This window comes from Bubalus kerabau, chromosome 1 (assembly GCF_029407905.1).
Source record: "Bubalus kerabau isolate K-KA32 ecotype Philippines breed swamp buffalo chromosome 1, PCC_UOA_SB_1v2, whole genome shotgun sequence".
Classification (NCBI taxonomy): Eukaryota; Metazoa; Chordata; class Mammalia; order Artiodactyla; family Bovidae; genus Bubalus; species Bubalus kerabau.
Window position 1 is genome coordinate 82,796,347 of NC_073624.1, and position 72,089 is coordinate 82,868,435.

Here is a 72,089-nt window from a genome sequence, read left to right on the forward strand (position 1 = left end):
TCTGTAATTATGTGTTTAATCTCCTCCCATTAGGACACAGGCACAAGTCACCCCTAACAAGAAGTCAACACAAACCACTCAAACAATCTTTCCCTCCAAGGGCAAAAACCAAAAGGAAGAAGGAGTAAAACCCTAAACCCTGGGAAAAGGAGACCTCAAGTGGAAAAAGTTAGGAAAAAAAAAAATGAAAAGACAGAGAAATATAGCACAAATGAAAGAACAAGGTAGAAACTCATACCCAAATAAATGAAGAGGAAATAAATGATCTACCTGAAAGAAAATTCAGAATAATGATAGTAAAGATGCTACGAAGACTTGAAAATAGAGTTGAGAAAGTGAAAGAAACATTTAACACAGTTAATAAAATCACCAAAGGCATAGAAGAAATAAAGAATAAGCAAAAAAAAATGAAAAACACAATTACTGAATTTAAAAATACTCTAGAAGGAACTAATAGCAGAATAACTGAGACAGAGGAATGGATAAGTGAGCTGGAAGACAGAATGGTGGAAATAACTGCCGAAGGGCAGAATAAAGGGAAAGGAATGGAAAGAATTGAGGACGGCCTCAGAGACCTTTGGGTCAATATTAAACACACCAACATCTGAATTATAGGGATCTCAGAGGAGGAGGGGAAAAAAAAGAAAGGCACTTAGAAAAATTTTTGAAGAAATTATAGTTGAAAACTTTCCCAACATAGGAAAGGAAATAGTCAATCAAGTCCAGGAAGCAGAGACCCTTACAGGATAAATCCAAGGAGAAACACATAGAGACACTTATTAATCAAGCTAACAGAGATTAAACACAAAGATTACTAAAAGCAGCAAGGAAAAAGCAACAAGTAACATATAAGGGAAAATCCATGTGATTAACAGTGGATCTTTTAGCAGAAACTCTGCAGGCCAGAAGGTGGCAGGATATATTTAAAGTACTAAAAAGGAAAAAATCTACAAGCAAGATTACTATACCCAGCAAAGAGCTCATTCAAAATTGATGGAGAAATCAAAAACTTTACAGACAAGTAAAAGTTAAGAGAATTTAGCACCACCAAACCAGCCTTACAACAATAGTAAAGGGATTTACATAGTCAGTAAATACAAGAGAAAAGAGAGATCTATAAAAGAAAACCCAAAACAATCACAAAAATCCCAATAGAACCATGTATACCAATAAGTAACTTAAATGTAAACAGATTAAATGCACCAACCAAAAGATACAGACTGACTGAACAGATACAAGAACAAGACCCACATGTATGCCTATAAGAGACCCTCTTCAGATCTAGAGACACATACAGACTGAAAGTGAAAGGAAGGAAAAAGATATTCCTTGCAAATGGAAACCAAAAGAAAGCCAAAGTGGCACTCTTTATTTCAGGAAAAAAAAAAAATTTTTTTAATGAAAAAATATAAAAGCCAAAGAGAGACACTATATAATGATCAAGGGATCAATCCACGAAGAAAACATAGCAATTGTAAGTATCTATGCACCCAACATAGGAGCACCACAATACATAAAGCAAACACTAACAGGAATTAGAGGGAAAATCATCATTAACACAATAATCGTAGGGGACATTAACATCCCACTTACACCTATGGACAAATCATCAATACAGAGAATCAATAAAGAAATGCAAATCTTAAATGAAACATTAGATGTTATGGACCTAATTTATATCTTCAGGACTTTCCATCCAAATACAGAAGAATACATATTCTTTTCAAGTGCACATGGAACATTCTCCAGGATAGACCACGTCTTGGGCCACAAATCAAGCCTCAGTAAATTTAAGAAAATTGAAATCATATCAAGTATCTTCTCTGACCATAATGCTGTGAGACTAGATATCAACTACAGGGGAAAACACACACACACACACAAAACACAAACTCATGGAGATTAAACATTACATTACTGAATAATGTAGCAGTTAGTGAAGAAAGAAGGAAAATCAAAAGATTCCTAGAAACAAATGACAATGAAAACATGACGACCCAAAATCTATGGGATTCAGCAAAAGCAATTCTAAGAGGTAAGTTTATAGCAATACAATCCTACTTCTAGAAACAAGAAAAGCATCAAATAGACAACCTAATCCTACATCTAAAGCAGTTGGGAAAAGAACAACAACAACAACAAAAAACCCCCAAAGTCAGCAGAAGGAAAGAAATCATAAAGATAAGTCCAGAAATAAGTGAAAAAGAAGGAAATCATAGCAAAGAGTAATAAAACTATAAACCAGTTCTTTGAGAAGATGAAATTGACAAACCACTAGCCACATTCATCAGGGGAAAAAAAGAGAAAAATCAAAATAACAAAAATTAGAAATGAAAACCGAGACGTTACAACAGACAACGCAGAAATACAAAGTATCATACGAGAATATTATGAGCAACTATATGCTAATTAAAATGATCAGCCTAGAGGAAATGGACAGATTCTTAGTTCAACCTCCCAAGATTGGACCAGGAAGAAATAGAAATTATGAATAAGCCAATTACAAACACTAGAATTGAAACTGTGATCAAAAATCTCCCAAAAAACAAAAGCCCAAGGCCATATGGCTTCACAGGGGAATTTTATCAAACATTTAGAGAAGATCTAATGCCTATTTTTCTGAAACTCTTCCAAAAAGCTTCAGAGGAAGGGACACTTCCAAATTCATTCTATGAGGCCACAATCACCTTGATACCAAAGCCAGGCAAAGACAACACACACAAAATAGAAAATTACAGGCTAGTATCACTGATGAACATAGATGCAAAAATCCTCAACAAAATTCTATCAAACAGAATTCAACAACACGTTAAAAAGCTCATACACCAAGATCAAGTTGGGTTTATTCCAGGGATACAAGGATTCTTCAATATATGTGAATCAATCAAAGTGATACACCATATTAACAAATTAAAAGATAAAAAGCATGTGATCATCTTAATAGATGCCTTTGAAAAAGTTCAACACCAATTTATGAAAAAGTGCTTCACAAAGTGGGCACAGAAGGTACCTACCTCAACATAGAAAAAGCCATATACAATAAACCCACTGCAAATATTATTCTCAATGGTGAAAAACTAAAAGCATTCCCTCTAAGATCAGGAATAACAAGGGTGTCTACTCTCACCACTATTATTCAGCATAGTTTTGGAAGTCCTAGCTATGGCAATTAGAGAAGAAAAAGAAATAAAAGAATCCAGATCAGAAAAGAAGTAAAACTCTCACTGCAGATGACATGATACTATACATAGAAAACCCAAAAGAAACCATCAGAAACTTACTAGAGCTAATTAGTGAATTCAGCAAAGTCACAGGATACAAGCTCAATATACAGAAATCACTCTCATTCCTATATACTAACAATGAAAAATCAGAAAAGGAAATTAAGGAATCAATCCCACTTACCATCTCAACAAGAAGAATAAAATACATAGGAATAAACCTAGCTAAGGAGACAAATGACCTGTATATGGAAAATTATAAGACACTGATGAAAGAAATCAAAGATGACATAAACAGATGGAGAAATATTCCATGTTCCTGGGTAGGAAGAATCAATATTGTAAAAATTACTATACTACCAAATGCAATCTACAGATTCAATGCAACCCCTATTAATTTACCAATGGTATTCTTCACACAACTAGAACAAAAAACTTCACAATCCATATGGAAACACAAAATACCCAAAAACAGTCTTGAGAAAAAAAACGGAGCTGGAGGAATCAACCTTCCTGACTTCACGCTGTACTACAAAGCTACAGTCATCAAGACAGCATGGTACTGGCACAAAAACAGAAATATAAACCAATGGAACAAGATAGAGTACCCAGAGATAAAGCCATGCACCTTTGGGTATCTTATTTTTGACAGAGGAGGCATGAATATACACTGGAACAAAGGTAGCCTCTTCAATAAGTGGCACTTTGGAAACTGGACTGCTGCTGCTGATGCTAAGTTGCTTCAGTAGTGTCCGACTCTGTGCGACCCCACAGACTGCAGCCCACCAGTCTGTGCCATCCCTGGGATTCTCCAGGCAAGAACACTGGAGTGGGTTGCCATTTCCTTCTGGACTGCCACTGCTAAGTCGCTTCAGTCATGTCTCACTCTGTGCGACCCCATAGACGGCAGCCCACCAGGCTCTGCCGTCCCTGGGATTCTCCAGGCAAGAACACTGCGACAGTTATGAGCAAAAGAATGAAATTAGAACACTTCTTAACACCATACACAAAGATAAACTCAAAATGGGTTAAAGACCCAAAAGTAAGACCAGAAATTATAAAACTCTTAGAGGAAAGCATAGGCAGAACCCTCGATGACATAAATCAAAGCAAGATCTTCTATGACCCATCTCCTAGAATAATGGAAATAAAAATACAAATAAACAAGTGCAACCCAATTAAACTTACAGGGTTTTGCACAGCAAAGGAAGCTACAAACAAGGTAAAAAGACAACCCTTAGAATGGGAGAAAATAATAGTAAATGAAACAACTGACAAAGAATTAATTTCCAAAATATAAAAACAGCTCATACAACTCAATATCAGAAAAAGAAACAGCCCAATCAAAAAAGACCTAAAAAACCTATTTCTCCAAAGAACACATACAGATGGCTAATAAACACATGAAAAGATGCTCAACATCACTCATTATTAGAGAAATGAAAATCAAAACCACAATGAGGTATAGTCTCATGCCAATCAGAATGGCTGCCATCAAAAGTGTCTGCAAATAGTAAATGCCAGAGAGGGTATGAAGAAAAGGGAACCCTCCTGCATTGCTCGTGGGAATGTAAATCGATACCCACTGTGGAATATGGTATGGAGTTTCCTTAAAAAAACTAAGAATGAAACCACCATATGACCCAGCAATCCCACTACTAGGCATATACCCTGAGGAAACCAAAATTGAAAAAGACACATGTACCACAATGTTCATTGCAGCACTATTTACAACAGCTAGAACATGGAAGCAACCTAGATGTCCATCGATAGATGAATGGATAAAGAAGCTGTGGTACATATATATGATGGAACACTACTCAGCCATAAAGAGGAATGAATTTGAGTCAGTTTTAATAAGATGGACAAACCTAGAGCCTATTATACAGAATGAACTAAGTCAGAAAGAGAAATATAAATATCATATACTGTTGCATATATATGGAATCTAGAAAGACGGTACTCATGAATTTATTTTCAGGGCAACAATGGAGAAACAGACATAGAAAACAGACCTATGGACATGGTGGGAGAGGAAGAGGGAGAGGGTGAGATGTATGTAGAGAGTAACATGGAAACTTATAATACTATATGTAAAAGAGATTGCCAGTAGGAATTTGCTGTATGACTCAGGGAACTCAAACAGGGGCTCAGTGAAAATCTAGAAGGGTGGCATAGGGAAGGAGATGGGAGAGATGTTCAGGAGGGAAGGGATATCTGTGTACTTATGGCTGATTCTTGTTGATGTTTGATGGAAAACCACAAAATTCTGTAAAGCAATTATCCTTCAATTAAAAAAATAAAGTGACAAAAAAGAAAGTAAATGGTTAATTATCAGGTAACTAGAGGAAGGCTGAGGGGATAAGTGGTAGACTGAATAGAAAGTTAGAAATACTGTGAATAAATTGAAGAGTGAATGGGTAAAGCCGTAATGATAAAATATTACTGATTCTCCATATACGAATGTCCAAATGAAGACTCCCAGTGATACATTTCTTAGGCAGTATGATACAATATCCAGCTCTTTTGAATAATTCCCTGTTTTACTCCTCTTTAATAATAATGATAACTTATATATGAATGAATTTGTATTTTGTAAAGTGCTTTCCTACTCATAATCCTATTTAATTGTATACTAATTATGTGGGTCACTCAAAGCAGTTATTATTTTCTTTTAACAAATGAGGAAGCAGTGAATAGGTCATTTGCCCAATGGTACTTTCAAGTCCATGTAGGAGCCAGAGTAGATTTGCAGCTCATGACAACCAGCCCTTTATTTTGTAGATAAAGACTATCCTAATGTACATGCCTCAACCAGCTGCAGGGTAAAGAGGTGGTAGGTAGGCTTGCCTATCTCATATCTCCCGGGCAAGTGTATTTTTGATTATCAAAATTGCTTCTGTATCATTGTCTGTATCACAGGCTTTTAAAATTTCAGAAATTTTCACTTATCTTTGTGTTACATTTGAGACTGATAACATCCCTGTATTAAAAGATTGCACCTCATGACTTTGTCCCAAGGCAGCTTTATCTGGAAAAATACTGACAGATATGGTTTTGTGAATATGGTCTACATAGAAAGTGAGGTGGTCCTGTTCTTTGTTGGTTTCTTAGCTGTATGTAGACAATGGGTAAGAATTTCCAAAAATAATTATAGTAATAATAAACCATGTAATATATACTTCTTACTGGCATGGCCAGTTTGGGGGCCCTTCCCTGTGGCTGCTAGAAACTGCCTTGTTAAGGAGAAAGTGCAGAGGAAGGAATCAATATACTCCCCTGGTTTTATACAAACATATTTGTACTGTTACCAAACCTAATCCCATCCAACCACACACAGAAATCTAAGATTAGCATTTCTTCTGTTTATTAGCTACCAGTATTTTATCTTTAACTATCTGAAAAAAGTCCTTGCTGATTATTCAGCAGATATAATTCCATATCTAATATATTATTAAAAGATTTATTTTACTAGTATTACATCCAGAAAATATCCACAAACAATGGAAAACAATGCACTTCACATTTGGTGGGAAATGTAAACTTCATAAGTGAAGTGAAGTCGCTCAGTCGTGTCCGACTCTTTGCAACCCCATGGACTGTAGCCTACCAGGCTCCTCTGTCCATGGGATTTTCCAGGCAATAGTACTGGAGTGGATTGCCATTTCCTTCTCCAGGGGATCTTCCTGACCAAGGGATCAAACCTGGGTCTCCCACATTGTAGACAGACGCTTTACCATCTGAGCCAAACTTCATAGAAGATGGAAAACAAGAAGAAAAAAAAAATAATAATATTTCTTCAAAGGGCTTTTGTGACAGTTAATAAGCTAAAGTTTATAATTAATTATTGAGGAGACTCAGTCTTGAAAAGTACATTGCAAACAAAAAGCTTATGTTATCACATATCCCTATATTACAAAGATTTAAAATTATAGGTTTAAGACCACTCAATGGAAAGATTACTGCTCAGTTTATCGAGTTCTCAAATAATATTCTTTCAGTTAGGTCAATCTCAAGATGCCAAGTTCAATTCAGACAGCATGTGCTGAGATCTGTCAGAAAAGAACAAAATCTCTGCCTCTACTTTGCTTAATATTGCATTTTAGAGACAAAAATCTCTAAATATTTTAAAGCAATAAATTCTTGTTATGATTTCCCATCTAGCTGCTGCATTCAAACAGGGATATTTGTAAAGGTTAATACTATGACTATTGTGAGAAGGAATTATATTTATTAAACACGACTCATTGGCTTCTGTAACTCGATTTCAGTTTGCCAGATAGAAGGATGATAATGCATCACAGAGGTTTGCCACACCATCCTATTCCATCCTATAGACTCACCATAAAGATTCAATCAGGATTTCATTTATCAAAATTTTCCATAGAGAGATACAGAAGTAAAATGATTTTTCAATTAAAAGCAGTTTGACTAAAATAACCCAAGAGAAAACTTTGGACAGTAGTTACAGGGAAGAAAGGAGAGGAGAAAGAGGGAAACAGGGGACAGAGGAAAGAATGGTAACATTTTCTCCTTACTTGATGTACATCTTCTCTTACAAGCCCTATCTCTCACAGATAAGGCAATTTGTTATATGGTGAACAATATGCTTTTGTCTATCTTTATCTCTTCCTTCAGGAAACCATCTTTTTTCCCTCCATATTTTCCTGGTGAGACTGGCAATTATGTGTCACCCATCCCTGAAGACTATTTAACCCATTGTTCTCCATTCCTGGGGCTTCCCTGGTGATTCAGATGCTAAAAAAGTCTGCCTGTGATACAGGAGACCCAGGTTCAATCCCTGGGTTGGGAAGATCCCCTGGAGAAGGGAATAGTAATTCACTCTAGTATTCTTGCCTGGAGAATCCCATGACAGAAGAGCCTGGCGGGCTACAGTCCATAAGGTTGCAAAGAATCAGACACGACTGAACAACTGAGGACACATATGATGAGTCATGAGACCTAAGCTAATCAGTCTTTCTAAAAATGAATAGAAAAAAATCTCAGCTCCGTTTGGGCTTCCCTGGTGGCTCAGATGGTAAAAAAAAAATCTGCCTACAATACAAGAGAGCCAGGTTTGACCCTTGGAAAAGACCAATTGTCTCTTAACATCTACCCTAAACATTTTAGAAAAAATACCAGAAGTGAGGTTGATCTGTAAAATGTGTACAAAATCAGTAATATAAATTGAAAATCATAAGCCATTGTTTAATTTTTTCTTCATTGGTGCAAATTGTTCTGGGTCTCCCAAGAGACCCAGGGAAGATACCCTGGAGAAGGGAAAGGCTACCCCCTCCAGTATTGCCTGGAGAATTCCATGGACATAGGAGCCCACTGAGCAATAGTTCATAGGATTGCAAAAAGTCTGACACGACTGAGCAACTAACTCCCTTTGGACTATGAGATATAAGAATACAAGTTGATGTCTGCTAGCATCCCTCTTTTCATCCACACAGAGACTACCTGAGATTTAGTCCACAGACAAACCTAGAGAATATTTTTCAAGTCTCTTGTTTTAACTCTGCCTAGACTTCCCAGTAACATGAGTCAATATGTTCTTTCTTCTTCTTTTCTTTTTTAATTAGGTTAATTTAACTGAGTTTATTACAACTGCCCAAATTTGACAAATACAGCCTTTACATAAATTTTTCTCAATTAATCCTCTCAAAAATTAATTTTACAGATGAGAGGCTTAGTGAGGTTAAACAAACTATCCAAATTCACAATAGAAAAGGTCACAGCTAAATTCAAAGCTGTGTGGTCTGATCAGATTTTTCTTGAACACAGTGCCAATGCTAATAAAGGCTGGACCTTGTGTATCTGACATTCATGAGAGACATACTTTTTCATTTTTCTTTGTTTTTTTATTTTTCATTTATTATATTATTTACTTTTACTAACATATCTTCCTGTATATTCTAATATATATTTCATAGATATTCAACTTTTTTCAGCAGTTTGTCCACTGTCAGTAGAGAAAACTCACCTTCAGCAATATGAGAGTGTGTTGCATATATACCATGATAATTTAGAACAATTTGCACCAAGGAAGAAAAAATAAAGCAATGGTTTATGATTTTCAATTTATATTACTGATTTTGTACATATTTTATAGATCGACCTCATTTCTGGTATTTTTTCTAAAATGTTTAGGGTAGATGTTAAGACAATTGCTAGGCAGCAAAAGATTGTCATGTTTCCTACACGTTCCTTCCTTCTGTCACTAAATCCAGCCTACTCTTTTTTTACTTCATTCATGCAGCCTCTGTTCCAGTGTGATGGAAACTAAGGCTTTGCATACATAAATCAAAAACTTCCTTTTCCTAAACCTCTCTTATTCTTCTTCATTGATCCTACTGTTCCATTCACTGCTACCACACTTACATGTAATTAATTTTCTACTTGCCTACTTGCTCTGCCACATGTGAAAAACTAATATTAATTAGGGACTTCCACTCTGCTCAGCCATGAATATGCAAAAATTATGGCATCATCCATAGCCTTAGAAGCAATATGTTCAGTTGGGAAGATAGACATGTTAATAAAATTCTATAGAGAAGCCATTAGTCTTATGGTATGGGTATAAGCTTGGATCTTCCCTGGTAAAGCATCTGCCTACAATGTGGGAGACCTGGATTCAATCCCTGGTTCGGGAAGATCTCCTGGAGAAGGAAATGGCAACCCACTCCAGTATTCTTACCTGGAAAGTCCCATGGATGGAGGAACCTGGTTAAGCTCCAATCCATGGGGTCGCAAAGAGTCAGACATGACTGAGCAACTTCACTCATAAGCTTCAAAGGCAGTCCAGATATTGGATCAACTAACACAAACAAGACCCAGTGAGAATGTTAGCTCTCAGTCATCAAGGTCCGACAAGGCTGTAGAGATATAGTTGGAGAAGGAGCAGTTGTGTCAAATGGAGGCATGCCAGACAGATGACACAACAGGAATGGAGACATGAGTCATAAAGAAACTTTGCTTGGGTCACAAAGGCATTTGGAGTATGTCTACCCTATGTATAATGAATCCTTTACTAACAACTCTCTCTGCTAACACTTCTCATCCATAGTAGTTGGTCCTCCAGCATCTATATTTATAGTCCATGTCTATAATTATGCACTCCTGATTATAACTCATTAGACCAGAGTGCTGCCTGATCCAAGCTGAATACATAAGCATCCCTTCCACTAGAATTTAGAATTTGGCTTAGAGAGAGAGCTAGAAAGAGATATTTTAAGTTATTAAATCTAAACCTTATGAGTTTCTCTACTAGATCTGCTATGTGGAGAAGAGAGATAAAGAAAAACATGAAACCATGAAGAGAACATGGACCAGTCTGGAAACAGAGAAAGCCCTGATTCATTTATTCATACAACAAAATGTATTACAGAATTATGATATGGGAAGCATTGTGAAATTCAGAGAGCAAGAGGGTAAAGAATAAAATGCAGGTCCTGCTATCATGAAACCAAAGCCTAATGCAAAAATAATCAAGAAACAAGAAGACATCAGACAGTGATTAAGGCTTCAGTGCAGTAAATCAAGGGAATGTGGAAAAAAAAATGTGTTGGGGATTAATTTGGATTAGGGGTTCAGAGAAGATGTCTATAAGGAAGTTTCATCTAAACTAAGATTTAGTGACAAGAAAAACTCATGAAACTGCGGGAAGGAACTTCTGAAGCTGAGAATACAGGAGGGAGTAAATTTAGCACATAAAGGCACAGAAAGAAGGTCAGAGTGATCGGAGCTTAAAGACTGAAGTCAAGAAGATTAAGAGTGAGATAGAGAAGAAACAGGGACCGGATGAGTTAGGATCTTTGTGCCAGGCTAAGGATTTGTAATTCTGTTTTAAATTCAATCATAAACCATTAAAGCATAGTAAGTAGGCCAATAATATGCTGACTTAAGTTCTAAAAAATATTGCTTTAACTTGCAAAGTGGATTCTAGTAAGGAAAGAGGGAAGCAAGAAATTTCCTTATTTCCATAAGGAAATAAGGTCACAGATAACCTAAAATAGCTCAAGTTAAAGAAAATGAAAACTCTTCTCACCAGGTTAATACTAATGTAGATGTAAGAAAGAAGGAATAGGGAAATTAAAAATTAAAAAAGCTTGCTAATAGATTAGAGATAAAAGATGAAGAAAAAAGATAAAACAAGAATAATTCCTTGGCTTTTGAATTAAATATTTAAGTAATTGAAGATGCAATTTTTCTGAAATGCATATGACTGTGAAAAAAACAGATCTGGAGTTTAGTGGGGTGAATTAAGAGTTCTGTTTTGACTACTCCAAATTTGAGATGCCTATGTGACATCCAGGTGGATAGGTCAAATGAGCAATTAGAAAACTGAGTCTGATCATATACATAGTATTGAAAGTCCTGAGCTGGAAGATATCACCTAAAGTATAGATAGAAGCAAAAGCCAAGCCAGTTATAGATTAAGACAAGGAGAAAAGTCTTCAACGAAAACTGAAAATGGTTACCAGTGTTCTAGAATGAAAACACTAGAGTGTGATATTTCAGAAGCCAAGAGAATAAAGGGTTTCAAGAAGGCGGGAGTATTTCTCTATACGAATAGTCAGGGAAGTTGAGTAAGATGAGAAGTTGAGTAAGATGAGAACATGCATAAAATTAAGTTTTGAAATGTTGAAGACTAATTTATTAACAGTATCAGTGTCAGGACAATGATGAAGACAGAGTCCCTACGGGAGCAAGTTGAAGAGACAATAGGAAATGCTTTACTGGAGGAATTGAATTGACACAACTCTTTCAAAATTCTGTTGTTAAGGAGACCAGAAATAGGTAGGAAGAACTTAAGCAAGTAAATTCCTACAATAGGACTGTATTGATGAGAATGAACCCATTGAACAGTAAAGACAGTGAAACAGATGATGCATAAGGGAGGGGAGATAGTTGCAGGAGTGAGGATCTTAAGACACTGGTAGAGGATGAGACAAGGGAGTGAGTGAAGAGACCTTTGTTGAGTAGAGGTACCTCAACAATTGTGGTGGGGAAATAAGCACAGGATGCTGCTATCAATGCTAGGAAAATGATGAAAATGATAGATTTGGGGCTATGAAGGTGTAGGTGTTCCTGCCTTATCCTGTTTTCTTCTTGAGGGCATTAGCTAAGAGTAAGAAAGAAGGTGGAGTGTTGGAGCTTGAGGAAAAGAAGATAGTGTGAAATAATTATTTTAGATAATAGGAAAACAAACATCCCAGGATAGAATGTATGATTCCTGATCAAAGTTGAGTCCTCCCTTGAGATCTATGGTCATGAATATAAGGTGAGGTCAGTTGTGTTTTTTTCCAGTAATATTTATTTGTTCAAGTATTCATAAAGGAATAGCTGGGATTTACCAGAGGTGGAGCTTTTCCACACATGAATTGAATGAAGGAGAGAGATGCATGATAGTTATGGGTTTTTTCAATTAAGTAATTTTCATTATTGGCCATGAAATCTAAACTGTGTAACCATAGCAATGAGAATTAGAGGGATATGGTTGACATAAGAAAAAGAAGTAAAGAATTAAAAGTCTCAAGAAGGACAAAGAGTCACTGGAGTAGGAGAACTGGAATAAGTAAGTTAAATAGGTAGAAGTCTAGGGATTGAAATATAAATTCTGGCAGAGTTTGAGCTTTTGAAAGTTATAAATGTCAAGTTAAAACTGGGTCTTGATAAATGAGATAAAGTTAAAGAAAAAAAAATGCAAGTGAGGCCAAACAATTAAGAAGCCAAGGGATTAGACAGATTATCTAAGTAAATACTGAATCAGCAAGAACTACCCCAGAGTAAATGTGGTGAAGAAGAAAGGGAGAAAAGACTCCAGTCAACCTGAATGAAAGGGGAGTGATTGGAGATTGGCTGGTGATACTCTGAGGAGGGTGCAGTTGATAAAGTTTCTTGGCATAAACTTCAAAGAATCTGTGCATTTGAAAGGGAAGGATGGAGGCAACTTGGAAGCAGCATGGAGGAGGCAAATAAGATGCACACCTTCCTCCTCTCTGAGCCCCAAGTGGAAGGAAAACACTAGCAAATAAAGTCTCCACTCTTGAGTTCTGCCTGGAGTGCAGCATCAGTAACAAATGGCCAGTTTCATTTAGGACAAAAAAAAAGAAAGAATGTTCAGAAAAGAAGTTACTGAAAAAGAGGGGTTGGCTACTAATCAACCACATGTTCCAAAGGGAACAATGGAAGGGCACTGGAGGGTGGAGGCTGGTGACAGACTGGGTCACATTAGGCTCTGCAGCATTAGCTTGTAATCCACAAAGGGAGAGTATTTAATTAAAGATGCAGCCCATACACAGACATGCACTTATGTAACTAAAAGCAGTTTCACAAAACAACAGTTTCCTATTTAATATGTGTGATGTGCTCTGACCAGTTGCAATCATTTGTAAACAAAAATAATGTCATTTTGGAACCACAAATACTCACAAGTGGCTGATTGTTTATAGAAACCCAGGGCTGGAAAACACTGCACTTGGTTCTGCTTTTCCTTCAGGTTCTCTGAGAGGTTTCCCTGTGGTTTACTAAAGTGGCTCAATTATTCATCTTATTTCCTTGTTTATTTGCTTTGTGATGTTTCTAGTTTCCCTGTTTATCTTTCTAATTATTATTGTCCACAGTCTCTAAAAAGTGAACTCTGTGGAGCAGGGGCCTCTCTGTCTTGTCTGTCTTTTCACCACCAGCACAGCACCTAGGTAACACACTCCTGATGCTGTTGTTCAGTCACTCAGTGGTATCTGACTCTTTGCAACCCCATGGACTGCAGCACGCCAGCTTTCCCTATCTTTCAACAACTCCTGGAGCATGCTCAAACCCATGTCCATTGAGTTGATAATGCCATCCAACTATCTCATTCTCTATTGTCCCCTACTCCTTCTGCCTTCAGTCTTTCCCAGCATGAGGGTCTTTTCCAATGAGTCAGCTCTTGCATTATGTGGGCAAAGTATTGGAGTTTCAGCTTCAGCATCAGCCCTTCCGATGAATATTCAGGACTGATTTCCTTTAGGATTGACTGGCTTGATCTTCTTACAGTCAAAGGGACTCTCAAGAGTCTTCTCCAGCATCACAGTTTAAAGGCATCAATTCTTTAGTGCTCGGCCTTTTGTGTTGTCTAGCTCTCATGTCCATACATGACTACTGGAAAAACAATAGCTTTGACAATACAGGTCTTTGTAGGCAAAGTGATGGCTCTGTTTTTCAATACACTGCTGGTTTGTCATTCCTTTTCTTCTAAGGAGCAAGTATCTTTTAATTTCATGGCTACAGTCACAATCTTCAGTGATTTTGGAGCCCAAGAAAATAGTCTGTCACTGTTTCCATTGTTTCCCCATCTATTTGCCACGAAGTAATGGGACAGGATGTCATGATCTTTGTTTTTTGAACATTGAGTTTTAAGCCAGCTATTTCACTCTCTTTCACCTTCATCAAGAGGCTCTTTAATTCCTCTTCACTTTCTGCCATAATGGCGGTGTCATCTCATATCTGAGGTTACTGGTATCTCTGCCTGCAATCTTGATTACAGCTTGTGCTTCATCTAGTCTGGCATTTCACATGATGTACTCTGCATATAAATTAAATAAGCAGGGTGACAATATACAGCCTTGTTGTAGTCCTTTCCCAATTTGGAACCAGTCAATAGTTCCATGCCCATTTCTAACTGTTGCTTTTTGACCTGTATGTAGGTTTCTCAGTAGGCAAGTAAAGTGGTTTGGTATTCCCATCTCCTTAAGAATTTTCCACAGTTTGTTGTGATCCACACAGTCAAAGGCTTTGGAATAGTCAATAAAGCAGATGTTTTTCTGGATTCTCTAGCTTTTTCTATGATCCAACAGATGTTCGCAATTTGATCTCTGTTTCCTCTGCCTTTTAAACCCAGTTTGCACATCTGGAAGTTCTTGGTTCAAATACTGTTGAAGCCTAACTTGAAGAATTTTGAGCATTACCTCGCTAGCATGTGAAATGAGTGCCATTGTGCCATATTTTGAACATACTTTGGCATTGCCTTTTTTGGGGATTGAAATGAAAACTGACCTTTTTCAGTCCTAGGACCACTGCTGAGTTTTCCAAATTCACTGGCATTGACTGCAGCACTTTCACAGCATCATCTATTAGGATTTGAAATAGCTCAGTTGGAATTCCATCATCTCCACTAGTTTGTCTGTAGTGATGCTTCCTAGGGCCCACTTGAATTTGCACTCCTTGATATCTGACTCTAGGTGAGTGATCACACCATCGTGGTTATCTGGGTATTAAGATCTTCGTTGTGTAGTTCTTTGTATTCTTGCTACCTCTTCCTAATATTTTCTGCTTGTTTGGTCCATACTGTTTCTGTCCTTTATTTTGCCCATCTTTGCATAAAATGTTCCTTTGGTATCTCTAATTTTCTTAAAGAGAAAGTTGTCTTTCCCATACTATTGTTTTCCTCTTTTTTTTTTTTCTTTTTTTTTTTGCATTTTTCACTTAGAAAGGCTTTCTTGTCTCTCTCTCCTTGCTATTCTCTGGAACTCTGCATTCAGATGGATATATCTTTCTTTCTCTCTTGCCTTTCGCTTCTCTTCTTTTCACAGCTATTTGTAAGTCCTTCTCAGACAACCATTTTGCCTTTTTGCATTTCTTTTTCTTTGACATGGTTTTAATCATCACCTCCTGTACAATGGTATGAACTTCCATTCATGGTTTTACAGGCACTCTGTCAGGTGGAATCCATTGAATATTTGTCAGTTCCACTGTATAATCATAAGGGATCTGATTTAGGTCATACCTGAATGGTCTAGTGGTTTTCCCTACTTTCTTCAATTTAAGTCTGAATTTTGCCACAAGGAGTTCATGATTGGAGCCACAGTCAGGTCCTGATCTTGTTTTTGCTGACTGTATAGAGCTTATCCATCTTTGGCTAAAAAGAATATAATCAATCTGAGTTCAGTACTAACCATCTGGTGATGTCCATGTGTATAGTTGTCTCTTGTGTTGTTGGAAGACAGTGTTTACTATGACCAGCACATTCTCTTGGCAAAGCTCTGTTAACCTTTGCCCTGCTTCATTTTGTACTTCAAGGCCAAACACACTCTACATATATATTGAATGGATCAATTTTTGAAAATACTAATTTTATACATTCTGGCCTAGAAAATACCTAAGTTGTCCCCAGTTTAAATTCTAGACCTTTAATATGTTCACTAAAAAAATATTCTCTAGAGAAGTATAAAAAGTTTTCCTTGATATCCTTTTGTTTAGGCTATACATCAAAAAAAAAAAAAAAAAAAAAAAAGAAAGAAACTCTACTATGCATTGACAATCTGTCCCTTCACAGTTGCTTTTGTTCCCCCCTTTCCACTGTATTTTGTGACCATCTATAGACTGCATGTCCTCTGGCTTCCAACTAGGTCTGGCCTGTAAAGGTCCCAACAAGAGACCCAGAAGTAGGGGAGTGGGAAGGTAGGTGTTTATTCACCAGGCTCTCTGACTCTCCCATTGTGGACTCAGATCATACATGTTCTTTTCTGGGAAGCTTCCTCAGGTTTCTGCCACTTCTTCTTCTTTTGCCTGTTGAGGCCCAGAGGTGATACCTGCCCTCTCCCCAGCCTCAGCCACAAAACCTTGTTTCATTCTCTTACCTCTGCCCAAGCCTTTCTAAATATTATCTTCCTTAAACTCTCTCCAGTCACCTCATTTGAGTGCACTGTTTGTCTACTACCTGGATCCTGATTGAAACAGAAATATATTTTATTTAAAATATGAACCATTCTAGGCACCTCTGAGTTTAAAAGTCATGCCAAAGGCATTTCTGAACAAGTCTGTAGATGTGTAAGAAGATACACTCTGCACACCCCATCTCTAAACTCAAAGAATTAAGAGGGCGTTTTGTAGCTACAGGCAATTATTCTATTATTACCATAGTAGTGTCATTCCTTAAGTCAAAAAACCACTTACCAGCCATCTACTATGTGCCAGTCTATTGACACAAAGTCAAATAGGTCACAGTGCCTGTTTAAGGAACTTAAAATGTTCTTGTGGAAACCCTAACTTGTGCCTGGAATTCAAAGCAAAATGAGGGTTGAGAGCAAGCTTTAAGTACAATATTACAAGATATAGAAATATTCAATGTGAACACTCAGGAAAGAGCAACTAAATATATCAATACTGAAACATCTCAATTTGATAATTAGATATTTAGTGTTTTTGCATATCAGAAGCAAAAATGCTAGGTCTTTTTGAAGCACAAAATTAGATGTTGTTTGATACAAAATTTTTAAAAATCAGGAAGAATGTATGCATAGGTATATTTCTTTCTTTGAGGAACTAAAGAATAAAACAGATATAAAGAGAAATGAGTTAGCTAATTTGAGACTAATTTTTTTGGATTAGTGGCAGTAGCAGCAAGGGACTACCTTCTGGGTAACATTCAAAATAGGAAGCATTTGCACTTTTAAGATCTGTTACACAGAGATTTTTATTAGGGTCCCTTGAATTTATTTTGTGGTATACACGTCATTTTGGCCTGAACCACTTATAGCTATAATAAACATTTTCATTCTGCCTCAAAGGAATACTAGCATGACTCATGAATTGGGTTTTCAGATAAAAAGATATTAGTGGAAGTTTCCAAAGTAAACCTTATATTCTGGCCTTAGCAGCTAGCTTACTTTTCATCATGAGTAAGGAAGTAGATGTATAATTTAGTGTTTTCTAAAATATGCTAAATGTTTTCTCCATATTTCTTATCTGTAAAGTGAGGAGAAGCCAAGATTTATCCTTTGATACTTGTTCATAAATTGTTAAATTTACATAAATTAATTGGCAAAATCGAAAAGATACTCATAAAAATTAGGTAATATTCAGTATAAGGAAAACAGAAACCTCCTTTAAAACTCATGTTCAGATGACAGTGATGTTTGATTTATTAAATCTCTGTTGAAGCTTCACAAAACCTTTTCTTTTCCTTTCTTTGCTGGAAGTTAGAAAAACATATCAATTAAAGTAAAATAAGGAGCTTGAAGTTGATTATATCTCTGTGTGGCTAGTATGCTTGTTATAAGATGTGGGTAAAATTGTTTACCTGTAAAGGTATGCTTTTCATAACAAAATTCAGACTTAAACTAAAGAAAACTGGGAAAAACAATAGGCCAGCTGGGTATGACTTAAATCAAATCTTGTAACAATTTGCAATAGAGATAATGAATAGATTTAAGGAACTAGATCTAGCTAACAGTGTGTCTGAAGAACTATGGACAGAGGTCCATAATATAGTACAGGAGGCAGTGAACAAAACCATCTCAAAGAAAAAGAAAAGCAAGAAGGGAAAATGGTGAGCTGAGGAGGTTGTACAAATAGCAGAAGAATGAACAGAAGCGAAAAGCAAGGGGGAGAGGGAAAGGTACATCCAATTAAATGCAGAGTTCCAAAAAATAGCTAGAAGAGACAAGAAGATCTTCAATGAACAATGCTTAATAATAGGAGAAACAACAAAAGGGGAAAGACTAGCAATCTCTTCAGGATAATTGGAAGCATCAAGGGAGCACTTTGCCCAAAGATGGGCACAATAAAGTATAAAAATGGTAGAGACCTAATAGATGCTGAAGAGATCAAGAAGAAATGGAAAGAATACATAGAAGATCTGTACAAAAAAATACCTTATTGAAATGGATTACTGTGATGGTGTGGTTAGTTATCCAGAGCCAGACATTCTGGAGTGTGAAGGCAAGTGATCCTTAAGAAGCACTGATTGGTTCAGGATTGAGAAAAGAGTATGGACAGGGCTATCTGTTGTCATCCTGTTTGTTTAACCTGTACGCTGAGCACATCATGAGAAATGCTGGGCTGGATGAGTTAAAACCTGGAATCAAGATAGGTGGGAGAAACATCAACAAACTCAGATATGCGGATGATACCACTCTAATAGCAGAAAGTGAAGAGGAACTAAAGAGTCTCTTGATGAGGGCGAATGAAGAGAGTAAAGAGCTGGCTTAAGACCAAATATATATATATATATATATATATAAAGAACTAAGATCATGGCATCTGGCCCCATTACTACATGGCAAATAGCAGGGGAAAAGGTGGAAGTAGTGACAGATTTCCTCTTCTTGGGCTCCAAAATCACTGTGGGCAGTGACTGCAGCCATGAAATCAAAAGACAATTGCTTCTTGGCAGGAAAGCAATGACAAATCTAGACAGTGCATTGAAAAGCAGAGACATTACCCGACCGACAAAGGTCCATACAGTCAAGGTTATGGTCTTCACAGTGGTTACGTAGGGTTGTGAGAACTGGACCATAAAGAAGGCAGAATGCCAAAGAATGCCTGTGAACTGTGGTGCTGGAGAAGACTCCTGGAAGTCCCTTGGACAGCAAGGAGATCATACGAGTCAATTTTAAGGGAGATAAACCCTGAATATTCACTGGAAGGATCGATGCTGAAGCTAAAGCATCTGATGTAAATAGACCACTCATTGGAAAAGTCCCTGATGCCGGGAAAGACTGAAAGCAGAAGGAGAAGAAGGCATCAGAGGATGAGATAACTGGACAGCATCACCAATGCAAAGAACAGGAAGTTGGGCAAACTGGAGATGGTGAGGGACAGGGAGGCCCTGGTGTGCTGCAGTCCATGGGATTGCAAAGAATTGGACATGACTGGGCAGCTAAACAGCAGCAACAACAAAGGTATGCTGAAGTCCTAACACAAGATACCTGTGAATGTGACCTTATTTGTCTACATGGGGCCTTTGCAGCTATACTCAAGTTAAGAAAGGTCATCCTGAATCAGGTTAAGTTCTAAGTCCAATGACTAGCTACTTTATATGAAAAGATCAGTTTGAGCACAGGCACATACAATACATTTCTATCACCTTAACCTACCCAGTTTGTGGTACTTGTTTATGGCTGCCTTAGGAAACTAACATCAAGGTTTTCAGAGATGACTAGATCTTTTTCATTCATAGCTAAAGCCAAATACACACTGTTAAAACAAGAAAGCAAAATATAAATGATTATGAGAAAACCACAAACAAAACATGAAACCTAAGTAGGTACACTAAAGGCTTCTGGAAGTTCCAAGGTAAAACATTTATTTCACGTTCAGCAGTGATTTAAGTCTGGCTCTAGAATGATAAGAAACACACAACTCCTCTTAAAATTTTATTACTTCAAAAGATATTAAAAAGAAAAGAATTAATATGTCTAGGCCTTATTATTTACCAGATCCACTAAAAGACATTCTTTTTCTAGTATGAAAACTAATCATTACAGTGACTCTGAGATAGAAATGATAGCATCTTTCTTTTCCAAATAAGGAAATCATAAAGAATTTGCCTAAGTTATAGGAGTGATAATGGCCAAGGTAAAAGTACTTCCCACTATCCTGAGTGCTGCTATTCCTAATCCAGAAAGCTCAAGTGTTCTGTGCAATGAATAGAATGTATGTGCATTTACTTATATCTATTGATATATATTTCTCTTCTCCAGATATATATTAAAGATACACACACACATATATCCTTGAAATAAACATATCATCAGATATGACATTAAGAAGTAGCTAGTGTATTGACATCTTTTATTTCTGATATGTAAGATATACAGAACTAATTAAATTTTCCCTGATGTTTGCCAAACTTGAAAAAAGGCATTGATATGAAATCACAGAATGTATATGTCAATTGAAGACAAAAAAGCACAATGTGAGAGTGGTGAGTTAAGTTTTATTTGGGCCCAAATGAGAACTATAGCCCCGGAAACAGTCTCTCAAAGTGCTGCTCTGAGAGCTGCTCTGAAGAGGTGGAGGCGGAACTCAGTATAGATGTGATATTAGTGAAGAGGGATACGTGCAATCAAGAACAGATTTTGGCAGAAGGTTGCTGCTAGTCACGAGGAGCATATTCTCTGTTAATGATTTTAGTGCTTTTTAGATATGAGGAGAAATAAAAAATTGAGTTCATAAAGTTTCAAAAAAATATCTATCTGAAAGCCTGTTTTGCCAGTTTTTCCAGTAACACAGACCCTCATTCCTGATCTCCTCCCTTAACTCCTATCAGGGTGTATTGAAGGTTAGCAACTACTATGGCTATTGACTAATCCTTGCAGAGGCAGATGGCAAGTGACGAATTTTAGTTGGCATGTAGAAAATGCTTTGGGCTTGAAAAATTCACAAATATTGTATGATATACCACAACCACTCTGCCCAAACCAGCACCTTATCTATCATTTCTCTTCTTTATATCCCTATTGCCCACACTTTCTGCCTTATGTATTTTTTTGGTATAGCACAATTCTTTTTAGCAGCATTATAATTGCAAATTCGTGATAAATGGACAACATAAAAACATGGAAACAAACTGGTATTAATAGTGTAGTAATCCCTATTGTGCTATATTTGCATCAGAAAATGCAAAATACACATTTTATAAAGGACAAATTTTATATTTTTATTTTCATTGCCTTGTATAATATTATAAGATTATCATATGTCTTAATTTGCATTATAATTTTTACTACTTAAAAGTATAAATGTGGCAACTTTGCATAGTTCATTAATTTTTAATTTTTCCTTTTATAAAAAATTATTTAATAATGGGAATACCTTTGCCAATCATATATGAAATATGAATTTTACCCCTTATGATTATTTTATAAACATTTTGTATTTGCCTAATAAAAGACATGTGATACTGTACTATACACAATTTTATTTTAATGCTATTTCATATCAGCATTTTCCAGTTTTGTTTACATTTTTAATATTGGCAAAAGTTAGCACATTGACTAAACTGTTGCATATGGAACAGGGTTTTGTCTTATTTTACCTTCTATCTCTCCCCACCCTGTTCTCACTTTCTCTGTCAGTGACAAATTTACACATTTTTTAACATGGCAATAAAGTATAACTTTAATGCAGAAAAAAAAAAAAAGTGAGTTGTCTATGATTACACACTAGTAAGCTGTGCGGCTAGAGTTTGAACCTACATCTAAGGTCAGATTTAGGTTTTGTAGGGCCTAAAGCTTATACAGTATGTGGGGGTAGTTGTTATTTAAGCAAAAGAAAACAATATTTATGAATACAAAATGCCTACGTGGGGCAAGCAAGCGGCCTTGGCGCTTAAACTCATTTTGTTTATCTCTGACTTTCAGCATTTTCTTCCAGGTAATTAGACATATAATACAAATTAATTATAGGCAAAATTTAAATACAATTAATTACTTTTTTAGGTCACTAAAACTTTAACCATCTAGCGTTAGCCATTGCTAATTACAAATATTTATATATTCTGTAGAGATCTTTCCACACATATGCATTTATGTTTGCTTTTTTTTTTAGTTAATGTACTGTGTTGTTGTTTTTTAGTCACTAAGTTGTGTCAGACTGTTTTGCAACCCCATGGACTGTAGCCAGCCAGGCTCTTCTGTCCATGGATTTCCCAGGCAAGAATACTGGAGTGTGTAGCCATTTCCTTCTCTAAGGGATCTTTCTGATCCAGAGATCAAACCCCTGTCTCCTGCATTAGCAAGAGGACTCTACCACTGAGCCACCTGGAAAGCCCTTATGGCTTATTATGGCAGATCAAAAATATTTGGAAAAAATTTTCAGAAATTTCAAAAAAAATGCTTGAATTTGCAGCATCAAGCAACTATTTACAAAGCATTTACATTATATTTACAACTGTTTACATAATATTTGCATTGTATCAGTCATTATAAATGATCTAGAGATAATTTGAAGAATAGGGGAGGATATATTAATATTATATGCAAATACTATTCCATTTTATGTAAAGAATTTGAGCATCTGTGGATTTTGGTATGCAAGAGAGGTTCTGGAACCAATTCCTAGAGATAGCAAGGGGAGGGAGACGGCATTTCTTCCGAAGTTCCAAACACACTTGTACCCTCTAGACCTGCAACACAGCTGCTTCCCTGAGATCTCCCAGAGCTCCTCTCATAGGCTGATTTCGTTTTCTTTATTTCATTATCTAGCTTCAGTTCTCTCATGTCTGCTCTCATAGTTTTAGAAAGGTTTTTGCTTGTTTCCACATATCCCCTTTCTCCCTTAAAGTTCCTTTTTTAGGTATCATGCTCTTTTTTCAGGTTTACAGTGTTATCTTATTTTTCTGAGAGTATGATATATATATATATAGATAGATAGATAGATAGTGGTTTTCTTTTACTGCCTGCATTGTTTCTGTTTCCTTTAATATTTCACTTTCTCTAATATTCTCAGAACGCTTGCTTTGCTCTTTGTGTTTCACGTGAAAATCTCTCCACAAATGTGTGGAAATTATTGTCTTGCCATTAAAATATTTAAGTGTGGGGCACTAAAAAGGTAATTGAAAATTCTGTGTGCATGGAGGTAAAGCTTATCAGCTGAGGGGTTCCTCAGAGAGCGATTGAGTATTTCATTGTTGGGAAAATGTACAGATAAGCAGGGGCAGTGATGTGTATGCCTGTCTGCACTCTTCTTGAAGCCTCGCCATTATTTGTTGACTTTTACACAATTTTCCTATTTTAGCACAAGACTTGGGCTCCACAATTAAGTACTGCAAGTGAATTTCACATGCTCCCTGAGATATTGATTTCCCAAGCCTTTTAAATAGCCAGTTGGAGTGTGGGTGGGGCCATGTTAAGACAATCATATTTCCCATTAGAGTCAACAAACTTGATTTACAATCATTGCCCCAATATAATTAAATAGCACCCCCTTCTACTAAATGTCTCCTGGTTTGGATGATAAATTACTATTTGGTGTTTTCCCAACACTTTCCATTTTTAATCAGGCATTTCATGAAGTCATTATAGTTAAAAAAAACTGATACAAAATAGTAATTTAGAGTGACAACCTCATTCTTATTAAAATTAATATTTTTCTATGAAATCTTTATATAAATTTAATGTTTTCCCTAACAGTTTATTTTTTTTATTTAATTTAATTTTATTTTTTAACTACACAATATTGTATTGGTTTTGCCATATATCAAAATGAATCCACCACAGGTATACATGTGTTCCCCATCCTGAACCCTCCTCCCACCTCCCTCCCCATACCATCCCGCTGGGTCGTCCCAGTGCACCAGCCCCAAGCATCCAGTATCGTGCATCGAACCTGGACTGACGACTCGTTTCATATATGATATTATACATGTTTCAACGCCATTCTCCAAGATCATCCCACCCTCTCCCTCTCCCACAGAGTCCAAAAGACTGTTCTATACATCAGTGTCTCTTTTGCTGTCTCATATACAGGGTTATTGTTATCATCTTTTTAAATTCCATATATATGCGTTAGTATACTGTATTGGTGTTTTTCTTTCTGGCTTACTTCACTCTGTATAATAGGCTCCAGTTTCATCCATCTCATTAGAACTGACTCAAATGCATTCTTTTTAATGGCTGAGTAATACTCCATTGTGTGTATGTACTACAGCTTTCTTATCCATTCATCTGCTGATGGACATCTAGGTTGCTTCCATGTCCCGGCTATTATAAACAGTGCTGCAATGAACATTGGGGTACACGTGTCTCTTTCAATTCTGGTTTCCTCAGTGTGTATGCCCAGCAGTGGGATTGCTGGATCATAAGGCAGTTCTATTTCCAGTTTTTTAAGGAAACTCCACACTGTTCTCCATAGTGGCTATACTAGATTGCATTCCCACCAACAGTGTAAGAGGGTTCCCTTTTCTCCACACCCTCTCCAGCATTTATTGCTTGTAGACTTTTGGATCTCAGCCATTCTGACTGGCGTGAAATGGTACCTCATAGTGGTTTTGATTTGCATTTCTCTGATAATGAGTGATGTTGGGCATCTTTTCATGTGTTTGTTAGCCATCTGTATGTCTTCTTTGGAGAAATGTCTATTTAGCTCTTTGGCCCATTTTTTGATTGGGTCATTTACTTTTCTGGAGTTGAGCTGGAGGAGTTGCTTGTATATTTTTGAGATTAGTTGTTTGTCAATTGCTTCATTTGCTATTATTTTCTCTTTTATATTCTGAAGGCTGTCTTTCCACCTTGCTAATAGTTTCCTTTGATGTGCAGAAGCTTTTAAGGTTAATTAGGTCCCATTTGTTTATTTTTGCTTTTATTTCCAATATTCTGGGAGGTGGTTCATAGAGGATCCTGCTGTGATGTATGTCAGAGAATGTTTTGCCTATATTCTCCTCTAGGAGTTTTATAGTTTCCAGTCTTACGTTTAGATCTTTAATCCATTTTGAGTTTATTTTTGTGTATGGTGTTAGAAAGTGTTCTAGTTTCATTCTTTTGCAAGTGGTTGACCAGTTTTCCCAGCACCACTTGTTAAAGAGATTGTCTTTAATCCATTGTATATTCCTGCCCCCTTTGTCAAAGATAAGGTGTCCATATGTACGTGGATTTATCTCTGGGCTTTCTATTTTGTTCCCTTGATCTATATTTCTGTCTTTGTGCCAGTACCATACTGTCTTGATGACTGTGGCTTTGTAGTAGAGCCTGAAGTCAGGCAGGTTGATTCCTCCAGTTCCATTTTTCTTTCTCAAGATTTCTTTGGCTATTCGAGGTTTTTTGTATTTCCATACAAACTGTGAAATTATTTGTTCTAGCTCTGTGAAGAATACCATTGGTAGCTTGATAGAGATTGCATTGAATCTATAAATTGCTTTGGGTAGTATACTCATTTTCACTATATTGATTCTTCCAATCCATGAACATGGTATATTTTTCCATCTATTAGTGTCCTCTTTGATTTCTTTCACCAGTGTTTTATAGTTTTCTATATATAGGTTTTTAGTTTCTTTAGGTAGATATATTCCTAAGTATTTTATTCTTTTCTTTGCAATGGTGAATGGAATTGTTTCCTTCATTTCTCTATTTTTTCATTATTAGTGTATAGGAATGCAAGGGATTTCTGTGTGTTGATTTTATATCCTGCAACTTTACTATATTCATTGATTAGTTCTAGTAATAATACAAGTAAACATTCTTGAATGTTTCACCAGACTCATGTAGATATTTGCTAACTACCCTAAGGGCCATATGCAATGCTATATTTGTACATTCTCTAGACTCCTTGATACTTCATGAGGGTCTGGCCTTCTAGTGACTGGTGGAAGTTAAGCTTGTTAGCTTCTTCCACTAATAAGGCAGTGGCAGCTACCGTCCAGAGGGAGCCAGGTAAACCTCAGTTCACAGAAACTAGTTGTTTGGAAAAATAGTCTATAGAATGGGGAACTTCCTCTAGCTTCTGTATAAGGATTCCCAGAGCTGCTCCCTGCTTTTCAGCCATATACAAGATGAATGGCCTTTTCAAGCTGTGGAGACCCAGAGCAGGGGCTCTGGTTAGGGTTTGCTTGATATTTTTGAAAGCTTTTTCTGTTCTCCATTCCAAAATAATGGTTCTGTATCTGGGCCTTTAGTGGCTTCATATAGTAGTTTATTTATCAGCCCAAATGCTGGAGTCCAAATTCTAGAAAATCCTGCCATGCCCTAAAAGATACAAAGATGTTTCTTTGTTTTTGGAGTGCTTAGACCTAATATAGTTTGTTTTCTATATGGAGATAACTGTCTACTTTCAGGGTGTATTATATATCCCAGATCATTAACTTGTTGCTTTGTGATTTGGGCATTTGAGATTTGTGTGTTTGTCTGAAAGACTCTGTAACCCTGGACCCCAGAGAAATTAACTGCAATGGTATTTTGAATGAGACCTCCATGGAGGAGTTACATATAAATATATCATCTACATACTGTAAAATTGCCTCTTCTTTTAGATTTATTTCCCTCCGTTCTTTTCCTAGGGCCTGGATAAACAAGCATGAAATGTGAAAGTGTTAGTCATTCAGTCATGCCCAACCCCTTGGACTGTAGCCCACCAAACTCCTCTGCCCATGGAATTCTCCAGGCAAGAATACTGGAGTGGGTTGCCATTTCCTTCTCTGGGAGATCTTCCCAACCCAGGGATTGAACCTGGGGCTCCAACATTGCTAGCCAATTCTTTACCATCTGGGCTACCAGGGAAGCCCAAACAACATAACTCACCAGGCTCCTCTGTCCATGGAATTCTCCAGGCAAGAATACTGGAGTTGGTAGTCACTCCCTTCTCCAGGGCATCTTCCCAACCCAGGGATTGAACCCTTCATTGCAGGCAGATTCTTTACTGTCTGAGCCATCAAGGAAGCCCAAGGTGCTTCCCAGCTGGCACTAGTGGTAAAGAACCTACCTGCCAGTTCAGGAGATATAATGAGACATGGGTTTGATCCCTGGATTGGGAAAATCCTCTGGAGGAGAGCATGGCAATCCACTCCAGTATTCTTACCTGGCGAATCCCGTGGGCAGAGGACAGTCCATAGGGTCACAAACAGTCGGACACAACTGAAGCAGAAGAAACAAGTATGAGCTGTCCCTAAGGCAATATCGTCCAGATATGTTGTTGCATTTGGCCTGAGTTGGGGTTAATCCACTTGAAGGCAAACAGATATTGCAATGAGGGATGAACTGGGATACAAAAAGAGGCATCCTTGAGATGGAGTATAGTTAACCATTCATTGTCCTCAGGAATTTGGGCTAATATATAAGGACTGGCCACAAGGGGATGTATAGAGACCATTGCATCAGTTACTACTCTAAGGTCAAATACCATCCTATTTCCCCATTTAGCTTAATGACAGGCAAAATCGGGATATTGCACAGAAACTGGCAGGGTACCAAGAAGCCATGTTCTAAGAATTTATCTATGAGAGATTGTTTTCAACTTTATGGGATATTGTCTCTTGTTAGGACAGATGCCTTCTGGCCTAAGGCTAATTCTTACAGATTGGGCTTTAAGGCCCCTCATGGGATTTCTTTATCACATATTGAAGGGTTCACTGCTTGTAGAATATGGCTGGGAATAGGACCTTGCTCTGATGGCTAGTCTGTCTTGGTCAGAGTCAAGATAAAGAGTTGTTTGGGGCCTCCTAAGAAATTAAAAGACTCTTAGTCCTTGGAAGGAAAGTTATGACCAACCTAGATAGCATATTCAAAAGCAGAGACATTACTTTGCCAACAAAGGTTCATCTAGTCAAGGCTATGGTTTTTCCAGTAGCCATGTATAGATGTGAGAGTTGGACTGTGAAGAAAGCTGAGCACTGAAGAATTGATGCTTTTGAACTGTGGTGTTGGAGAAGACTCTTAGTCCCGTGGAGTGCCAGGAGATCCAACCAGTCCATTCTGAAGGAGATCAGCCCTGGGATTTCTTTGGAAGGACTGATGCTAAAGCTGAAACTCCAGTACTTTGGCCACCTCATGAGAAGAGTTGACTCATTGGAAAAGACTCTGATGCTGGGAGGGATTGGGGGCAGGAGGAAAAGGGGACAACAGAGGATGAGATGGCTGGATGGCATCACCAACTCGATGGACATGAGTTTGAGTGAACTCCGAGAGTTGGTGATGGACAGGGAGGCCTGGCGTGCTGCAATTCATGGGGTCGCAAAGAGTTGGACATGACTGAGCGACTGAACTGAACTGAACTGATCCTTAGGGTAAACCATTACTTGAGTCTCAAGGCCGTGAGACCAAGGAACGCTTCTCAACTGAACTGAACTGAACCATAGTATGGAGCCAAGGGAGCCCAGAAGGTCTCTTTCTGGAAGGGAAGTAGTACAGTCATGCACAACTATTAATAAAAAGGCAGGTGAAATCAACCACTGTTCAAACCGGCAAGTGAGAGGCCCAGTGTAGTAACAGGTGTGAGGCTTTTCATTGGCGCCAGTCACAGATGAAAGCTTGAGAAATCAAGACAGAGTAAGTGGCTCCATATGAATTAAAAATCAGTCTTGTACCTACCATGTCAAGGACTATGTAGGACTCCTGGATGAAGATATACATCTCACTGGGAGAGTCACCAGAATTCCCGGGAAGTCTCAGTCATCCAGCATGGCCATCTCAAGAGCAGGAGCCCCTCTTCCCCTTTGGGACCAAGGGCAGTCTGTCTTCCAATGATACATTTGTTTGCAGGCAGGGATGGTCCAGGGGGGCTCTTACTGGCATTCTTGGGCCCAATGACTAGTTGACTTGCATTTGAAGCATTCACCCTTGTTGGTCTTACCTATAGATGGATAGTTGAACTTCCTGGGCTCTCTTGGTTGTCCTGAAGTCACAAGGCATGGCTGACAGCAACAGCTATCAGTTTTGTATGATCCCTGGCCTACTTTTCTTATATTGGATTCTCTCTTCCTCCTTAGCTTGATCTCAATTACTAAATATCCCAAATGTCACCTCTATGAGTTGGGGCAAGGGGGGTTATGGCTTTAATTGTAACTTTTGGAGTTTCCACCTAATATCAGGGTCACAGTGGCTGATAAAATATTGCCCTGGCAGGGATTGATCTTCCCAAGTGAAGGGATCAATGTTAGTATATTTTCTAAAAGTTTCCACAATCCACCTAATTAACTGGCTTTTTTATATACTTTCTCACTCCTTCTAATGCACATTGTAACAAAATCATTATTAGAAATCATACAGCTTATTTTGCATTCCAAACATATTCTTTTTGAATGATTCTAGGAAGGTTGCTTCAAATCTCTAAACCTCAGTCTCCTCATCTGTAATTATTAGTTCTCACTCTTTAAGAATGTAATAACAATTAAATAGTACAATGTATGTAATATGCTTAGCACAGTGCTTGATAGCATAATAGGTACTTGATAAGTTCCAGCGTACTAGTGGCTTTGCATTGCTTCACACTATATCTTTAACCAGATTAGTTGCTATTTGACTGATGTTCTTTGGGACATGTTTAACTTAGAAAAATGCCAGACAGGCTAATGTAGCTGACAGTTTATAACAAACAGCTAATTTTATGATTAGGAATATATAAAATTATTGTTTAGTTAAGTAAAACACTGCTTTCTTTCTATCTGTAAACTTTACTCCAAAGAGAGAAAATGTAGAAAGATAAAAGAATATATGAAAGAAAACATGACCAAAAAAGTTAACAACAACTGTGAGTATACCAAATAATCAGTGGTTCTCAAATTTTAGTCACATTTGTTCAACTTAAATACAGTATACTAGTTTTTAAAAGCAATTTATTTTCCTGCATCCAACTCCAATAAGTTATGATTTGGTAGTCCTGTGGGGGAACCCAGGAATACTTAAGTTAATAAGCACACTATATGTGCAGCAGGTGGCTAGTGGACTGCATTTTGAGACACAATAATCTTGCTAGGGCAAGACATGAAAATTCAATAAAAAATACTCTACTGGCCTTCTATTACATGATAATGTAATGCACATGCTCTTAGTTGCAGGTGAGACAACACAGCCATGCAATGCAAACACTGGAAGATAGCAATATGTGAAACAAGCACATGTGCTAAGTCACTTCAGTCATGTCCAGCACTTTGCGACCCTATGGACTGTACACTGCCAGGCTCCTCTGACCATGGGATTCTCCAGGCAGGAATACTGGAGTGGGTTGCCATACCAAGCATATAGCAGCCCCAAATAAATTTAACACAGTTGTGTACTAACAACTCTCAGAAATAAAATCACAACTTTGCAAAATCATTTGGGAAACTTGCACTCAATAAAAATAAACACATAAGTAAAATGGCAAATACTTTCAACTTTCAGTTTGCTCCATTAACTTATCTGAAAACATAAATCAGTTAGCCCTCACAACTCTAAGAGATAGGTACTTTTAATAGTCTAAAGATGAGAAAACTAAGGTACAAAAAGTTATGTAATTAATTTAGCTTGAGGACTCAAAACTTACTAAAGTGGTAAATGCAGGCACTCTTTCCAGAGATATGCTCATGATGATGTTGTAACTAGTTTCCTGGAAGGAAGAAGATAGACTGACTTCAATTCTAATATTTATTCTTGGCCATTACATAGCTTTATGTATTTTACAGGCATTAAGGTTTAGTGTTCCTTTAAATATCTTATATTTTTTTCTGTTTCTTTTCTAACTTTTCAAGTGTGTATATTTGAGTTAGTGATGAACACCAAGAACAAACTGAACAGAGATTAGCAAGGAGGAATGAAAGTTTGCTGCCTATATAGATTTCAGAGCAAGACAAACCTATGATATCCTAAGTTCTTTTTGACATTAACAAGCTGTTCTATTCTCACAAAGTGGATTAGTCTTCCATCATACTAATTAATGGTATGAAAGAACAGCTTTAGAATCTGCATTGTTATCTATGTAATGTTGAAGGGACAGTTTACTGTGTTCACATTTAGCACTCTACTTTTTCATGAGAGAAACAAAATTTTATTTTTGAAGGTATTTTTCTCTATTGTTGTTCAGTCTCTCAGTCATGTCCGACTCTTTACAACCCCATGACTGTAGCATGCCAGGCTTCCCTGTCCTTCACCATCTCATGGAGTTTGCTCAAACTCATGTCCATTTAGTCAGTGATGCCATTCACCCATCTCATTCTCTGTTGCCCCCTTCATCTCCTGCCCTTAGTCTTTCCCAGCATCAGGGTCTTTTCCAATGAGTCAGCTCTTCACATCAGGTTGCCAAAGTATTGGAACTTCAGCCTCAGCATTAGTCCTTCCAGCGAATATTCAGGGTTGATTTCCTTTAGGATTGACTGGCTTGATCTCCTTGTCCAAGGGACTCTTTAGAGTTTTTTTCTCTATTATGATATACCAAAATGGTCACCAAAGCAAAGACATCTGTAATGGTCATCTTTGTTGTTGAAAGAATATGATTGCTATCTGAATGCTTCCAGAATGTTTTAAATAACATGCAAACTCTCTTTTTGTATTTCAGTCATTCTGGTCTTTGTTTCCTTTTGTGAAATAATGCCAATGACTTACTGTTTGCTGGTCCAGTATTATTTCCTATCTTGCTCAAGATGCCTTGATATTGTTAACTACTTACTACTCATGGCACCTAAGATGAATAATTTTCCTGTTTCTTTCAAAATCTATCATTGTATTTTACACTTGACTCTACCTTTCGCTCTTTATTTCTACTTCTGAGTCCTATTGCTCAAGTTTGCTTTGACAATTTCATAATTATCAGTTAGATTAGTTGCCATGTAAGTTACTGGCCACAAGGTGTGTGACTTCCTAAATAATTTTTCACTGCATTAAACTTTTGTATCTTTAACCATTGGTAGGATACATAGCTGCTTTTTTATGTGTTTCCTTAACTAAATTTTTATATGCTCATTTAGGAACTCAGCTTGTAGAGACAAAATGGACCCCTGAAATGCCTTCCATTTCCATATCTTCTTGAAATTTACCATCCATGCAATGTTATTTTCTGATAATTCCAGCTCACATAGTTCTGCTTATCTTTAAACATCCTATACCACTTCATTTTCAGCCATTGAGCTTTTGCTTTGTGTTTTAAATCTGTTCATTCTCTTTACTCAATCTTATTGTAAATTCATGGGGAATAGAGATTTTATATCCTCTACCATTATATCTCCTAGAGTTTCCTTTTTGGGCACTGGGTAGGTACTCATTAAATACTCATTGAAAGTTTTTTAATCATATTGTTGAGTTTCTTCCCCATACTTTGAATTGAGCTCAAACATCACTTAATACATAGCCTTTCTTAGTAAAAAAAAAAAAAGAAAAAAAATTACAAACTAAGACTTTTTATCTGGTTACTGGCCTTTAATTATACTAACTGCAACTTTTAAGTTGCATTACTGATCCAAAGAAAATACTGACTGTTGGTAATTTTCTGACCTGTGATTGATGAAATGTTATTGAGTAACATTAGTCATATTCTTTGTTAGAATATAACTTGGTATTTGGCAGCTATACCATCAATTAGCATTACTGCTGATAACCTCTATTTATATACCAAGTAATTTGTTTTTCCATATAAGCTGAAAGAAGGGGAGAAGGAAATGATAGTTGCTCATTACCACAGTCATCTGCAGTCTGAAAAATAAAGAAATATTTTTTAAACTTTTGTAAAAATCTATGTTGTTAAGTACATGTACTCATGCATGCATGGTCATCTTGGGATGATTTCTGTCTACCATTAAGTATCAATTTATTCTTATTGCCCATTTTTAATCTAGGTCTTTGATACTTCATTTCTTACCTAGATTTTTGGATGAGTCAAATAATCCAAGTCTCCATACCAACGTTCCAAGAGCATTCACAATGCCAAACCAAAGAGTTGCTAACTTAGCTTATTTTCCCCCTTTTCTGAAATGCATTCTAATTAAGCAAACTCATATCTCAATGCTTTTAATCCACTTCTTAAAAAGGAGTTAAGCACTTATTTAATGTCTACTACGTGCCAAGCAATGTGGTGGGCATTCTGCATAAGTTTATAAATGAGAAAATAATAAGCTCTAAATAACTTAGACCAAAATAAAGCAAGCATAGTTCTTTAGATACCAATCTCTTTAGATACCAAAGTATTGGAGCTTCAGCTTCAGTGTCAGTCCTTCCAGTGAATATTCAGGGTTGATTTCCTTTAGGATGGACTGGTTTGATCTTTCACTCTAAGGGACTCTCAAGAGTCTTTTCTAACACCACAATTCAAAATCATCAATTCTTTAGCTCTAAGTTTTCTTTATGGTCCAACACTCACATCCATACATGACTACTGGAAAAACCATAGCTTTGACTATATGGACCTTTGTCGACAAAGTAATGTCTCTGCTTTTTAATATGCTATCTAGGTTTGTCATAGATTTTCTTCCAAGGAGCAAGCATCTTTTAATTTCATGGCTGCAGTCACCATCTGCAGTGATTTTGGAGCCTTTTTTTCCTTTGAGACTTTTTAAGTTATCTCAATATTGACAGCAGAGAAGGCAATGGCACCCCACTCCAATACTCTTGCCTGGAAAATCCCATGGATGGAGGAGCCTGGTAAGCTGCAGTTCATGGGGTCGCTAAGAGTCAGACACGGCTGAGCGGCTTCACTTTCACTTTTCACTTTCATGCATTGGAGAAGGAAATGGCAACCCACTCCAGTGTTCTTGCCTGGAGAATCCCAGGGACGGCAGAGCCTGGTGGGCTGTGGTCTATGGTGTCTCACAGAGTCGGACATAACTGAAGCGACTTAGCAGCAGCAGCAGCAGCAATATTGACAGAGAAAACTTTAAAGGTCTCAAAGGGAAAAATTAATTTTTAGTACTTTAAGTACTTTATAGTTAACATGCAACCAGTAAGGAGAATAATCTAGTTTGAAATTAGACTATTAAATCATCTGTATTAGTAGTATGAATTTTGTTCACCGTTTCCCCTAAAAATAAGAATTTTAGAGGTTTTTTCCATTAATTCAACCTCTGTTTTCATATTTACCCAGACTATCATTTGGTGTAGGCAAATATAAATACAATACAGATTTCAAAAAAAAAAAAAGTAAAAAATTCATTCTAAGCTTCAAATACACACACACACACATTTATTCATATGTAGGCAGGAAGATAAAAAACATTTTTGGTGGAAATTTGAGCAACACTTTTTGTAAGTAGCAAACACCAATGGCTTTTATCTAAGGATTCATTATTTTTAAGATTTCACATTAAGTGGAAAGAAAATAATGATTAATGGCTTAAAGTCAGATTTAGAAAATTTAACATTTTAATTGATTTAATGCTTTCTATATACAAGTTAACATATTTTAAAGATAAAGGTAGTTCGTCTGCTAAACTGCCTCATCACTCTGTCCCAAAGCATGGGGCATCAGCAAGAATGGGGACCTGCCTTAGCTCTTGCTCAGGTATGAATTCAAGCATTCCTCATCAGTAGACGATAAACAGAATTTGGTGATTATGGGTAGGAAGATGTGGTTCAACATTCCAGAAAAAAATCGATCTTTAAAAGACAGAATTAACATAATTCTCAATAGAGAACTCAAGGAACCTCCACAGGGAGCTCATTTTCTTGCCAAAAGTCTGGATGATGCCTTAGAACTTATCGAGCAACCAGCATTAACAAATAAACTAGACATGGTTTGATAGCAGGAAGCAGTTCTATATAAGGAAGCCATGAACAAGCCAGGCCATCTTAGATTATTTGTGGCAATAATCACACAAGAATTTGAAAGTGATGCATTTTTTCTAGAAAATGATTTGGGAAATTATAAACTTCTCCCAGAATACCCAGGTGTTCCTTCTGTCCTGGAGGAGAAAGTCGTTAAGTATAAATTTGAAGTATAAGAAAAAAGCAACTAAAGTGAAAGTGTTTTCTTATCTATTTTGATCTATCTTCCCTCCGTCAAAAAAAAAAAAATGCATTTTTGTTGTATTTTGTTGACTTTAAATCAATTATTCTAACCAATGTATTCTTATTCCCCATTAATCTTTTTTTTATTAATTTTTATTGGAGTATACTTGCTTCATAAAGTGTTAGTTTCTGCTGCACAGCAAAGTGAATCTGCTATGCATATACACGTATTCCCTCTTGTTTGAATTTCCTTCCCATTTAGGTCACCACAGAGCATTGAGTAGAGTTCTCTGTGCTATACAGTAGGTTCCCATGAGTTATCTATTTTTTTAGTGCTATATTTCTCGTCGTGAGCTTCCTTAGTGACAACAGTAAAGGATCTGCCCGCAATGCAGGAGATGTGGGTTTGATTTCTGGGTCAGAAAGAGTCCCTAGAGAAGGAGATGCCAACCCACTCCGGTATTCTTGCCTGAGAAATACCAAGGACAAAGGAGCCTGGTGGGCTACAGTCCATGGATTTGCAAAAAAGTTAGACAAAACTTAGTGACTAAAAACAAACAACAACATACAAGTTAACACATGTTAAAGATAAATCTAGGCATTGTTCCCACTAGCCTTCACTCTTACATCAAGGCTGTATATTGTCACCTTGCTTTTTTTAACTTATATGCAGAGTGTGTGTGTGCGTGCTAAGTCACTTCAGTTGTGTCTGACTCTGTGACCCTATGGACTGTAGCCCGTCGGACTCCTTCTGTCATGGGATTCTCGAGGCAAGAATACTGGAGTGGGTTGCTGTGCCCTCCTCCATGGGACCTTCCCAACTCAATAATCAAACCTGCATCTCTTACATCTCCTGCATTGGCGGGAGGGTTCTTTACCATTAGCACCATTAACTTTTTATTAATTTATTTGTGATAAGTCCAAACTGTTCTTCTGGAGTATAATGAGGTTAACTATTTCAACAAAAATTAGCAAGATCCTTATTAAAAAATTACCTGAAGACTTCCTAGGTGGAACAGCAACTAGAAGTCCACCTACCAATGTAGGTGACATGAGCTCAGTCTTTGGCCCAGGAAGCTTCCACATGCTGTGGAGCAACTAAACCTGCGTTCCACAGCTGCTGAGCCCGCATTCTAGAGCCCATGAGCTGCAACTACTGAACCCTTTTGGCACAACTACTGAAGCCTACACACCTAGAGTCTGTGCTCCAGAATAAAATAAGCCACCATAATGAGAATCCCGTGTGCCAAAAGAATAGTGGCCCCTGCTTGCTGCAACTAGAGAAAGCCCATATATAGAAACAAAGACCCAGTGCAGACAAAAAATAGATAAATAAATAAAATGACAGTTTTAAAAACATAACTCGAGATATTGAATTTTACTACTTTACCCCAAATATTTAACTACAAATTCTTTTCTCTATTTCAACTATTGTGCATCTCCTCTATAAATTATTCATTTTAAACATAAAAATTAAATGAGATACACATGTAAATAATGTTAGATAATGAATTTATTAAAATATTTTACCAAGTTCTTTGTCATGATTGATACTTTACAAATTTAAAATTAAAATTTGAAATCATTTCTATTTAGCTTTATTTCAAAAATATATTTTCAGCTATTTAATAAAAAAAAATATAAAACCCTTCTTACAGGGCTAGCTTTCTCATTGTATAATTTCTTCAATTAGACCCAAATACATTATCCTCTGTGATTTTCTTCATTCTACTTCTTACATCTGATAGACATTTAAAATTCTATTTTCTGCTGTATCATGAATCCTGGGTTGATTTTTTAATTTGTTTGTTTTGCTTGGGGCTGGTGCACTGGGACAACCCAGAGGGATGGAATGGGGAGGGAGGAGGGAGGAGGGTTCAGGATGGGGAACACATGTATACCTGTGGCGGATTCATTTTGATATTTGGCAAAACTAATACAATTATGTAAAGTTTAAAAATAAAATAAAATTTAAAAAAAAAAGAAACACTATTTCTTCCTTCTTTAAAACATTTTTACATCTTTTTTAATATGCACTATTAACTTTTTTAAGCTGTGCAGCTGACAAAAATAATACAAGCAGTTGTTTGGAAAGTACCAATGGGTTATATAGGAATTTGAAAATGGAAATAATCTTCTGTTAGGGATAATGAGGTATATGGCAGTTTTGATGTTGTTATATGATGCTCTAGAGAATTTTTGATGTAGGAAGGGCCTATCAGTTCAGTTCAGTCGCTCAATCATGTTTGACTCTTTGCGACCCCGTGAACTGCAGCACGCCAGGCCTCCCTCTCCATCACCAACTGCCGGAGTCCACCCAAACCCATGTCCATGGAGCCGGTGATGCCATCCAACCATCACATCCTCTTTTGTCCCCTTCTCCTCCTGCCTTCAATCTTTCCCAGCATCAGGGCTTTTCAAATGAGTCAGCTCTTTGCATCAGGTGGCCAAAGTATTGGAGTTTCAGCTTCAAACATCAGTTTTTCCAATGAACACCCAGGACTGATCTCCTTTAGGATGGACTGGTTGGATCTCCTTGCAGTCCAGGGGACTCTCAAGAGTCTTCTCCAACACCACAGTTCAAAAGCATCAATTCTTTGGCACTCAGCTTTCTTTATACTCCAGCTCTAACATCTTTACATGACCACTGGAAAAACTATAGCCTTGACTAGACGGACCTTTGTTGACAAAGTAATGTCTCTGCTTTTTAAATGTTGTATAGGTTGGCGCCATAAAGTGATGGGACCAGATGCCATGATCTTAGTTTTCTGAATGTTGAGCCTTAAGCCAAATTTTTCACTCTCCTCTTTCACTTTCATCAAGAGACTCTTTAGTTCTTCTTCACTTTCTGCCATAAGAGTGGTGTCATCTGCATATCTGAGGTTATTGATATTTCTTCCGGCAATCTTGATTCCAGTTTGTGCTTCCTTCAGCCCAGCATTTCTCATGATGTACTCTGCTCATAAGTTAAAAAAGCAGGGTGACAATATACAGCCTTGACATACTCCTTTTCCTATTTGGAACCAGTCTGTTGTTCCATGACCAATTCTAACTGTTGCTTTCTGACCTGCCTACAAATTTCTCAAGAGGCAGATCAGGTGTTCTGGTATTCCCATCTCTTTCAGAATTTTCCACAGTTTATTGTGATCCACACAGTCAAAGGCTTTGGCATAGTCAAGAAAGCAGAAATAGATGTTTTTCTGGAACTCTCTTGCTTTTCCCATGATCCAGTGGATGTTGACAATTTGACCTCTGGTTCCTCTGCCTTTTTTAAAACCAGTTTGAACATCTGGAAGTTCATGGTTCACATATGGCTGAAGCCTGGCTTGGAGAATTTTGAGCATTACTTTACTAGCATGTGAGATGAGTGCAATTGTGCAATAGTTTGAGCACTCTTTGGCATTGTCTTTCTTTGGGATAGGAATGAAAACTGACCTTTTCCGGTCCTGTGACCACTGCTGAGTTTTCCAAATTAGCTGGCATATTGAGTGCAGCACTTTCACAGCATCATCTTTCAGGATTTGAAGTAGCTCAACTGGAATTCAAACAACCTCCACTAGCTTTGTTCTTAGTGATGCTTTCTAAGGCCCACTTGACTTCACATTCCAGGATGTCTGGCTCTAGGTGAGTGATCACACCATCGTGATTATCTTGGTTGTGATGCTCTTTTTTGTACAGTTCTTCTCTGTATTCTTGCCATTTTTTCTTAATATCTTCTGCTTCTCTTAGGTCCATACTATTTCTGTCCTTTATCAAGCCCATCTTTGTATGAAATGTTCCCTTGGTATCTCTAATTTTCTTGAAGATATCTCCAGTCTTTCCCATTCTATTGTTTTCCTATATTTTTTTGCATTCATCACTAAACAAGGCTTTCCTATCTCTCCTTGCTATTCTTTGGAACTCTGCATTCAAAGGGGTATATTTTTCCTTTTCTCCTTTGCCTTTCACTTCTCTTCTTTTCACAGCTATTCGTAAGGCCTCCTCAGACAGTCATTTTTCTTTTTTGAATTTTTGTTTTCTGGGGATGGTCTTGATTCCTGTCTCCTGTACAATGTCATGAACTTCCGTCCATAGTCCATCAGGCACTCTGTCAGATCTAGTCCCTTAAATCTACTTCTCACTTCCACTGTATAGTCATAAGGGATTTGATTTGGGTCATACCTGAATGGTCTAGTGGTTTTCTCCACTTTCTTCAATTTCAGCCTGAATTTGGCAATAAGGAGTTCATTATTTGAGCCACAGTCAGCTCCTGGTCTTGTTTTTGCTGACTGTATAGAACTTCTCCATCTTTGACTGCAAATAATATAATCAATTGATTTCGATGTTGACCATCTGGTGATGTCCATGTGTAGAGTCTTCTCTTGTGTTGTTGGAAGATGGTGTTTGCTATGACCAGTGCGTTCTCTTGGCAGAAGCCTTTGCCCTGCTTCATTCTGTACACCAAGGCCGAATTTGCCTGTTACTCCAGGTGTTTCTTGACTTTCTACTTTTGCATTCCAGTCTTCTATAATGAAAAGGACATTTTTGGGGGGTGTTAGTTCTAGAAAGTCTTGTAGATTTATACAAGATTTACACAAAAAGGTCTGTTTTAATGTCACATGATCTTTTAACATTAACATGGAAGATTACCTCATGAGTGTAAAACTATTTTATTAAAAGTTATTTTAGATTCTGAAAAACTAAACTAACTTGGATGTAATTCAAGAAATGTTTGAATATAAGAATTCTGTGGGGAGCCAAATTTAAAGCCTCACCTCACTATCAATCAGGTAAGTTTAGATCACATTCTCATAAATTAGTATCTTTTATTTTAATGTTAAAAGGTAACACTGGCGATATTGTTCAATTCAAGGGTTATATAGGGAAGGAAAGATTACATGCAGAATTTTGAAATTGCTTAGATATGTTTTATTCAGGAATGTTTGTAAGGTTGATTAAAAACACAATTTTAAAATGGAATTTTAGAAATAGAGTAGTGAACATATGTTTAAAAATATTCTGCTAAAATGTAGAAATTAATGACTCCTTTTTTAAAAAAAAGTAAAGGGACTGTGTGTGTACAGATTCATGAAAAATGATACCAAGTCTATAAGTCTTGAAGACAGACAAAAAGTTTAGTGTTGGAGTTGAGGCATAAAGCAGTGGAATATATTATCAAATAAGTATTGGGTTGGCCAAGAAGTTTTTTCAGATTTTCCCACAAGATGTTACGGAACAACCCAAATTAACTTTTTAGCCAATACAATAATAATGATATTTTGTTTTCATTATTATCAGTTATACAAATTTAAGTGCAATTTAATGCCAACACAAAAAGAATATTCTATTGACTGATGTGCACATCAAAATAATCTGAGAAAAAGGAGGTAGTATGTGAACCATGAACTTCCTGATGTGCCAGCTGGTTTTAGAAAAGGCAGAAGAACCAGAGATCAAATTGCCAACATCCGCTGGATCATGGAAAAAGCAAGAGAGTTCCAGAAAAACATCTATTTCTGCTTTCTTGACTATGGCAAAGCCTTTGACTGTGTGGATCACAATAAACTGTGGAAAATTCTGAAAGAGATGGGAATACCAGAACACCTGATCTGCCTCTTGAGAAATTTGTATGCAGGTCAGGAAGCAACAGTTAGAACTGGACATGGAACAACAGACTGCTTCCAAATAGGAAAAGGAGTATGTCAAGGCTGTATATTGTCACCCTGCTTATTTAACTTATATGCAGAGTACATCATGAGAAACACTGGACTGGAAGAAACACAAGCTGGAATCAAGATTGCCGGAAGAAATATCAATAACCTCAGATATGCAGATGACACCACTCTTATGGCAGAAAGTGAAGAGGAACTAAAAAGCCTTTTGATGAAAGTGAAAGAGGAGAGGGAAAAAGTTGGCTTAAAGCTCAACATTCAGAAAACGAAGATCATGGCATCTGGTCCCGTCACTTCATGGGAAATAGATGGGGAAACAGTGGAAACAGTGTCAGACTTTATTTTTCTGGGCTCCAAAATCACTGCAGATGGTGACTGCAGCCATGAAATTAGAAGACGCTTACTCCTTGGAAGGAAAGTTATGACCAACCTAGATAGCATATTCAAAAGCAGAGACATTACTTTGCTAACAAAGGTCTGTCTAGTCAAGGCTATGGTTTTTCCTGTGGTCATGTATGGATGTGAGAATTGGACTGTGAAGAAGGCTGAGCGCTGAAGAATTGATGCTTTTGAGCTGTGGTGTTGGAGAAGACTCTTGAGAGTCCCTTGGACTGCAAGGAGATCCAACCAGTCCATTCTGAAGGAGATCAGCCCTGGGATTTCTTTGGAAGGAATGATGCTAAAGCTGAAACTCCAGTACTTTGGCCACCTCATGGGAAAAGTTGACTCATTGGAAAAGACTCTGATGCTGAGAGGGATTCGGGGCAGGAGGAAAAGGCAATGACAGAGGATGAGATGGCTGGATGGCATCACTGACTCGATGGACATGAGTCTGGGTGAACTCCGGGAGTTGGTGATGGACAGGGAGGCCTGGCGTGCTGCGATTCATGGGGTCACAAAGAGTCAAACACAACTGAGCGACTGAACTGAACTGAACTGAAGATTTCCTTCCAAAACATTCTCTGTTGTATATCTGTTCAGACATGGTTATTAGATTAATCTCTAAACTCAAGCTGAACACTGCCAACATATAAATTTGAGAGATTTTATAAGTCAATGGACGAAAAGCCTACACAACTAAAACCATTCTGGTGAATTATTTTTCTGAACATTAAATAATTTTAAATATGTTTATCCATAAAAGCATAAAATGCATATTTTTATATGACTAACCTTTTTTAAAATAAATTCCATAATTCATTTAGACACTGAAAAAATTTCCAACTAAAGAACATTAATTTTGAAAAGTATGTATCTACAATTTACCAGTAGACAGGCATCTATGCAGACTTAGATACCAGAATTCAGTAGATAGCAGCCTAAGTTTAGATACAAATGAAAACAGAATTTTGCAGGAAAACAAGAGTTAATGTTCCTTTGATAATTCATTTGCTATAATTAAATAAAGTAGAATAACTAATAACTAGTAAAGAATGTTCACTTGAAGTTTAGCTATAAGTATTTTGTTGTGATTGATATTTTATTGCATATTATTTTTCATTTTTAGATCATGTATATTGATTTAATATTTATATATTCCTTAAAATTTTCACAAGACTGCTGCTAACTTTATTAGCAGCTGTTCTAGAGAAATATACCTGTCAGGGGTCCAGCTAGTTAGAGGAGATAATGCAGTAAGCTTGCAGCTGATAAGATGTCGATGTTAATGTTTATCAGATTAATGGAGGGCAGTTAAAGTTGGTGACAGAAATTAACATTATCAGAGGTTAATTAAAAGATGAAAGACTATGGAAAAGATAGGATTCCATCCTTCACCTTTGCTCCATCCCAGACCACGTCACTGTCTTGAACCCTTTGTTCCTACCTGCTTACATCACCAAGCATGCAGGAAGGAGGGATTATACCAAATAAGTGGAGTCATAAGAGTTGTGAATAGGGTAAGGAACAGAGGAGGAATAGATTTTAGAATTGTATCGATGGTCCAAATCTTGCCAACATATCCATATTATTGAAAAGTAGATAGGAAACCAGTTTCTTACCTAAACCTTTGCTTATACATTTTCTTCATTCATTCAAGAAAATATCTGTAGAGTATCAACCATGTGTCAGACATGATTTTGGTCATCAGAGTTACAACAGTCAATGAAGCAAGACAAAATTTCCAACATCATTCAGGCTTTTATAGAATGGGTTAAATTATGAAATACATATTTTATGAAACAAAAGAGTTTTTAGAGGTCAAGAGTCTCACATGCCAGAACACAGATATTTTATTAAATGGAAATCTATCCCTTTTCTTTCTAACTGAAGGTGAATTTCTCAGTCTAAGAAAGGTTGGTAGGGGAATTGCAGACTTGTTTTTGAATTAAGCTCAATGGTTCAATTTATTGCTCTGACAGAAATGTTCTGTTTTATTGAGTTGACAATTTTTCTACATAGCACTGATATTAAAGACAGACTAAGAGCCTTCTGGGAGTGAGGATTTTGGTTAGCTTGTTTTTAATATTATGGTGGAGGGAATGTATTTTAATAGTCCAATTGCCATTTATACAAAAATAGGCTTTGTGAAAAAATAGGGTTTATAGGTATTGTAAAGTTTAATTTAAAAATAGCTGTATTGTGTATAATCTCAACTTTGACAAAGTATTTAAGAAGCAAAGAGGCAATAGCTTTTGCTGCCAACCTTTTTAAAACTAAGGAAGAGAAGGGCTAAATAATTTAAATGTGAATAAAAGCATCAATCAAATTCTAAAATTAGTTGACCAAAGTTCAAATTCTAGCCTTCGACTTTGGACAATATATTTAAAGTTCTGACACTCAGTTTTCTCATCTGTATAACTGTGATAAAATCAATACAATATTTTAAAGTAAAAAATAAATAAATACATAAATTAAAAAAAATAATGACTGTCTTTCCTTGTACAGTTGATGTTAGAGAAAATCAAAGATATTGAATATAAATGTATTTTGTAAAAGCTCAAATCCTATAGAAATTAGAAGAATCATTGTTGCTAATCTATAAAATACTACTGATAATAATGTAATGAGACTAACTTTAATTTATTCATTTTAAGAGTCAGATAGTAAAGTATTAATTTTTATCACTTCCTTTCTTATATATAATATAAATAGAATAGAAAAATAAGGTTAAATCAACATTTTTTCTATCAAACACTTTTGATTTTTAACTTTCTTGTATTTTCTTTTAAGAAGACATGTTGGTTTATTTTTCCTGATTTTTAGAGATACATCTTTTATCTATGTCAAGCAGTATCACTTACTATGACTCTCCTCGCATATTCTTTTTTGTTTACATTGAAGTATAGTTGACTTACAATATTATTCTTGTTTCAAGTATATAGAATGGTGATTCAGTATTTTTAGATTATATTCCATTATAGATTTTTAGAAGATATTAGGTATAATTCTTTGTGTTTTATAAGAAATCACTTTGGCTTATCAATTTTACAGAAAGTAGTTTATATCTATTAACCTCACATCCCTAATTTGTCCCTCTTCCCTTCTTTAATAATCATAAGCATGTCTCCAACCAATATTGTATTATTGTCAATTTCTCTATTTATGTCTGTTAATATTCATTTCATGTATTTAAGTGCTCCTATACTGAGTGTGTATGTGTTAATGGGTGTAATATCCTCTTCTTATATTGATCCCTTTATCACTATACAATGCCATCTTTTGTCTTCTGTTATAGTCTTTGTTTAAAGACTTTGTTTATGGTCTATTTTGTCTAATATGAATATCACTACCTCAGCTTTCTTGTAATTTTCACTTGCATGAAATATCTTATTCCATTCTTTTACTTTAAGTTTGTTTGTGTTTTTTGCCCTCAAGTGAATCTCATGTAGGCAATATATTGAAGAATTTTGTTTCATATATATAATGAGCCACCCTTTTGATTATAGCATTTAGTTCATTGACATTTAAAGCAGTTTTTGATAGATGTGTACTTATCATCATTCTTCCTTGTTTTCCAGTTGTTTTCTTAGTCCTTCTTTGTTCATTTCTTCTTTTGTTTTTCCCGTTACGGTTTGATGATTTCCTTTTGTGGTTGCCTGAGTTTTTTTTTTTTTTTTTTTTTTTTAAGAATCTATTTTAGGTTTTTGATTTGTGGTTACTCTGGGATTAATGTACGTTTACTCATAATTATATCTACTTGTTTAAACTGATAATCATTTAAGTTTAAATACAGTCTAAAGATCTACATTCGTAATTTCCCTCCTGAAATTTTGTGCTTTTGATGTCCTATATTATATGTTCAAATTTACACTTTTAATCTTTTAGTTATACTCACTTTTATAATGTTTTTCTTTTTTTAGTCCACATATTAGACAGTGTGTTAAAAAGCAGAGACATTATTTTGCTAACAAAGATCCATGTAGTCAAAGCTTTGATTTTTTCCAGTAGTCATGTATATCTGAGCTGGACTATAAAGAAAGCTGAGTGCCGAAGAATTGATGCTTTTGAACTGTGGTATTGGAGAACAGTCTGAGAGTCCCTGGGACTGCAAGGAGATCCAACCAGTCCATCCTAAGGAAATCAGTCCTGAATATTCATTTGAAGGACTGGTGCTAAAGCTGAAGCTCCAATACTTTGACCACCTGATGTGAAGAGCCAACTCATTGGAAAAGATCCTGATATTGGGAAAGATTGGGAGCAAGAGGAGAAGGGGGCAACAGAGAATGAGATGGTTGGATAGAATCACCGACTCAGTGGACATGAGTATGAGCAAGCTCTGGGAGATAATGAAAGACAGGGAAGCTTGGGTGCTGTGGGGAAGCCTAGGGTTGCAAAGAGTTGGACATGATTTAGTGACAGAACAACAAATTGTCTTATTTAAGTGACCTTCAATCTTTACCTACTATATATTTGCCTTTCCTATTGCTATTTTCCCTTCCCTATAGATTCTTGTTACTTTTCCATTTAGAGAAGACATTTCAACATTTAATTTAGAATGGACTTAGTATTGCTGAATTCTTTCAGTTATTGCTTTCATAAGAAAGTCTTTCTCTCTCATTCCATTTGAATGATAATTTGCTGGGTAGAGTATCCTAGGTTGCAGATTTGTTTTTCCCTCTCATCAGTTGGAATATATCATGCCATTCCTTTCTGATCTACAGAAATTCTACAGAGAAAACACCTGATAGCCTTATGGAATATTTAGGAGGTTCCCTTGTATGTGACTCTTTCTCTCGCTGCCTTTAGAGTTCTCTCTTTATCTTAAGTTTTGCCATTTTTATTATGATGTGCCTTGATGTGGGTCTTTGGATTCACCTTTCTTGGAACACTTTGTGCTTCCTGTACTTGGATATGTTTCCTTCTTTACTTCTGGAAAATTTTCAGCCATAATTTCTTCAAATACATTTTTGATCTTCTCTCTCTTCTCCTTTTGGAGCCTCTTGGGTAAGTTGGCACATTTTATATTATCCTACAGATTTGTATGTTGGTTTCTTTTTTTTTTTTTTTAATTTGTTTTTTTGACTGCTATTCTGCTTGGGTAATTATTATTCTGTCTTCCAGATCATTTATTCATTCTTCTGTATAAGTTAGTTGGCTACTCATTAGTTCTAGATTGTTTTTTACATCATAAATTGAATTATCTATTTTTGATTGGGTAATCATAGTTTCTAACTCCTTGTAAAATTAATTTACATTTATATTGGTAATTTTTCTTAATTCAGTTAGCATTTTTATTACCATCTTTTGAACTCAGTGTCTGGTAGACTAACAACCTCTGTTTCAGCATTTATCTTTTATTTAGAGGTTTTCTCTTGCCCTTTGAATTGTAAGTAATTCTTCTGCCTTTTCATTTTACTTAACTTTCTGTGTCTCTATGAATTTAGGAGCAACGGTTATCCATTGTGGCCTTGAAGGGATATGTTTTTTGTGGGAATATCCCTATATAGATTGTGTGTCCCCAATGTCTTTGATACAAGGACCGGTTTCCATGTGGATTCCAGTCACGTATTTCCTCAGTGTATGCAGGCTGCTATCACTTTGTTAGGGGGTGTGGTTGTTGTTGGAGGATCTAAAGCCTGCACAGGGTGGTAAGAGGGACTTTCTGCACTGCACTGTTGCTGTCTTGTCAGGAGTGGAGTCTGCTCCTCAGTTGCCAGAAAAAAAGCCCTGAGTGTCAAGATTGAGCAGGCTTTGTTCCCTTTGATTGCATGTTTTGTCCCAAAAGAGGGGAGTGCTGAAGTGAGTTTCAAGTGCTCACAGGGATTTCAAACACTACCTGTGTAGGCATCTGCAGCTCCACTCAGATGCAGCCCAGGGTTGTATTCCTTCCCCTATTTGGTTATCCAGATCTAGCACAAGGTTGTGTGGGCTAGGCTGGGGTGCTCACTAGGATGAAGCTGAGGTCAAGGCATTGTAGCTACAGGAATCAAAGCAGCAGTCCTGCCCTTAGAGGTCTGGTCTACTCTGAGGCACTGCCTTTACTATTGCCAATGCTGGCTGCTGCCACACCACCTGGGCCACACCCCAAACCTCTATGCCAACTCTGTGTCTCCAGACTGAGTCTTCTCCCGGGACCTATCTGCTGTGGCTGAAATAGGTGGGGCAAGATAGGCTAGTTCCTGATGTGCTGCTTAAGTAAACACAAGCAATAGCCACTGCAGCCCCACCTGAACCACACCCCAGGTCTTGTCTCTGTGTAGCTAGTCCAGATCTTTTCCCAGGACCCTGCTGGCCCAGATCCCAGGCAAAGCTGTGGTATGGAATGAAAAGAGATAACGCATTCACCTCTCTCAAACTGAAAAGTGTGGAAAGGCAGGAGAGCCCTATTTTTTGACCAGCCAGCACCTATGCAGTCTTTGTGAGTGGAGTTTAGACTTCTCCAGCCTTTCTATCTGTCCTATCACTTCTCCTAGCAGCCAATGGGTCTTGTCTCTTCTGCTTAGGAATCCAGTATTGGGACTCCCAGTCTGTGGCTTCACCTGCTTGCTCCCCAGCATGGCAGTCCCCCATGTAAGCATTTTCTTTCTTTCAAATATCTCCCAGAAATGGAGGTCTTGACTCCAGGCCTTTCATCTGTCTTACCTGGTTTTGTGGAAATCTTTATAACAGCTTTTATTGTCTAAGAGTTCTTCTGCTACTTTCCAGTTAGTTTTCCATGAGGATTGTTCTACATGCAGATATATTTTTGATGTGTTTGTGAGGGGAGATAAGCTCCACATCCTCTTACTCTGCCATCTTGAGCCAATCCCTCTTTGCAGATTCTTTAGGATGCTTGGCTTAGCATTGGGTGAGTCAGTTGCATTCCGATGGAGTGCATTTAATTTGAAAATCTTAATTCCAAGAATTAAAGTAAACACTCTGGAAACTCTCCAATGTGCTTGCATTCTTTTTTTCTCTTCATTTTTCCTTCATTGGATTTATAGCCAATGTCCTCTCTATACCTCATCTTCCACTTTCCATTCTGTGAATAATGTTAGATGAACACTAAGGCTATCTTTTATTTTTATAAATATAATTTATCAAAATTAAATGTAATTAAACAGATTTCCTGGATAATATGAGAATCAGTGATTTATAACAGAAAACCACAAAACAAAAATCTTAGCGTAGCTAAATTTTTTTCCTATGGACACTTGAGGAATCTGACAATCCACAGGTCAAGCAAACTGATAATTCTTTAAACTGAGTAGGATCCTGTCAGGCTTTCCTGGGGACCTCCTGTGTCCCCTCCCACTTATTTGTAGGGAAACTTTAGCCTCTTAAGCTTTTCCTGAATTCCAAAGAGCAAATTCAAACAGATTAATGAGAAAAATGCGGAAACAAATGAAAAAGTCAAGCAAGACAAAATAACAATAGTTTGGCCATAACACAAAGTGAAGACATTTAGTTTCTCCTCAAGGGTTATAGATAATATCCTGAGCTATATCCTTGGTTGTTCTGCAGATATTAAAATCCTTCTCACCAGATGGATAGCAAGTAACTGCCAACTCCCAGCACATAGAACCCAGACCAGTTACAACTAGAAATTTGATGATATTGACTCCCAAAACATCACACTGTTATCTCAACACCAACCAATCAGAAGAATGGACATGAGCTTATCACGCACCAATGACCATCTCCCTCACCTTGCCTTTAAAAACCCTTCCCTGAAATCTATTGGTTTTTTGTTCAGGTCTTTTAACATGAGCTGCCTATGCTCCTTGTTTGGCCCCATGTTGGGCACCTTGAAATAAATGTACTTTCCTTCACCACAACCCAGTGTCAATAGATTGGCTGTACTGTACACAGGTGAATGGACTTATATTTAGTTGTGTTCTGAAATTTCACTTTAATAAAATTTATTTTAGTACTTAGTAATAACGGTGGTTTCAGTATTCAGTTGCTCAAGGATTTATCTTTTGCTAGCAATTTAATATCTAGTAAAAGTGTAAGACATAAGTTGGTTGAGGAAAATCCTTAAATTTTATTTTGTTTGTTTTCTATGTTTTTTTAAGTGATAGGCCTTTATTTACCTGGGCTGTGCTGTTACCTCAACAAATTTGTGAGGTGGGTAAAATTAGTCTTCAGTGAAGTTCTAACTCTCATGAACATCAGCCCTCCTTGTGCTATCTGTTTTGTTCAGAGAATTCATCATGGCAGGCCAACTTTCTGAATTGGAATCCTGGCTCTATGCCAACCTACTGAGTAATCTTGCCCGTCTATAAAATGCAATCAGTAATAAACCCTACCTTTATAGTTGCCATAAGGATTAAATGCTTAAAGTGTAAAGCACTTAAGAAAATCCTGACACAAGGTAAGTGTCATTATTATTGCCAGTGTTGGTATCAGGATCTTTCAAGCTCAGGAAACCAGAACTTATCCTTCATGGTTTTCTAGAACCAATTCCCTACTCTCCCAAATTACCTGCTCTTTGTTTTATTTTGCCAGAGTTTTAATAGGCAGTGGCTAGCATGATAGAGTAGCCTCCCAGGGATGATAATGACTGAGGAAACCAAGTTTAAGGACCCTGGGTTAGAATCTCAGACTGCCACTTATGGACTGTGAGATGTGAGGTCAATTACTAAACCTCTTTCAGCTACAGTGGCTTCATCTGAAAAATTAAGATGATAATAGCATTGTTAATGCCTGTTAGGAATTCTATAGATCCCACCAAAGAAAGTGAACCATTCTGAGGAACATAATACAAATATTTTAGGGTGTAGACCTTGTGGACTGTGGGAGCTAGTTAGACAGTCAGCCGAAGCCTTTTGCTCTTCTATCTGAAGTTGTGCTTGAAGTTTACAGGTGCCAGCATGAGGAAAGGAAAGTGGATGAGAAGTAGAGGGAGCAGGAACAAACCAGAGCCTGTTAGGATATGGTGGAGTTCAGGAGCACACACTGGGCCCTGCCTTCATCTTTCACTGATATTTGCATCTATGTCTCACTGCTTCTAAGCCTCCAACATTGAAGGCCAAAGAGCCATAGTGTCATGGAGGAGCATGAGAAAAAGACCCAGAGTTAGAAGAAGCTGCAGGATGATCCAAGAAGCACTTCGAGGATACATGTCCACAGATGAGCCGGTACAGACATGATGATGGCTGTGAGCCACAACAGCACCCAATTCTAAACCAAACTCCCTAGCATAAACATGGCTGCAGTGCACTGTTGCCCTACAAATCTTGCACAAATTACCCTGTTGATCTATCCTAATCCAAAAGCAAGCAGGTAAAAGAATTCTCAAGACATCAATTCAGCTTAGCTAAGTTGCCATACTATAAAGCCACCACACAAGCATAGTGATATCAAAACCTATTTACTCCATCCTTCAGGTCCATAAAATTATAGCTCCTTCATGTTCTATAACAGACCTCTTACTGCTCCTTAGTCTGGATCCCACAATGCTGAAAAGAGGAAGGACACAAACGTGTCAATTATGAGAATCTTTTTTGATTTAAACTTTTTTTTTTTTTTTTTGGTAAAATCGGTCTGTTCCAGGTAAATGCATAGAGTTTAAGGGGTCCTTCGACCTGAACTTATACCTCCACCCCTTATTTCTAGTTAAGATAGCATCTCCATACAGGATTGAGTTTATAAGACCATGTGAAGATAGAGTAGGTATAGGTCTCAGTTCCCAGGGACCCACTGGGTATCTTCATGGTACTTCGGAGTGAAGTCTAACTCTGAAGAAATTGAAGCCTAAATTTTTGGCATAGTTAAGGCCTGATAGGGCTGCAAACTACCAACTCTTTCTGGTTTGCCTGATGCCTCAACTTTAAAATCGAAAGAGCCATGTCCTGGAGCCCATGCCAGTCCAAGAAAAACCTGACTGATTGATCACCCTGGGGTTTGCTGTTTCTCCCTCTGATGACTCTGTCCTTGCTCAGCTATTTTTAGGGCTACAAACATTCAGAACTGTTCTTTCTTGTTCCAGCTAATCCCAAATTTTGGCTGTCTGCCCTGAAATCTCTGTTCCAGGGTCGCCTATCACCTGTCACTTTGTGACAACCACTATTAGCTGTATCTCTTTACTCATGTGATGTTCTGTAAACTCCTATCTGGAGTAGTTAGCAGCTCCTAAATCCATTCCATACTGCATAAGAACAGAGGAAAAAATAGGAAGATGAGGTTGCTGCATCAAGCCCTGATCATTTCCAAGGGAGTTTGAAATGTTCCCAACCTGAGAGAGAGGAACAATATTCACACTGGGTTTAGTCCCACGAATAAATGGGGAAGGTGATGGGGAAACTCAGTTTCTGTTCACTCGTGCCAAGTTGAGACAGAGTTTTGGGTGAAGCAGAAAAGAAATAGCTTTATTACTTTGCTAAGCAAAGGAAGACAGAGCAGGCTCATGACCTTGAAACTATGTATCCCAACTTGGGGGAATTTGGGGAGGAATTTCATAGCAATAATTCAAGGACAGGTTTGCTGATAAGGATCAGGGTGTGTATAGGACCTGCATTCCTTTAATCTGGCTTCAGGTGGTCTGCTTTTTAAACTTCAAGAAAAATTTTTATTCTATCCTGGAGTATAATTATATAACAATATCATGTTAGTTTCAGGTATATAGCAAATTGATTCAGTTATACATGTATATGTATTTATTCTTTTTTAAATTATTTTCCCAGAGAATATTAAGCAGAGTTTCCTGTGCTATACAGTAGGTCATTATTGTCAATATTTTAAATATAGTAGAGTGTACAAATCATTCCCATATTCCCTAACTATCTCTCCCATCCACCTTTCTCCTCGTAACCATAAGTTCATTCTTTAAGTCTGTGAGTCTACTTCTGTTTTGTAAGTAAGTTTGTTCGTTTCATTTTTAGATACCAAAGCAGCATCATATGATATTTATCTTTCTCTGTCTGACTACTTCGTTTAGTATGATAATCCCCAAGCCCATCCATGTTGCTGAAAATGGCATATTTCATTATTTTTATGGCTAATATTCTGTTATATATTTGTACCATATCTTCTTTATCCATTCTGTCAATGAACATTTCAGTTACTTCCATGTCCTAGCGATGGTAAACAGTGCTGCTATGCACATTGGGGTGCATGTCTCTTTTCAAATTATGGTTTTTGCCAGATATATGCCCAAAAGTGGGATTGAAGGATCATTTAGTTACTCTATTTTTAGTTTTTTAAGGAATCTCCATACTGGTTACACCAATTTACATTCCCAACAGTGTAGGAGGGTTTCCCTTTATACACACCTTCTCCAGCATGGATTGTTCGTAGACTTTTTGATGATGCCATTCAGACTGGTGTGAGGTGATACCTCATTGTAGTTTTGATTTGCGTTTATCTAATAATTAGTGATGTTGAGCATCTTTTCATGTATTTCTTGGCCATGTGCATGTCTTTCTTGGAGAAATGTCTATTTTGATTGCTCGGCTTGCTTTTTAGATGTTGAGGCCACATGAGCTGTTTGTAAATTTTGGAAACTAATCCCTTATAGGTCGCTTTGTTTGCAAATATTTCTCCTGTTCTGTGAGTTGCCTTTTCATTTTGTTTGTGATTTTCTTTGCTGTGCAAAAGCTTTTGAGTTTAATTAGGTCCCCCCTCTTTTTTTTTTTTTAGTTTTGTTTTTATTTCTATTGCACCAGAAAATAGATTGAAAAAGATGTTGCTGTGATTTACATCAAGGAGTGATCTGCCTATGTTTTCCTCTAACAGTTTTGTAGTATCCAGCCTTACATTTATGTCTTTAATAGATATTGAGCTTATTTTTTGTTTATCTGTTAAATAATGTTCTAGTTTCATTTTTTTAATGTAGCTGTTTAATTTTCCCAGCATCATTTATGGAAGAGACTGTCTTTCTTTCATTGTATAGTCTTGCATCATTTGTCATAGATTAATTGACCAGAGGTGCATGGGTTTATTTCTAGCCTGCTTTCTATCCTGATTCAATCATATGCATTTGTGGTTTTGTACCAGTACCAAACTATTTTGATAATTGTAATTTTGTAGTATAGTCTGAAGTCAGCCTGACTTCCTCCAAATCTTTATTTTTTTTTTTCCTCAAGATTGCTTTAGCTATTCAGAATCATTTGTGTCTCCACACAGATTTTTTTTTTTAGTTCTGTGAAAAGCACCATTGGTAATTTGATAGAGATTGCATTGAATCTATAGATCAATTTGTGTAGTATAGTCATTTTCACAATATTGATTCTTCCAATCCAAGAACATGATATCTCTCTCCATCTGATTGTGTCATATTTTATTTCTTTCATCAGTGTATTATAGTTTTCTGAGCACAAGCCTTTACCTCCTTAAGGTACCTTACCTCCTTAAGGTTTTATTCCTAAGTATTTTATTCTTATAATGCAATGGTAAGTGGGATGATTTCTCTAATTTTTATTTCTGATCTTTTGTTGTTAATGTATCAGAATGCAAAAGATTTCTGTGGATTAATTTTGTAACCTGAAACTTTGCCAAATTCATTGATAAGCTCTAATAGTTTTCTCATGGCATCTTCAGGATATTTTATTGATAGTGTCATGGCATGTGTAGATAGTGACAGTAATTCTTCTTCAATTTCAACTATTTTTGTTTTTTTCCTTCTGTGAGTGCCAGGGCTAGGACTTCCAAAAATATGCTGAATAAAAATGTTGAGAGTTGCATCATTGTCTTACTCCTGATCTTAGAGGAAAAGCTTTCAGCTTTTCACCTTTCAATATGGTATTAGCTGTTGGTTTGTCACTTGTTACTGTTTAGTCATTAAGTTGTGTCCAACTCTTTGTGATCCCAAGGACTGTAGCCCTTTGTGTCATAAATGGATTTTAATAGGTTGAATTATGCTTCCTCTATGCATACTTTCTGCAGAGTATTTATTTAACTGGGTGTTGAATTCTTTAAAAAGCTTTCCAGCATATATTGAAATGATCAATGGTTTTTATTCTTCAATTTGTTGATGTGGTGTAACACAATGATTGATTTGCTGATATTGAAACATAAAGGAAACACTAGGATAGTTCAGTTCAGTTCAGTTCAGTTCAGTCTCTTAGTCGTGTCTGACTCCTTGCAACTCCATGGACTGCAGCAAGCCAGGCCTCCCTGTCCATCACCAACTCCCAGAGTTTACTTAAACTCATGTCTATTGAGTCGGTGATGCCATCCAACCATCTCATCTTCTGTCGCCCCCTTCTCCTCCTGCCTTCAATCATTTCTAGCATCAGTGCCTTTTCAAATGAGTCAAATCAAATAAAGGATTTAATATATTTTCCTACACAAACCACCTCTCACTTAAGGTAACATTCATTTCAGTTCAGTCTCTCAAATATGTCTGACTCTTTGTGACCCCATGCACTGCAGCATGACAGGCCTCCCTGTCCTTGAGCAAACTCGTGGAGCTTGCTCTAACTCATATTCATCAAGTCAGTGATGCCATCCAACAACCTCATCCTCTGTTGCCCCTTTCTCCTCCTGCCTTAAGTCATTCCCAGCATCAGGATCTTTTCCAGTGAGTCATTTCTTCACATCAGGTGGCCAAAGTATTGGAGCTTCAGCTTCAGCATCAGGACTTCCAATGACTATTTCAGGACTGATTTCCTTTAGGATGGACTGGAGAGTCCAAGGGACTCTCAAGAGTCTTCTCCAACACAACAGCTCAAAAGCATCAATTCTTCGGCACTCAGCCTTCTTCACAGTCCAACTCTCACATCCATACACAACTACTAGAAAAACCATAGCCTTGACTAGATGGACCTTTGTTGGCAAAGTAATGTCTCTGCTTTTTAATATGCTGTCTAGGTTGGTCATAACTTTTCTTCCAAGGAGTAAGTGTCTTTTAATTTCATGGCTGCAGTCACCATCTGCAATGATTTTAGAGCCCAGAAAAATAAAGTCTGACACTGTTTCCACTGTTTCCCCATCTATTTCCCATGCATTGATGGGACCAGAAACCATGATCCTAGTTTTCTGAATCTTGAGCTTTAAGCTAGCTTTTTCACTCTCCTCTTTCACTTTCATCAAGAGGCTTTTTAGTTCTTCTTCACTTTCTGCCATAAGAGTTGTGTCATCTGTGTATCTGAAGTTATTGATATTTCTCCCAGCAATCTTGATTCCAGTTTGTGCTTCATCCAGCCCAGCGTTTCTCATGATGTACACTGCATATAAGTTAAATAAGCAGGGTGACAATATACAGCCTTGACGTACTCCTTTTCCTATTTGGAATCAGTCTATTGTTCCATGTCCAGTTCTAACTGTTACTTCCTGACCTGCATACAGTTTTTTCAAGAGGCAGTTAGGTGGTCCGGTATTCCCATTTCTTGAAGAATTTTCCACGGTTTGTGGTGATCCACACAGTCAAAGGTTTTTATATAGTCAATAAAGCAGAAATAGATGTTTTTCTGGAACTTTTTTGCATTTTTGATAATTGAACAGATGTTGACAATTTGATCTCTGGTTCCTCTGCCTTTTTAAAACCAGCTTGAACATCTTGAAGTTCACAATTCACATACTGTTGAAGCTTGGCTTGGAAAATTTTGAGCATTACTTTACTAGCGTGTGAGATGAGTGCACTTGTGCGGTAGTTTGAGCATTCTTTGGCCTTGCCTTTCTTTGGGATTGGAATGAAAACTGACCTTTTCCAGTCCTGTAGCCACTGCTGAGTTTTTAAAATTTGCTGGCATACTTAGTACAGCACTTTCACACATCATCTTTTTGGATTTGAAATAGCTCAACTGGAATTGCATCACCTCCACTAGCTTTGTTCTTAGTGATGCTTTCTAAGGCCCACTTGACTTCACATTCCAGGATGTCTGGCTAAAGGTGAGTGATCATACCATCGTGATTATTTGGGTCATTAACATCTTTTTTGTACAGTTCTTCTGTGTATTCTTGCCACCTCTTCTTAATATCTTCTGCTTTTGTTAAGTCCATACCATTTCTGTCCTTTATTGAGCACATCTTTGCATGAAATGTTCCCTTGGTATCTCTAATTTTCTTGAAGAGCTTTCTAGTCTTTCCCATTACATTGTTTTCCTCTATTTCTTTGCAATGACCACTAAGGAAGGCTTTCTTATCTCTCCTTGCTATTCTTTGGAACTCTGTATTCAAATGGGTATATCTTTCCTTTTCTCCTTTGCCTTTCGCTTCTCTTCTTTTTACAGCTATTTGTAAGGCCTCCTCATACAGCCATTTTGCTTTTTTGCATTTCTAATTCTTGGGGATGGTCTTGATCCCTGTCTCCTGAACAATGTCATGAACCTCCATCCATAGTTCATCAGGCACTCTGTCTACCAGATCTAATCCCTTGAATCTATTTGTCACTTCTACTGTGTAATCATAAGGGATTTGATTTAGGTCATACCTAAATGGTCTAGTTGTTTTCCCCACTTTCTTCAATTTAAGTCTGAATTTGGCAATAGGGAGTTCATGATCTGAGCCAGTTAGCTCCTGGTCTTGTTTTTGCTGACTGTATAGAGCTTCTCCATCTTTGGCTTAAAAAATATAATAATCTGATTTATGTATTGACCATCTGGTGATGTCCATGTGTAGAGTCTTCTCTCGTGTTGTTGGAAGAGGGTGTTTGCTATGACCAGTGCGTTCTCTTGGCGAAACTCTATTAGCCTTTGCCTTTCTTCATTTTGTACTCCAAGGCCAAATTTGCCTTTACTACAGGAGTTTCTTGACTTCCTACCAATGAACTCCTCTTAATTATAGTATATTATTCTTGAAATATGTTGACTGCTAATATTTTGTTTAGGGTTTTGGATCTATGTCCATCAGTGGTATTGGCCTGTAATTTTCTTTTCTGTGTCTGTGTGGTATCTTTGTCTGCTTTTGGTATCAGGGTGATGGGGGCCTCGTAGAATAATATGGGTATATTCCTTTTTCTGTAAATTTTGGGAATAATTTCAGAAGAATAGGTGTTAACTCTTCTATAAATGCTTCTTAGAAATCACCTGTGAATCCATCTGGTCCTGGAATTTTGTTTGTTGGAAGTTTTTTTTTTTTTTTTCTCACAGTCTCAATCTGATTGCTTGTGACTAGCAAGCTCATATTTTCTATTTCTTCCTGGTTCAGTCTTGGGAGGCTTTTCCTTTATAAGAATTTTTCTATTTCTCCTAGTTTATCCATTTTATTGGCAAGTGTTGTTCAATAGTATCCTTTAATCCTTTGGGAAGGTCAGTTTTCATTCCAATTCCAAAGAAAGGCAGTATCAAAGAATGTTCAAACTACCACACAACTGAGTTCATTTTACATACTAGCAAGGTAATCCTCAAAATCCTTCAAGCAAGGCTTCAACAGCACGTGAACAGAAAACTTCCAGAGGTAGAATCCGGATTTAGAAAATGCAGAAGGACCAGAGAACAAATTGCCAACATCCATTGGCTCATAGAAAAAGAAAAGGAATTCCAGAAAAACATCTAGTTTGGCTTCATTGACTATGCTAAAGCCTTTGACCGTGTGAATCACAACAAACTGGAAAATTCTTAAAGAGATGGGAATACCAGACCACCTTACCTGCCTCTTGAGAAATCTGTATGCAGTTCAAGAAAAAACAGTTAGAACCAGACATGGAACAATGACTGGCTCAAAATTGGGAAAGGACAACATCAAGGTTATATTTTTCATCCTGCTTATTTGAATTCTATGCAGAGTACATCATGCAAAATGCAGGGCTGGATGAATTGCAAGCTGGAATCAAGATTGCCAGGAGAAATATCAACAACTTCAGATATGTAGATGATACAAATCTAATGTCAGAAAGTGAAGAACTACAGAGCCTCTTGATGAGGGTGCAAGAGGAGAGTGAAAAACTGGGCTTAAAATTCAGCATTCAAAAAAGTAAGATCATGGTATACAATCCCATGACTTCATGGCAAATATGTAGAGAGAAAGTGGAAACTGACAGAGTTTGTTTTCCTGGGCTCCAAAATCACTGCAGACAATGACTGCAGCCATGAAATTAAGATGTGTGCTCCTTGTAAGGCAAGCCATGACAAACATAGACAGCATATTAAAAAGCAGAGACATCATTTTATCAACAAAGGTCTGTATAGACAAAGCTGTGATTCTTCCAGTAGTCATGTATGGATGTGAGATTTGGACCATAAAAAAGGCTGAGCACTGAAGAATTGATGTTTTCAAATTGTGGTGCTAGAGAAGACTCTTGAGAGTCCATTGGACAGCCAGGAGATCAAACCTGTCAATCCTAAGGTAAATCAACACTGGATTGGAAGGACCGATGCTGAAGCTGAAGCTCCAATACTTTGGCCACATAATGGGAAGAGCTGACTCATTGGGAAAGACCCTGCTGCTGGGAAAGATTGAGGGCATGAGGAGAAGGGGGCGACAAAGAATGAGATGGCTACAAAGCATCATGGACTCAATAGACATAAATTTATCAAACTCTGGGAGATAGTGAAGGACAGGGAAGCCTGTCATGCTGCAGTCCACGGGGTTGGAAAGTTTCAGACATGACTTAGTGACTGAAAAGCAACAACAGCTGTCCTTTGTATTTCTTTGTGTACATTATAACTTCTCCTTTTTCATTTCTAATTTTATTAATTTGATCTCTCTCCCTTTCTTTCTTGGTGAGTCTGGCTAAAGGTCAATCAATTTTGCTTGTCTTCTCAAAGAACTAGCTTCTAGTTTCAGTGATTTTTCTATTGTTTTCTTCATTTCTATTTCATTTATACTTTCTTTGTTCTTTATTATTTCTTGCCTTATCTTCATTTTGGGTTTTACTTATTTTTTCTCTTATTGTTTTAGGAATAAGATTAGATTGTTCATTTGTGATTTTTCTTCTTTGCTGAGGTAAGATTTTATTACTATATACTTCCTTCTTAGAACTGCTTTTGTCACATCCCATAGGTTTTGGATCATCATGATTTCATTTGTCTCTAGGTATGTTTTTTTCCGGAGAAGGCAACGGCACCCCACTCCAGTACTCTTGCCTGGAAAATCCCATGGACGGAGGAGCCTGGTAGGCTACAGTCCATGGGGTCGCTAAGAGTCGGACACAACTGAGCAACTTCACTTTCACTTTTCATTTTCATGCATTGGAGAAGGAAATGGCAACCCACTCCAGTGTTCTTGCCTGGAGAATCCCAGGGACAGGGGAGCCTGGTGGGCTGCCGTCTATGGGGTCGCACAGAGTCAGACATGACTGAAGTGACTTAGCATAGCATAGCATGTTTTTTTCATTTCCTTTTATATTTCTTAAGTGATCCATTGGTTGTTTAAGCATATTATTTAGCTTCCATGTATTTATATTTAAATTTTTTAGTGTAATTGATTTCTAATCTGATAGGGTTGTGCTTGGAAATTATCCTCGATATGGTTTCAATTTTCTTAAATTTTCTGGGGTTCAACATGTACAGCATCAGATGAGTCCAGGAGAATGTTCCATTTGCAAATGAGAAGAATGTGTATTCAGCTGTTTTTGAATAGAATTCTCATAATATCAATGAAATCCATCTGGTTTAATGTGTCATTTAAGGCCTGTGTATCCTTATTGATTTTCTGTCTGGATGATTTATCCATTGATGAAAGTATGGTGTTAAAATCCCCACTATTATTGTGTTACTGTTTTCTCCTTTTATGGCTTTTAGTATTTTCCTTATATATTGTGGTGCTCCTATGTTAGACACACACATATGTTTATAATTGTTATATCTTCTTCTTGGATTAATCCATTGATCAGTATGTAGTGTCTTACTTTGTCTCTTGTAAAATAATCTTTGTTTTAAAGTGGTTTTTTTTTTTTCCTGATATGAGTGATGTTACTCCAGCTTTCTTTTGAACTCCAAATATTTATTTTGAATGGAATAGGTTTTTTCCATCCCCTCACTTTCAGTCAATGTATCCCTAGATCTGAAGTGGGTCTCTTGTAGACAGGATATATACGTGTCTTGTTTTTGTATCTTTTGTTTGGAACATTTAAACTGTTTACATTTAAAGCAATTATTGACACATATGTTCTTATTGTTATTATGGATTTGCTTTTGTAGGTCCTTTTACTTTGCTTTCACTTTGATTTTCTTGTGAATTGATGAATAACTTTAATGCTGTGTTTGGATTCCTTTTTCACTTTTGTGTATGTATCTATTGCAGATTTTTGGTTTGCAATAACTGTGAGTGTTTTATGTTTCCATGTATATATAAATAAGATTGTTTTAACTTTTTGGTCTATACTTTCAAATGCATTTTCAATATCCTGTATTTGTTTTCTCATCTCACAATTCCTGTTTTTGATGTACTTGTCTGCAGATTATTTTCTTTGTTTGCTATATTTTTGCCTTTACTGGTGAGCTTTTCCAATTTTCTCATTTCCAGTTTTGTCGTTTTCTTTTCCACTTAGAGAACTTCCTTTAGCATTTGTTACAAAGCTGGTCCAGTGGTACTGAATTCACTTTTCCTTAGCTTCTCTGTAAAATTCTTGATTTCTCTGTCAAATCTGTTTGAGAGTCTTGCACGTTAGAGTGTTCTTGGTTGTAGGTTTTTCCCTTTCATCACTTTAAGTATATTGTGCCATTCTCTTCTGACCTACAGTTTCTGCTGAGAAATCAGCTTATGTGAGTTTCCCTGTATGTTATTTTTTTGCTTTTCCTTCATTGTTTTTCGTATTTTTCCTTTGTCTTTACTTTTTGTCAGTTTGATTACTCTGTGTCTCGATGTGTCCCTGCTTTGGTTTATCCTGCCTGTGACTCTGTGCTTCCTGAACTTGGGTGATTGTTTCCTTTCCCATGTTAGGGAAGTTGCAGCTGTTATCTCTTCCAATATTTTCTCAGGTCATTTCTCTGTCTCGTCTCCTTCTGTTGTTGTTCAGTTGCTCAGGCACATCCAACTCTTTGCAACTCCATGAACTGCAGCACATCAGGCTTCCCTATCCTTCACCATCCCCTGGAGCTTGCTCAAACTCATGTCCATTGAATTGTTGATGCCATTCAACCATCCTATGTCATCCCCTTCTCCTCCTACCTTCAGTCTTTCCCGGCATCAGAATCTTTTATAATGAATCAGTTCTTTGTATCAGGTAGCCAAAGTATTGGAGCTTGTCTCATCATTAGACCCTCCAATGAATATTCAGGATTGATTTCCTTTAGAATTGACTGGTTTGATCTCCTTGCAGTCCAAGGGACTCCCAAGAGTTTTTTCCAACACCACAGTTCAAGAGTATGAGTTCTTTTGTGCCCAGCCTTCTTAATGGTTCAGCTCTCACATCCAAACATGACCACTGGAAAAACCATAGCTTTGACTATATGAACCTTTGTTGGCAAAGTAATGTCTCAGGTTATTAAAGCTGTGTTTAGGTTTGTTATAACTTTTCTTCCAAGGAGAAGGCATCTTTTAATTTCATGACTGCAGTCACCATCTGCAGTGATTTTGGAGCCCAAGAAAATAAATTCTGTCACTATTTTCATTGTTTTCCCATCTATTTGCCATAAAGTGATGGGAACGGATGCAGTGATGTAGTTTTTTGAATGTGGAGCTTTAAGCCAGCTTTTTCACTCTCCTCTTTCACTTTCATCAAGAGGCTCCTTAATTCTTTTTCACTTTCTGCCATAAGGGTGGTGTCATCTGCGTATCTGAGGTTGTTGATATTTCTCCCAGCAATCTTGATTCCAGCTTGTGTTTGTTTCATCTACCCTGGCATTTCACGTGATGTACTCTTCATATAAGTTAAATAAGCAGGGTGATAATATACAGCCTTGATGTACTCCTTTTCCTATTTGGAACCAGTCTGTGGTTCCATGTCAAGTTCTAACTGTTGCTTTCTGACCTGCTTATTTTCCTTCTGATACCCCTCCAATGCAAATGTTTCTGTGTTTGACATTGTCCCACATGTGAAATATCTTAGACTGTCATCTTTTCTTTTATTCTTTTTTCTTTATTCTCTTCTGTGTCAGTGACTTCTGACACAAGAGTATTCTGTCTTCCAGCTCACTTAGCCATTCTTCTGCCTCAGTTATTCTGCTATTAATTATTTTTAGTGTTTTTTTTCCCTTCATTTATTATATTGTTCATCTCTCTTTACTTGTTCTTTAGTTCTTCTACATCTTGTTAAAACATTTTTGTATCTTCTGGATATGTGTCTTCATTCTTTTTCTGAGATCTTGGATCATCTTCACTATCTTTGCTCTGAATTCTGTTTGAAGTACATTGCCTATATCCATTTGACTAGGTTGTTCTTCTAAGATTTTAGCTTTTTCCTTCCTCTAGGACATATGCCTCTTCCATCCCATTTTGTATGACTTTCTGTAACTGCAGTTTCAATTCCACTGGCTGTAGGATTGTAGCTCATCTTGCTTCTGCTCTCTGCCCTCTGGTGGATTAGACTATCTAAGAGGTTTGTGCAGGCTTCCTGGTTGGAGGGACTGGTTCCTGCTTGCTGGTGGGTAGAGGTGGGCTTTTTCCCTTAGGTGGGCAGGGCCATGCTCAGAAAGACTTTAAGCAGGCTATCTGCTGATCAGTGGAGCTGTGTTCCCACTCTATTGGTTGTTTTGCCTAGGGTGACTTAGCATTGGAGCCTACAGGCTGTTAGGGAGGAAATTGCAGCTTTCAGGAATGTTCACACCAAGCAGCATTTCCCGGAACTGCCTCTACCAAGTGTCTTTGTCCCTGTGAATCAGAGCCACCCCCCACCTCTGCAGCAGACCCTCTAATACTAGCAAGTAGGTCTGGCCCAGTCCCTTATAAGGTCACTGGGTTTGTTTGTTTGTTTGTTTTTCACTGGCTACTGGTGTGCACAAGAAACTGTGAGCACCACCCCCCACCCCCCCAAGAGTCAGGGTTCTGTTTCCCTCAGCACTGTGGAATTCCCATGGTCAAATCTTTCTGACCTACAAAGCCAGATTCTCTGGCAGTTCCTCCTCCCATTGCCAAACTTCCAGGTTGGGAAGTCTGATATGTGACTCAAGATTTTCACTCCTGTGGTATAATTATTTTTCGGTTTCTGGGCCACCCGCCTCATAGGTATGGGATTTGATTTGATTGTGAGTGCCCCTCCTACCATCTTTTTGTGATTTCTTCTTTGTCTTTAGATATAGGGTATCTTCTTCTTCTTTCTTTCTTTTTTTGTTTTTGGTAGGTTCCAGATTTTTTTTTTTTTTTTTTTTACTGATCATTGTTCAATGGTTAGTTGTGATTTTGTTTGTTTGTTTGTTTTGTAAGAAGGGCTTAGCTCATGTCCTTTAACTCTGCCATTTGGAGCCAGCTCCCTCTGGTGGTCTCCTGATGTGTTTCTGTGGTTCTGGAGGTTATCAAACTGTGACCTTCTCTCTGGAATAAAGAATGTTTCATCAAGTAGTTAACATTTTCCATTTGCTGGGGGTTTAATTTTGCAGAAAAGCGCAAAGATATTTTTATATGTATCCCTTGAGGAGGTACCACTATATTGCTCCAAGGCTACATTATGGCTTCTTGACTGCTCCTCACTTATCTCTGCATATCCTTCCTTCCCTGATCAATGACAGTTTGAACCTCTCCTTTGGTACTCAGGGCAGGTCATGGAGGCTGAAGCCAATTTTCTACAAACAAGAAATAGGGGACACAGAAAGGCCTTCATGCTCAAGAGCCCTACAGGGTCCTGCTGAGTTTCAAAGGGTCCATATGGTGACCACATCATCCTCTTCTGTCTCTTTGTCCTTTCTTCTCTCTATGAAAATATCATGTGGGCACTGAGCTCGTATCTGGAGAAGGCAATGGCAACCCACTCCAGTACTCTTGCCTGGAAAATCCCATGGACGGAGGAGTCTGGTAGGCTGCAGTCCATGGGGTCGCAAAGAGTCAGACACGACTGAGTGACTTCACTTTCACTTTTCACTTTCATGCATTGGAGAAGGAAATGGCAACCCACTGCAGTGTTCTTGCCTGGAAAATCCCAGGGACGGCGGTGCCTGGTGGGCTGCCGTCTATGAGGTCGCACAGAGTTGGACATGACTGAAGCGACTTAGCAGCAGCAGCAGCAGCAGCAGAGCTCGTATCATATCCTGAGTTCTCCATACATGTGATGGCTATACCTCTGTGGTCCACATCCTTCAGTGTTTCTCCTGATACAAAAAATTTGAGAATTTTAAGAAATAATTTTTCTTTTTACATAAATCCTGTTTTTTAAGAATATTACCTTTTTAAGGTTACAGGAAAGTCAGCCTTGAATCTCTTTTCTAGGTATAATCTTCTCTTGCCTTTCCTTAGATAATAAACCATATCGTATATATTAAATGGTAGAAATCAGATTTAGATTGGGATACAAATTATTTAATATTTATAAATATAATGTCTCTTTATGAATAGGTTTTACCTATTCTCTTTTCCTCTCCTGGGAATATTTACTGGATAATCCTGTTGATGGTGCTCTAATTTTTTATAAAATAAAGAAAAATGAATCATAATTCTTGAATTATCTGTCAGGGAACACGTTTTGAGAAGGGAGGCTTTTATAATAATGCTTTTCAAATCACAAAAGATACCAAAAAAAATACATACTTTTACTTGCATATAACCATACTGCCTTTGGAGTGTTTTATTGTGGTCAATCACAGAGTCTGGGCACCATCAGAGATAATATAAGAAGTTGAAATAAACTATTGCAAAGAAAAAAAGTGTATTTTAGTAATATCTGCCCCTTAAAAGTCACTTAATTCCATTAGAAACATATCCACATCTCTTCTCATAACTCATTTATAATGAATGTTTACATAAAAAGAACAATAATTCACTTTACAGGCATACTCATTCACCTCATATCCCTCCCAGTGTTATGGATGAATATACTACAGCACAGGAAAATTAAATAACTTGGCTGCAGACAGTCACAGGAAACGGCAGAACCATGCTTTGAAAATAGGTGGCATGGTGGGTTGAATAGTGGCTCATAAAAAATTTATATCCACATCCTATCACCCAGAGCTTGTGAATATGATCTGATTTGGAAAGAGTCTTTGCAGATGAAACTGAATAAAAGATTTTAAAATAAGGTCATCTAGAATCCCTGGATTGGCCTTAATTACAATTCCAAGTGGCCCTATAAGAGATACATGAGGAAAGATAGAGGAGATCAGTGAGGTGACCATGGAGGCAGAGATTGGACTGATGTAACCACATGTCTAGGAATGCCTGAAGTCATCAAATGCTTGAAAAAGCAAGGAAGAACTCTCTCCTAAAGACTTCAGATGAAGCAAGGCCCTCCAAACTCCTTGATTTATGCCATTAGGTATCCAGAATTGTGAAAGAATAAATTTCTGTTCTCGTGAGTCACCTAGTGTGTGGTAGTTTACTAGGACAGCCTTCAGTTCAGTTCAGTCACTCAGTCGTGTCCAACTCTTTGCAACCCCATGAATCGCAGCACGCCAGGCCTCCCTGTCCATCACCAACTCCCGGAGTTAACTCAGACTCACGTCCATCGAGTCAGTGATGCCATCCTGCCATCTCATCCTCTGTCGTCCCCTTCTCCTTCTGCCCCCAATCCCTCCCAGCATCAGAGTCTTTTCCAATGTGTCAACTATTTGCATGAGGTGGCCAAAGTATTGGAGTTTCAGCTTCAGCATCAGTCCTTCCAATGAACACCCACGACTGATCTCCTTTAGGATGGACTGGTTGGATCTCCTTGCAGTCCAAGGGACTCTCAAGAGTCTTCTCCAACACCACAGTTCAAGAGCATCAATTCTTCAGTGCTCAGCTGTCTTCACAGTCCAACTCTCACATCCATACATGACCACTGGAAAAACCATAGCCTTGACTAGACGGACCTTTGTTGACAAAGTAATATCTCTGCTTTTGAATATGCTATCTATGTTGGTCATACCTTTCCTTCCAAGGAGTAAGTGTATTTTAATTTCATGGCTGCAATCACCATCTGCAGTGATTTTGGAGCCCCCAAAAATAAAGTCAGCCACTGTTTCCACTGTTTCCCCATCTATTTCCCATGAAGTGATGGGACCAGATGCCATGATCTTAGTTTTCTGAATGTTGAGCTTTAAGCCAACTTTTTCACTCTCCACTTTCACTTTCATCAAGAGGCTTTTTAGTTCCTCTTCACTTTCTGCCCTAAGGGTGGTGTCATCTGCATATCTGAGGTTATTGATATTTCTCCTGGAAATCTTGTTTCCAGCTTGTGCCTCATCCAGCGTGGCATTTCACATGATGTATCCTGCATATAAGTTAAATAAGCAGGGTGACAATATACAGCCTTGATGTACTCCTTTCCCAATTTGGAACCAGTCCGTAGTTCCACATCCTTTTCTATCTGTTGCTTCTTGACCTGCATACAGGTTTCTCAGGAGGCAGGTAAGGTGGTCTGGTATTCCCATCTCTTTAAGAATTTTCTATGGATTGTTGTGATCTATGCATAGGCTTTAGGATAGTCAATGAAGCAGATGTTTTTCTGGAATTTTCTTGATTTTTCTATGATCCAATGGATGTTGGCAATTTGATCTCTGGTCCGTCTGCCTTTTCTAAATCCAGCTTGTATATCTGGAAGTTCTCAGTTCATGTACTATTCAAGTCTAGCTTGGAGAATTTTGAGCATTATGTTGCTAGCATGTGAAATGAGTGCAATTGTGTGGTAGTTTGAACATACTTTGGCATTGCCTTTCTTTGGGATTGGAATGAAAACTGACCTTTTCCAGTCCTGTAGCCACTGCTGAGTTTTCCAAATTTGCTGACATACTGAGTGCAGCACTTTCACAGAATCATCTTTTAGGAGTTGAAATAGCTCAACGGGAATTCCATCACCTCCACTAACTTTGTTCGTAGTGATGCTTCCTAAGGCCTATTGACTTTAAACTCCAGGATGTCCGGCTCTAGGTGAGTGATCAGACGATGGTGGTTACCTGCGTCATTGAGATCTTTTTTGTACAGTTCTTCTGTGTATTCTTGCCACCTCTTCTTAATATCTTCAGCTCCTGTTAGGTTCATACCATTTTTGTCCTTTATCGTGCCCATCGTGGCATGAAATGGTCCCTTGGTATCTCTAATTTTCTTGAAGAGATCTCTAGTCTTTCCCATTCTGTTACTTTGCTCTATTTCTTTGAATTGTTCTTTAGAAACTCTTTCTTATCTCTCCTTGCTATTCTTTGGAATTCTGCATTCAGAAAAGTTTATCTTTCCTTTTCTCCTTTGCCTTTGAGACAATTTGAGGCCAGTTATACGGGACAAACTGATCTGAAATATAACCATGTTAGCATTACACATAACAATTGATAACATAAATATTCTCATTCACTAATTACTCCAAGACGTCTAATAAGTATGAATGTAGATGTTCTCTCCTTAAAGGACAGCAAAAAAGTGGTAGTCTTTAAACAGTGGGATTCAAATATACATATATATCCCTTCAATTTGCATTGAGATTTGATATGCACGTTTTATTCTAAAATAATTCAGCAGTCAAGGTGAAAAAAAAGTGATGTTACATTGTAGTGTTTAGAGTGAAAATTCATTAATGAGGCAGACTTTGGTTTAATCCCTGGTTCTGCCACTTTTTTGGTAAACTTGGGCAAATTGTAGGAGGAATAATAGTCTCTACCCAAAATGCTCATTGAGAGAATTGAATGAGAGTGTTCATGTAAAGATTGCCTTCACATAGTAGAGTTGTTATATCAGTCAGTCAGTGCAGTCACTCAGTCGTGTCCAACTCTTTGTGACCCCATGAATTGCAGCACTCCAGGCCTCCCTATCCATCACCAACTCCTGGAGTTCACCCAAACTGATGTCCATCAAGTTGGTGATGCCATCCAGCCATCTCATCCTCTGTCGTCCCCTCCTCCTCCTGCCTCCAATCCCTCCCAGCATCAGAGTTTTTTCCAGTGAGTCAACTCTTCCCATGAGGTGGCCAAAGTATTGGAGTTTCACCTTCAGCATCAGTCTTCCCAAAGAACACCCAGGACTGATCTCCTTTAGAATGGATTGGTTGGATCTCCTTGCAGTCCAAGGGACTCTCAAGAGTCTTCTCCAACACCACAGTTCAAAAGCATCAATTCTTCAGTGCTCAGCTTTCTTCACAGTCCAACACTCACATCCATACATGACCACAGGAAAAACCACAGCCTTGACTAGACGGACCTTTGTTGGCAAAGTAATGTCTCTGATTTTGATATGCTGTCTAGTCATAGCTTTCTTTCCAAAGAGTAAGCGTCTTTTAATTTCATGGCTGCAATCACCATCTGCAGTGATTTTGGAGCCCCAGAAAATAAAGTCTGACACTGTTTCCCCATCTATTTCCCATAAAGTGATGGGACAAGATGCCATTATCTTCGTTTTCTGAATGTTGAGCTTTAACCAACTTTTTCACTCTCCTCTTTCACTTTCATCAAGAAGCTTTTTAGTTCCTCTTCACTTTTTGCCATAAGGGTGGTGTCATCTGCATATCTGAGGTTATTGATATTTCTCCCGGCAATCTTGATTTCAGCTTGTGCTTCTTCTAGCCCAGCGTCTCTCATGATGTATTCTGCATATAAGTCAAATAAGCAGGGTGACAATATACAGCCTTGACGTACTCCTTTTCCTATTTGGAACCAGTCTGTTGTTCCATGTCCAGTTCTAACTCTTGCTTCCTGACCTGCATATAGGTTTCTCAAGAGGCAGGTCAGGTGGTCTGGTATTCCCATCTCTTTCAGAATTTTCCACAGTTTATTGTGATGCACACAGTCAAAGGCTTTGGCATAGTCAATAAAGCAGAAGTAGATGTTTTTCTGGAACTCTCTTGCTTTTTCCATGATCCAGCAGATGTTGGCAATTTGGTCTCTGGTTCCTCTGCCTTTTCTAAAACCAGCTTAAACATCTGGAAGTTCACAGTTCACGTATTGCTGAAGCCTGGCTTGGAGAATTTTGAGCATTACTTTACTAGCATGTGAGATGAGTGCAATTGTGCGGTAGTTTGAGCATTCTTTGGCATTGCCTTTCTTTGGGATAGGAATGAAGACTGACCTTTTCCAGTCCTGTGGCCACTGCTGAGTTTTCCAAATTTGCTGGCATATTGAGTGCAGCACTTTCACAGCATCATCTTTCAGGATTTGAAATAGTTCAACTGGAATTTCATCACCTCCACTAGCTTTGTTCTTAGTGATGCTTTCTAAGGCCCACTTGACTTCACATTCCAGAATGTCTGGCTTTAGGTCAGTGATCACAGCATCGTGATTATCTTGGTCATGAAGATCTCTTTTGTACAGTTCTTCTGTGTATTCTTGCCACCTCTTCTTAATATCTTCTGCTTCTGTTAGGTCCATACCATTTCTGTCCTTTATCGAGCCCATCTTTGCATGAAATGTTCCCTTGGTATCTCTACTTTTCTTGAAGAGATCTCTAGTCTTTCCCATTCTCTTGTTTTCCTCTATTTCTTTGCATGGATCACTGAGGAAGGCTTTCATATCTCTCCTTAGTATTCTTTGAAACTCTGCATTCAGATGCTTATATCTTTCCTCTTCTCCTTTGCTTTTCGCTTCTCTTCTTTTCACAGCTATTTGTAAGGCCTCCCCAGACTGCCATTTTGCTTTTTGGCATTTCTTTTCCATGGGGATGGTCTTGACCCCTGTCTCCTGTACAATGTCACAAATTTCTGTCCATAGTTCATCAGGCACTCTGTCTATCAGATCTAGTCCCTTAAATCTATTTCTCACTTCCACTATATAATCATAAGGGATTTGATTTATGTCTTACCTGAATGGTCTAGTGGTTTTCCCTACTTTCTTCAATTTCAGTCTGAATTTGGCAATAAGGAGTTCATGGTCTGAGCCACAGTCAGCTCCTGGTCTTGTTTTTGCTGACTGTATAGAGCTTCTCCATCTTTGGCTGCAAAGAATATAATCAATCTGATTTTGGTGTTGACCATCTGGTGCTGTCCATGTGTAGAAGTTTCTCTTGTGTTGTTGGAAGAGGGTGTTTGCTATGATCAGTGCATTTTCTTGGCAAAACTCTATTAGCCTTTGCCCTGCTTCATTCCATATTCCAAGGCCAAATTTGCCTGTTACCGCAGGTGTTTCTTGACTTCCTACTTTTGCATTCCAGTCCCCTATCATGAAAAGGACATCTTTTTTGCATGTTAGTTCTAAAAGGTCTTGTAGGTCTTCATAGGACCATTCAACTTCAGCTTCTTCAGCGTTACTGGTTGGGGCATAGACTTGGATTACTGTGATATTGAATGGTTTGCCTTGTAAGCGAACAGAGATCATTCTGTCATTCTTGGGATTGCATCCAAGTACTACATTTCAGACTCTTTTGTTGACCATGATGGCTACTCCATTTCTTCTAAGGGATTCCTGTCCACAGTAGTAAATATAATGGTCATCTGAGTTAAATTCACCCATTCCAGTCCATTTTAGTTCTCTGATTCCTAGAATGTCGACATTCACTCTTGCCATCTCCTGTTTGACCACTTCCAATTTGCCTTGATTCATGGACCTGACATTCCAGGCTCCTATGCAATATTGCTCTTTACAGCATCAGACCTTGCTTCTATCACCAGTCACATCCACAGCTGGGTATTGTTTTTGCTTTGGCTCCATCCCTTCATTCTTCCTGGAGTTATTTCTCCACTGATCTCCAGTAGCATATTGGGCACCTACCGACCTGGGGAGTTCCTCTTTTAGTATCCTATAATTTTGCCTTTTCATACTGTTCATGGGGTTCTCAAGGCAAGAATACCAAAGTGGTTTGCCATTCCCTTCTCCAGTGGACCTCATTCTGTCCGACCTCTCCACCATGACCTGCCTGTCTTGGGTGGCCCCACATGGCATGGCTTAGTTTCATTGAGTTAGAAAAGGCTGTGGTCTGTCTGATTAGAGTTATTACATATTAGCTGTTATAGTTGTTTTTAATAACTTCCCTCTTTATCACCGACTATGATCCACAGAGATACAGCACAGAAAATCAAGGTAAATCAAATAAAGGATTTAATATATTTTCCTGTACAAACCACCTCTCACTTAAGGTAACATTCAGTTCAGTTCAGTCTCTCAGTCATGTCTGACTCTTTGTGATCCCATGCACTGCAGCATGTCAGGCCTCCCTGTCCTTGAGCAAACTCCTGGAGCTTGCTCTAACTCATATTCATCAAGTCAGTTGTGCCATCCAACCATCTTATCCTCTGTTGCCCTCTTCTCCTTCTGCCTTCAATCATTCTCAGCATCAGTGTCTTTTCACATGAGTCAGTTCTTCGCATCACGTGGCCAAAATATTGGAGCTTCAACTTCAGTATCAGTTCTTCCAAAGAATATTCAGGATGGATTTCCTTTAGGATGGACTGATTTGATCTCCTTGCTGTCCAAGGGACTGTCAAGAGTCTTCTCCAACACCACAGTTCAAAAGCATCAGTTCTTTGGCACTCAGCTTCCTTTATGGTCCAACTCTCACATCCATACATGACTATTAGAAAAACCATAGCTTTGACTAGATGGACCTTTGTTGGCAAAGTATTGTCTCTGCTTTTTAATATGCTGTCTAGGTTCCTCATAGTTTTTCTTTCAAGGAGCAAATGTCTTTTAATTTCACGGCTGACAAAACGTGGTCCAGTGGAGAAAGGAATGGCAAACCACTTCAGTATTCTTGCCTTGAGAACCCCATGAATATAATAAAAAGGTAACATTACTATCTTATTTAAGAGCAATCTCTCACAATTGACCTCTCTTAAACAGGTTAATGATGTTACTTTAAGTAATGTCTCAGTGACTTTAGAAAGTCAGACCATAAGGGAATTGAAAGTTGCCAAATTTTTTAATTGATTCAGTTCAGTTGCAAAGTCAGTA

The 72,089-nt window shown here is 37.6% G+C and overlaps 1 pseudogene; it reads left to right on the plus strand.

Annotated features, from left to right (window-relative positions):
• The first annotated feature begins 6,286 nt into the window (after window positions 1–6,286).
• On the plus strand, window positions 6,287–35,331 carry LOC129649599 (dihydrofolate reductase-like; annotated as a pseudogene).
• Window positions 35,332–72,089: the final 36,758 nt, after the last annotated feature.